This window comes from Capsicum annuum, chromosome 12 (assembly GCF_002878395.1).
Source record: "Capsicum annuum cultivar UCD-10X-F1 chromosome 12, UCD10Xv1.1, whole genome shotgun sequence".
In the NCBI taxonomy this organism is placed as follows: domain Eukaryota; kingdom Viridiplantae; phylum Streptophyta; class Magnoliopsida; order Solanales; family Solanaceae; genus Capsicum; species Capsicum annuum.
Genome location: NC_061122.1, coordinates 198601455 through 198673543, shown reverse-complemented (window position 1 = coordinate 198673543; position 72089 = coordinate 198601455). Strand labels below are relative to the sequence as shown.

General features: G+C 36.3%; 1 protein-coding gene and 1 non-coding gene across 3 annotated transcripts; both read left to right on the top strand.

Moving 5' to 3' along the window:
* The first annotated feature begins 16476 nt into the window (after window positions 1–16476).
* LOC124889926 lies at window positions 16477–16583 on the top strand. The gene has a single exon (XR_007048838.1). It is a non-coding gene; the product is annotated as a small nucleolar RNA R71 (small nucleolar RNA).
* Window positions 16584–27398: 10815 nt separating this feature from the next.
* Window positions 27399–32472, top strand: LOC107870842 (L10-interacting MYB domain-containing protein). 2 transcript variants are annotated; one of them, XM_047401089.1, is made up of 4 exons: window positions 27399–27621; window positions 30200–30526; window positions 30609–31439; window positions 31965–32472. In XM_047401089.1, exons 2-3 carry the CDS (start codon window positions 30200–30202, stop codon window positions 31176–31178), a joined length of 897 nt encoding a protein of 298 aa, XP_047257045.1. In that variant the 5' UTR covers window positions 27399–27621; the 3' UTR covers window positions 31179–31439; window positions 31965–32472. The 2 variants fall into 2 exon arrangements, with proteins under 2 accessions (XP_047257045.1, XP_047257046.1); XM_047401090.1 differs by having other exon boundaries at window positions 27447–27621; window positions 30609–31383.
* Window positions 32473–72089: the final 39617 nt, after the last annotated feature.

Genomic DNA, 72089 nt, shown 5'->3' with positions numbered 1-72089 from the left:
AACATATAATTCAAAACACAAAATCATATCATAATTATGCCATGAAAACCATTCATAAATCATGCCTTTAGTTGAACTAACAATGAGGGAGGAGTAACATGCCTTAGATTACGAAGAAGACAGAGACAAATCACCCCTTTAGAGCCTTAATTGACCACCTTGAAAGAAACCCTAGCCTTTGCTTAACCCAAGAGCTTGAGAGAGTTTAGAGAGAGTCTGTAAGTGTTTAAGATTAGGATAATAGGATAAATAATGACCCAATAATGTTTTAGGTTGTGGGGTCATAAGAGTTTAAGAGGGGAAATATCCAGAATACCCCCAACTTAAACTGTAAAAATTCTCGTAGAAAGGTATGACACCCCCTTGAATCATACCCACATCGTACGTGTGGTACCCACAACTCATACCTTGGACAGGATATTGGAGATCCCATACTTTACATCATACGACTACCCGTGCCCCAATCGTACCATGATCATACGATCCATACCTTCAACCCTCACCCTAGGCAGAAATATTTAGACTGGAACTGGACAACATATGATTTAGATCCTACTACTTATACCATATACGTATGGCTCTTAGTGAGATGATCCTACTCAGAGGCAATTTAAATCACCAAGTTTCAAATTAAGTGAAGGATCAACCAACCCATCACTAATCATATGACCCGTATCACCAAACCTTAGCCAAACCAGAAACTCAACCAAATACTGTTAGCATATGAATTGGGTCACACGACTCGTATCCTTACTATACGGCTTGTATGGTGAGTCGTATGATCAACAGAGACTCAAAACCCAGGAAATTTTCCAAGTTCAAAAACCCAAGGTGTTTCAATTCTCCCCTACTTGGATCATTCATCCTCGAATGATGTAACAAGGCAATACAAGCACGATTTACACCCCAATACCTCGACTATAACCTTTAACTAAGTTATAAAAAAATGCAATGAAATCAATCTTTCCTTTAACAAAGTTTGAAAACAAAAGTCTGATGAAGAACACATACCTTCCGCAAAAATTCTCACAGCAGAAAACAGGAATAAATATTTGAACTTCATGTCCTCTTCCACTTCCCAAGTAGCTTTTTCAACCTTGTAGTTCCTCCATAGAACCTTAATCAAAGCAACATCCTTGGTCCTCAACCGACGAACTTGCCGATCCAAGATCTCAATTGGGACCTCCTCATAGGATAAAAAATCTGAGACTCCAATTTCTCTAACAAGCACGATTTGAGATGGATCACCCATACACATTCTCAATCTAGAAATATGGAACATCGAATAAATGAAGTTCAAACTAGAAGGCCATTCCAACTTATATGTAACCTTAACAACCCTTTGCAAAACCAAGTAAGGACCCACATACCGGGGACTAAGTTTTCCCTTCTTACCAAACCGCATAGCTCCTTTCATGAGAGACACCTTTAAGAACACCCTATCCCTAACCTCAAACTCTAATGCTCTTTGGCTTACATCCACATAGGACTTTTGGTGACTTTAGGCAGCCTTAAGTATATCCCGAATCACCTTCACCTTTTCTATAACCTTGTGAACTAAATTCGGGCCAAACATCTCTACCTCGCTGATCTCAAACCACCCAATAAGAGACCTACACCTCCTACTATACAAGGCCTCAAATAGAGCCATCCCAATGCTAGAATGATAGCTATTATTATAAGCAAACTCTATAAGAGGTAAATGCTCATTCCAACTACCACCATAGTCAATTACACATACACGCAACATGTCTTCCAATGTTTGAATAGTTCTCACTGCCTGCCCATCTAACTGTGGATGAAAAACAGTACTCAGACTTACCTTAGTCCCTAACCTTGTTGAAATGACTACAAAAAGTGAGATGTAAACTGCGTGCCATGATCAGAGATGATAGAGACATGCACCTCATGCAGCTTCATAATCTCATGAAGATATAACCTCGCATAATCCTCAGCTGAAAAATTAGTCCTTACTGCAAAAAATGAGCCGACTTATCATCCTATCCATAATGACCCAAACCAAATCAAACAGATTTCGAGATCGAGGAAGACCGATAACAAAATCTATGTTGATCACTTCCCATTCCCATTCAGGAAAGTCAATTTCTTGATATAATCCTCTAGTCCTCATGTGCTCAACTTTCACTTGTTGACACACCATGCATTTGGCCACAAAATCAGCCACATCCCTCTTCATACCACCAATACATCTTCTTAAGGTCATGATACATTTTCATTAAACCATGATGAACAACATAACGCGATTCATACACCTCAACCAAGATCCTTTCTCGCAAACCGTCGACGTTGAAAACACATAACAAAATAAGATTTAACATCTATTTCTGCTTTATTTTAGCACCAAGAAACAACTGCACCACTTTTTGAATGAACATACCGCCTTCCTCAAAGTCTAAGAGGCAAACTCCAAGGTTAGCAAAATGATGAATATCCTTCACCAACTCCTGCTTCTCATTATCCACATGAGAAAGAATCCCTATGGATAACCTGCTATGAGCATCATCAACCACGTTAGGTTTACCTGGGTGGTAGTGAAGACTCATGTCATAGTCCTTGAAAAGATCAAGCCTCAAGCCATCTCCTTTGTCTGAGGTTAAGCTCTTTCTGAGTGAACACATACTGTAGGCTTTAATGATTGGAAAAGATATCCACATGCGCCCCATTCAAGTAGTGACGACAGATTTTCAGTTCAAATACCACAGCTAACAATTCTAAATCATGAGTAGGATAATTCTTCTCATGCACCTTCAATTGCCTAGAGGCGTAGGCTATCACCTTGCCATGCCAAATCACCACACAATCGAGTCCCATATGGGATGTATCATAATAAACCACAAACCCCTCAGTACCTTCAGGCAAAGTCAAAACCAAAGCTGAAGTTAGCTTATTCTTCAGCTTCTCGAAACTATCCTCATACACATTCGACTATAGGAACTTAACATTATTCAAAGTTAATTTAGTCAATGGGGCAGCTATAGAAGAAAAACTCTCCAAAAACTTCCTATAGTAGCCAGCTAAACCCAAGAAGCTCCGAATATCAGATAGAGTTATGGGTCTAGGTCACTTCTTAACCACTGCAACCTTTTGTAGAACACAATCCTAGTGATCATCTCATATTGATAACAACCCTAATTACCCAACATTGTTACTGTTACTCTTAATTTTGCAACCCCCCCTTACTTTTTACAATTTTCAATTATATCAGTAAGCTCATGATAGACTTCCAACCTATTCCTCGTGGGATCTAACCCAACCTGGTTGGGTTCTATATTTGGAAAACAACCACTTTATACTTTCTAGGAGGTATATTTTGGGAGACATCAATAAGCCATAAATTTACTTGATTATTATTATTATTTGAGTGTTGGATTGGCTTATCTATACAGAAAGTGAGATAGATGTCAACCCGACTTGAGTTTTAAATCATGACAATGATAAATAAAAGTATGATAAGAAATTGACCATGACAGTTGTAGAATGAGAATTAATCTACGGTATTAAGTAATATAGAAAATTATTAAAAAATTCCAAAAGACGACCCAAAAATCTATGTGGCGTATGTCACCAAAACGGAGGATGATATTTTACTCAAGGATGAGCTTGATGCATGGGCAGAGCAAACACCAAAAAGAATTAAAATTTGATATGTGGTTCTTGTTTCTATAAGGGGAGGATGGAGGTACATCATTGACTTTATTACCGAATTCATTCTAAGAGAATATACCCCTCGAATTTTTTATCAAAATAAGTCATTATTGAAACCACTTTACAAGAATAATACATTTTTACGAAATTTTTTAAAACTAGAATAAATATATTTCACAGTAACATATTAAGTAGTATTATTTTATCAAAAAAAGATAACTAAAAAAATTTGATAATTAACGATGTTAAAGAAAAGCTCATTAGTATAAATAACGTTTTATCATTTGTAAGGACTATTTTGTCAAACTCTATTCATGTGTAGAAGCTAAATAAATGAGTTATTACTAATATATAAAAGTGTCATAAAATAGGCAGGTGGTGGTTGTCCTAACAGCTTCCCTAGGGCTATTTTGGCATTTCGATAAGGGTAAACTGATTATTTTTAATTTCATTCGCTATGCGTGTAACTCTCAGAATGAGAAAGACAACATCTGGAAGCTTGTTTTTCTCTTAGTAAAAAAAAATAAAATTCATTCTCACAATCTTTCTTGTCCTCTGATAATTTTCTTGTTGTTCTTAGATATTCAATTCAAATAGTGTAACTTTTCTTCATTCATATTTTTTATTCAAATTTTAGAAAGATTCAACTTTTTGTTGTTGTAATTTTGTTTGGCCATACTAGAGCATTTTTGAAATTGCAAAAAGATTTTTTTTTAATAATTTTGGTTTGAAATGTTAATTTGGCTGATTGTTCACTTCTTCTTTCCTCTTCATCTCAAATTTTTTATTTACTTTCCCCCACTTATATATTTTAAAAAGAACCACAAAAACCATGAAAAAATGCATCGTAAAAAAATATAGAAGGATTTGTCTCCTTTATTAGCAAAGGGATATGAATATACTTAATGTATAAAAATAATTTTTTCTAACAAAAAAGTTAAAGAAAGAGAAAAATAAATAAATATATTCTATGTTCATTTGTCCTTTCTTTCCCTCATTTATATAATTTAAAAAGAATCATATAATTCATAAAGGAATACATTAATTAGAAGAATGTTGAAGGAGTTGTCTACTTTATTAGCTAAGGGATTGAAGCAGTGGGATTTTGAATGAAAGAACTGATGCTGAGACTTTCAAGGCTTGTGTCCCCATTGTTACTCATAAAGATTTGGAGCCTTATATTCAAAGAATTGTCGGTGGTGATTTTTCTCCCATTCTTACTTCAAAATCCATTGAAACTATCTTGTTGAGGTACTGTAAAAGAGGTTTGTTTGTGAAAAAGTCAGTATATCAAAATTAACCTCTCTACCTTCACAAAAGGTAGGGGTAAGGTCAAAAGGTTTGTGTATGCAGTATCCTTTTCATACTAACTCGTGGAATTACACTGAATTTATTTTTGTTGTTGTTGTTTGAATGAGAAAATTTAATGGTTGATTTGTTGTTCTGGCACTACTCAAAGGAAGCCAAAGTTTGTACCTTTCAGATAAAATCTAAAATTGATAACAAAATTTTGCAGACACTAGGTGAAATATTTGTCATAAACGCTGAACCGGGATTTAGGCTACTCTGGCATTTTCTCAAACCCTTTCTTGACCCTGAAAGAACTCCCAAGATTCATGTATGACATGTTTTTTTCCTCCCAAGCAAGGAAATAGTTTAATAAACTTCACAAATTCAGGTAGCATTTTTCTTCATACAACATACTGACATTTTCTTTCGTTCTTTCTTCTATTAATTAGTCATCGATAATTGAGTTTTTTGTTTTGTAAATGACAGCGCCTAAGCATACACGTAAGTGTACGTGGTCTTATCAAGTAGTAAAATAGCCTTCAAAAAGTCAAGTATCGATCCCACAGAAACTTGATCTAACAACTATTCAATTCTAGTTTCACTTCTAAGATTAATTTCATGCAACAGTAACCAAGAAGAGAGTTTTGAAATTTGTAACTAAAAAAAGTAACAATACATAAATTAAAGTCGTTAAACAATCAATGGAGTAAAACCCAGGGGTGAAGCACCTTGAACAATCATACTATGTTATTGAACTTCATTCGTTAACTTGTTTATCTTGGTTGTTGATTCGTAGGGTTAATTGCATGATTATGGTCTCCCGACCTCTAATCGTTTACCTAATATGGAAATTAAAACTACATCGTTGAGCGGGGATGTAATTATCCAATTAAGTATTTTAAAGCTATCATCCTACATGAATCAAGTAAGGCTTCTAAGTTCATCCCTGTCCTAGAAACTAATTCATATTCCTTATTTTCTAAAGAAATAAGAATCATACTTTGTTTATTCTCGTGTTGTATCATCATATTTCCTCTCCCGAGATTAAAAGGTCGACAATATATGTATTCTAAGGGTCGCGAATCCTTAAAATAATTAATATAATAATAAACAAACAACCAATTATAAGCAAATCAAACAAATTTAATTCCAAACAATCGTACTCGTGTTCTTGGATTCAACCACGGAAATGGAGTTTTTAGCCACTCATATCCATAATTAACATTCAATTAATCGTATGAATGATTAAAACCATAAAAGAAAGCTAAATTAAAGAAATAAAAACCTAAAAAGAAGTTTTTGTAGCCTCCAAGAGTGTTCCAAGTGATCTAGGGGTTCCAATATTGTCAAAAACGTGTTTAGAACGTTGTATTTCTAGTATATAAGTCATAACCCCACTTGGATTAGGTTTCTACATAGATCTTGGTTGAATTATCCCATTTTGGTGGCCTCCGCATCGCGGTGACATGCCAGTTCACAATTGTCAAAAATCTGTCAAATTCCAGTAGCTCGTCGCGATTTCAACGCGTCACGGAGCCTCCTTAAACCCCATTAAACGCTACATGAGCCCATGGGTCAAACACTTGGGACTATTCTGAATACAGTGGTGTTTTGAAAGCGTCCATTGGCCTATTATAAAGTGCACACGCACTCAGTACTTTCCAGGGGTCCTAAATTGCGTCCAGCTTGCATCTTGTATTTCCGTGGTCATTTTCGAGCCTTTTAAAGATGTTTTCACTTGATTTGAAGCTTGTATATCCTTCATATAACATCATAATCAATTCAAAAAGTATCATATAACATTAAACACAAAAATTTAGAGCTCAAAACAACACAACATCCTCACCGATGAACAAACAACACGAGCTAAGCATAGGCTAAGTTCACATTGAGATTAAACTTATTGTTTTGACTTTTTTCTTGATCCAATGTACCCTTGAACATTATAACTAAATTATTTTACATATAAATACATAATAAAAACCTTAATAACTCATTAAAACAAATTAGAACCCAACACAATAGACTAAAAAAATACCTAGCTCAAGCTAGTTACACTAGTTTTCTCTGTTGACTTCTAAATGATCAATATAAATCAAAACTCATATGAAACCACCATTAAACATTGTAAACACATACTTGGACACATAAATTCTCATTTATATCTTTACCAACACATATAGCATATGAATCATCTTCAAAATAAGGCTAAAAAGGCTAGAATAGTAGCGCTAGAATACATAAATACACCCAACATCACCACCCCACACTTAAAGACTTATTCATCCTCGAACAACTCTTAACTATAAACACCATGAGCTGAAGAGACTACATACTTCTACTAAATTCAAGACACTCAAGCTAGCACTATAATGACTACATGGAATGCAAGCTTACAACACTAAGCATGTTATACACAATTGAAAGCTCATGAACACTACTCCAAAACATCCTAGCGTCAAGAATTGACTCACCTAAGTGGAAAACTCATGCTTATCATTTAATCAAGGACATCATACAAATCACCCACATTCATCAAACATGTAGTCCTCACAACAAGAGAGTTACCCGTAATCACTCACAATAAAGCAAATTATCACAATGGGTATACAAATCAAGCTACGCTCACTCTCACAAAGAATTCACAAGTTACACATAATGAACCATAGGATTGACCTTAGTGTAGTGGTCCATTAATATTAGAATGATAACTTAGGATCAATTAGGTCTTTTTCGGATTGTAATGTAGGCTAAATGACGGGTAGAAACTATTTGAGAATCGTGACTAACCTCTCTAAGTTCTTTAATACACTGCATTAAACATTTAAAACAAATCTCCAATAACCAAATTACACTTTTTCATTCACCCATACCTTTTGTTTTTGCCCCATCTCTTTTAAGTATTTTCACAAACACTTTGTGGACACATAGTTTACTACCACAAGAATTAACTAGCATAAATTATATCACAACCATCTACCACACATCAATTATACACCAATAACTACTACCTTGGGGAATCAATTTCACGTTTTCCCTCTTATTTCTCAAACTCCTTATTCAATTAATTTTTCATTCAGGAGATTTTAGGATCAAATTATGGTTTATCAAAGAAGAATTAGGCTACTTATAAGGTTGCCAAAGAAAAAGCTAAAGGATCAATAGGGGTTAACTAGGATAAAGCACAAGGGTAGGATAACTACAAGGTATAAAACAAAGCTATCAAGGAAATTCCTCAATCATCTCCTAAACCCACACTCTTTATTTTGCTTCACACACACACCGGGCAAGTTCTAGACATCACATGCAACAAGAAATATACAAAAATTTCACACGCACATGGCACATGCTCAACTCAATAGGATCATCATAGACTCCCAACCAAATAATAGCATGAATTCAAATTTAAGCCAAAAATTTTAAGAGTCAAAAACTTGAGCCTAAGAGTCTCAAAGTAGTAATTCCACAAATCAAAATGCTTATACAAACAAACTCACTTGCATCATGCAATCAAAAATAACATCACTCAAATATCTCACTTATTCCTATCCTAACATTTTTAAATTGAGCCAAAATTTGGGAATTTTTCTCACCTCACACTTAAAAATCTACTTTGTCCCCAAAGTGAATTTAAAAGTAAAAAGATAGAAATACTCCTTGAAGCCTCTAGGCCAAGCTAGTAGACTATTCACATAAAGGAGGTCCATGGGACCCCACACTTCATCTTTCTCATACTTCAAGCCCAAGTTTACGGTACTCAAACTCATCATTAACCTGTGACTCAACCAAAAACAAGAACTACGTGAAATAAAAACTAAGAAAACTGAAAAGAAAACATACCTAATTAACTTGGGTTGCCTCCCAATCAATGCCTGATTTAGTATTGCGGCACGATCCAACTCAACTCAACCATATTTATTCATCTTTTCCTCATACTTGGGGGCCATCTTCTTATCCTTTTCACCCCTTTTGGGTGTGAATTCTCAAGAACAGTAGGTTTTTCAACATTAGGCTTTTTAGGCTCATTAACTTCCATCATGTTAGGCTTAGGAGATAGAGTCTTAAGCTACTCAATCAGATAGTTTGAAGAGGTCTTTTGTGGGCTAGCCACCCCACACTTTTCCCCTTCAATAACATTAATCATACACAAATCTTTAACTTGGGATGTAATTGTGGGTGCTTTGTATATATCAAACACCACCTATTCATCCTCTACCCTCATCTTGAGCATGCCTTCTCTAACATCAATCAAAGCCCCTCTGGTTGCTAAGAATGGATGCCCTAAAATAATTGGTACCTGTTCCTCTGCCTCAAAATCAAGAACAATAAAGTCAGTAGGATTAACAAATTTAATAACCTTAATGAGGACATCCTCAATTATTCCATCCGAATATGCCATAAAACCATCTGCTAGCTACAAAACCATGATGGTCGATCTAGGCTTTCCAAAGCCTAATTTTTCAAACAACGATAGGGGTATCAAATTAATTCTTGCCCCTAAGTCACTCAGTGCATGGACCTCTTTGCTCCCAATTTGAATAGGAATAGCAAAATTTCCCTGATCTTTCAATTTCTTGGGGATCTTCTCGCACGGTACTCTTTAGTGAGGGATATTGCCACATATCTTGTAATTTTACATTCTTTGCCACCACATCCCTCAAGTACTTTGCATACTTGGGCATACTCTGCAAAATATCTAAAAGAGTTAAATTAATATAAAGCTCTTTGAATGTGTCAAAGAACTTTTTGAACATCGCATCCTTCTTGGATTTTATTTCTCTCTGAGGGAAAAGTAGTAGCAGCCTCTTATTCACTTCATCTACAACCACTTTTTCCTTCATCTAATGGGATTTTTTATTGCTATGCATTCCAAGGCTGAGTCTTCCACTTCATGTAGTAGGCATTACCATAATTTTGCCTTTAAGCATTACCTACATACATTATAGATTCGAATTTAATGCACACATGGCCACTGCATAACCACTATTTCCGCATACCTTATACCAACCTGTAGTTTGTTGAATAGCATTGATTGTAGCTGTAGGTTGTGCTACTCCCAACTTAATGCTACTGAATGATGTGTTGATCATATTTTGTAGTGCAGAAACCTATACTGATAGGGTTGCGAATCAGTCTAAATCCAATATACCCGCAATTATTTTTGTGACTCTTCTAGAATCTGAATGCTAATCTGGATTTCCTTGTGCTATGCAGTTCAACAATATGTACATCTCATTATAAGTTAGCTCCAATGCTTGACCACCTGCGGCTGAATCTAGTAAAATCTTCATATTGTGATTAAGAGCTTTTACAAAAGTGTAAGCAAGTACCTCATTCGACTATTGGTAATGTGTATAATCCCAAAGAAGAGCCTTAAAGTGTTCCCAAGCATGATAGAGGTTTTCATCGGATTTATATTTGAAGCTCACTATCTCACAGCTAAGTCTTGCAGTCTTGCCTGATGGAAAAAATCTGATGAGGAACTTTATGGCTAAGTCATCTCATGAAGTAATTGAATTCGCCGTCTCACTATTCAACCACCATTTTGCTTCCCCCAAAAGTGAATGGGGAAACAGTGTCAGCCTCACATAATCTAGAGTCATCCCGGTCGAAGTAAATATAATAGTAAGTTCAATGAAGGTCTGCAAGTGGACTTGTGAATCCTCATATGAAAGCCCTGCAAACTGTCTACTGCTAATAAAAAGCTGGACAATGTTATGTTTCAACTCGAAATTCTCCCCATCTATCGGTCTTTGAATTAGGGAAGTCAAGTTCGTTGGAAGTGGGACTGCCACTTCTCTAACCTTCCTACCAGCCGCTTGTTATTCAGTCATAGAAATAGTATTCCCTTGGTCTTCTTGGATTTGAGGAATTCTAGGGAGAAGGATTGCTTCTCTCCTGTATTGATGGTAAAGTTGCTCGGATTCTAGACTTGGTTCTACCAACTCCTGATGCCTTTCCAACTTATAAACTTAGAAACCTGTCTCCTGCAAACACAAAAACAAGACCATGCGTAAAAATACCAAATAAATCTAAAAAATAAAACCAAAATAAACAATTGCCAAAATAATATGTCCCCGGCAATGACGCCAAAAACTCTTACCTTGGAGCATCAATTTCACCTTTCTCTTCTTTAATTTCTCAAACTCCTTAATAAATTAATTTTTCATTAAAGCACTTAGGAGCTTTTTTTGGATCAAATTATGGTCTATCAAAGAAGGGATTAGGCTACTAATGAGGCTACCAAAGAAAATAACAAGTCTCCAACAATGGCGCCAAGAACTTGACAATGCCCAAGTGCACACACAAGTGTACGTGGTCTTATCAAGTAGTAAAATGGCCTTCAAGAAGCCAAGTATCGATCCCAAAGAGACTTGATCTAACAACTATTCAATTCTAGTTTCACTTCTAAGATTAATTTGATGCCAGAGAAACCAAGAAGAGAGTTTTGAAATTTGTAACTAAAGAAAAGTAACGATGCATAAATTAAAGTCTTTAAATAATCAATGGAGTTAAACCAAGGGTTGAAGCACCTTGAACAATCATACTATGTTATTGAACTTCATTTGTTAACTTGCTTATCTTGGTTATTGATTCGTAGGGTTAATTGCATGATTATGGTTTTCCAACCTCTAACCTTTTACCTAATATGGACATTACAACTACATCGTTGAGCGGGGATGTAATTATCAAATTAAGTATTTTAAAGCTATCATACAACGTTGAATCAAGTAAGGCTTCTAAGTACATTCCTGTCCTAGAAACTAATTCATATTCCATATTTTATAAAGAAATAAGAACCATACTTTATTTATTCCCATGTTCTATCCTCCTATTTCCTCTCCCAAGATCAAAAGGTCGACAATATATGTATTCTAAGGATTGTGAATCCGTAAAATAATTGAAATAAGAATAAACAAACAACCCATTATGATAAGAAAATCAAATGAATTTAATTCCAAAATAATCGTACACATGTTCTCGGCTTCAACCCTGGAAAGGGAGTTTTTAGACACTCATAGCCATAATCAACATCCAATTAATTTTATGAATGATTAAAATCATAAAACAAAGCTACATTAAAGAAATAAAAACCTAAAAAGAAGTTTTTGTAGCCTCCAAGGGTGTTCCAAGTGATCTAGGGGTTCCAAGATTGTCAAAAACATGTTTGGGACGTTGTATTTATAGTATATACGTCATAATCCCACTTGGATTAGGTTTCTACGTCATTCTTGGCAGAATTATCCCGATTTTGGTGGCCTCCGTGTCGTGGTGACATGCTAGTTCACAATTGTCAAAAAATCTATCAAATTCCAGTAGCTCGTCGCGATTTCAACGCATCACGGAGCCTCCTTATACCATATTATAAGCTACAAGCAACAATGGGTCAAAAACCTGGGCCTCTTCTGAATCCAATGATGCTCTTAACGCATCCATTCGACTCTCCTACAGTTGACACGCGCTCAGTACTTTCCAGGGGTCCAAAATTGCATCTAGCTTGTATCTTACGTTTCCGTGGTCATTTCTGAGCCTTTTTAAGCTGTTTCCACTTGATTTGAAGCCTGTATATCCTTCATATAAAATCATAATCAATTCACAAAGCATATTATAACACTAAACACAAAAATTTAGAGCTCAAAACAACACAACATCCTCACCGATGAAAAAGAAACACGAGCTAAATATAGGCTAAATTCACATTAAGCTTAAACTTATTGTTTTGACTCTTTTCTTGATCCAATTGACCTTTGAACATTATAACTAAGTTGTTTTACATATAAACACATAATGACAACCTTAGTAACTCATTAAAACACATTAGAACCCAACACAATATACTAGAAAAACACCTAGCTCAAGCTAGTTACACTAGTTTTCTCGGTTGACTTCTAAATGATCAATTTGAATCAAAACTCATGTGAAACCACCATAAAACATTGTAAAAACATACTTGGATACATAAATTTTCATTTATATCATTATCAACACATATAGTATACGAATCATCCTCAAAACAAGGCTAAAAAGGCTAGAATAGTAGTGCTAGAATGCATAAATACACCCAACATCACCACCCCACACTTAAAGCCTTGTTCATCCTCGAACAACTCTTAAATATAAACACCATGAGATGACGAAACTACACACTTCTACTAAATGCAAGACACTCAAGCTAGCACTACGATGACTACACGAAATGCAAGTTTACAACACTAAGCATGTTATACACAATTAAAATCTTATGAACACTACTCCAAACATCCTAGCCTCAAGAATTGACTCACCTAAGTGGAAAACTAATGCTTATGATTTAATCAAGGACATTATACAAATCACCCACATTCATCAAACATGTGGCCCTCACAACAAGAGAGTTACTCATAATCACTTACAATAATGCAAATTATCACAATGAGTATACAAATCAAGCTACACTCACTCTCACAAAGAATTCAAAAGTTACACATAATGAACTATAGACTTTTCCTTAGTGTAATGCTCCACTAATATTAGAATGACGAACTTAGGATCAATTATGTCTTTTTCTAGTTGTAATGTAGGCTACGGGATGGGTAGGAACTATTTGGGTATAGTGACTAACCTCTCTAAGTGCTTTAATAAACTACATTAAAAATTTAAAACAAATCTCCAATAACCAAATTACACTTTTTCATTCACCCATACCTTTTGTTTTTGCCCCATCTCTTTTAAGCATTTTCACAAATACTTGGTGGACACATAGTTTACTACCACAAGAATCAATTTTTTTCTTTTTCTCACAACCATGGCGATATTTTTAGCATAAATTATATCACAACCATCCACCACATATCAATTATACACCAATAACTATTACTTTGGGGCATCAATTTCACTTTTTCCCTCTTATTTCTCAAACTCCTTATTCAATTAATTTTTTTATAAAAGAACTCAGGAATTTTTTGGATCAAATTATGGTCTATCAAAGAAGGATTAGGCTACTTATAAGGTTGCCAAAGAAAAAGCTAAAGGCTCAATGGGGGTTAACTAGGATAAAGCACAAGGGTAGGATAACTAGAAGGTATAAAATAAGGCCATCGAAGAAATGCCTAAATCATCTCCTAAACCCACACTCTTTATTTCGCTTCACACACATATCGAGCAAGTTTTAGACATCACATGCAACAAGGAATGTACAAAAATTTCACACACACATGGCACATGCTCAACTCAATAGGATCATCATAGACTCCCAACCAAATAATAACATGAATTCAAATTTAAGCCAAAAATTTTAAGAGCCAAAAACTTGAGCCTAAGAGTCTCAAAGTAGTAATTCCACAAATCAACATGCTTATACAAACAAACCCACTTGCATCATGCAATAAAAAATAGCACCACTAAAATATCTCACTTATTCCTATCCTAAAAATTTTAAATTGAGTGAAAATTTGAGAATTTCTCCCACCCCATATTTAAAAATCTACTTTGTCCCCAAAGTGAATTTAAAAGTAAAAAGATAGAAATACTCCCTAAGGCCTCTAGGCCAAGCTAGTGGCATCTTTACATAAAGGAGATATATGGTAACCCACACTTCATCTTTGCCATACTTCAAGCTCAAGTTTATGGTACTCAGACTTTCCATTAACTGTGACTCAACCAAAAATAAGAACTACGTGAAATAAAAACTAAAAAAATAGGAAAAAAAACATACCTAATTAACTTGGGTTGCCTCCTAAGCAGCGCCTAATTTAGTTTCGCAGCACGACCCAACTCAATTCAACTATATTTCTTCATATTTTTCCTTACACTTGGGGGCCATCTTCTTATCCTTTTCACGCCTCTTGGGTGTGAATTCTCAAGAGCAGCAGGTTTCTCAACTTTAGCCTTTTTAGGCTCATCAACTTCCATTATGTTAGGCTTAGGAGCTAGAGTCTTAGGCTGCTCAATCAGATAGTTTGAAGAGGTCTTTTGTGGGCTAGCCACCTCACACTTATCCCCTTCAATAAAATTAATCATACATAAATTTTTAACTTGGGACGTAATGGTGGGTGCTTTGTATATATCAAACACCACCTCATCATCATCTACCCTCATCTTGAGCATGCCTTCTCTAACATCAATCAAAGTCCCTTTGGTTTCTAAGAATGGACGCCCCCAAATAATTGGTACCTATTTGTCTGCCTCAAAATCAAGAACAATAAAGTCAGCAGGAATAACAAATTTACCAACCTTAATGAGGACATCCTCAATTATTCCTTTCGGATATGCCATGGAACCGTCTGCTAGCTGCAAAACCAAGGTGGTTGATCTAGGCTTTCCCAAGCCTAATTTTTCAAATAGCGATAGGGGCATCAAGTTAATGCTTGCCCCTAAGTCACTCAGTGCATGGACCTCTTTTCTCCCAATTTGAATAGGGATAGCAAACTTTCCCTAATATTTCAATTTCTTGGGGATCTTCTGTGTCATTACCGCACTACACTCTTCAGTGAGGGTTATTGCTCCCATATCTTACAATTTTACCTTCTTTGCATACTTGGGCATACTCTGCAAAACATCTAAAAGAGTTAAATTAATATGAAGCTCTCTGAATGTGTCAAAGAACTTTTTGAACATTGCATCCTCTTTTGCTTTTATTTACTTCTCAGGGAAAGGTAGTGGCAACCTCTTCTTCACTTCATCTACAACCACTTTTTCCTTCAAGTACTCAAACTTTCTTAAAATTTTAGCAACTCTGTCATTTACCTGTTGGGTTACCACATCAGCATCTACCTACTTTGTTGCCTTAGGAGGTTCTCCTTCAAGCTCCTTATCACTTCTCAAGGTGATTGTCATAGCCTATTTTGTATTTTTTTAATATGTTGGCAACCCACCTTGTGGTCTGGAATTTAGTGTTTGTGATAATTAGCCCATTTACAACTCTAAACTTTTTGTGGAAGCTTGCTGATTCCTTAAGTCTGTAGCAAACTGTGTTTGATTAGCTAAGATCTACTTTAACATATCCTTCGTGTTACTAGTTAACTGACTGGATTGGGCCTTTGGCTGTGGGATTTGTTGTTGCTGTGCATTCCAAGGCTGAGTCTGCCACTTAATTTTGTAGGTATTACGATAAATTTGCCTTTGAGCATTACCTATATACATCATAAATTTTGAATTTAACGCACACATGGCCGCTACATGACCACTATTTCTGCATACCTCACACCAACCTGCAACTTGTTGAATAGCATTGACTGTAGCTGCAGGTTGTGCTACTCCCAACTTCAAGATGCTGAATGAAATGTTGATCAATTCTGTAGTGTAGAAACCTGTGTTGATAGGGCTGTGAATTGGTCCACCTCCAATACACCCGTAATTTTTTTTATGGCAATTCTAGAATTTGAATGTCAATCTGGATTTTCTTATGCTATGTGGTTCAGAAATGTGTACAACTCATCATAAGTTAGCTCCAACGCTTGACCACCTATGGTTGAATCTAGAAAAATCTTTATATTATGATCAAGAGCTTCTACAAAAGTGTGAGAAAGTACCTCATTCGACTATTGATGATGTGGACATTCCCGAAGAAGAGCCTTGAAGCATCCCCAAGAATGATAGAGGTTTTTATCTGGCTTCTGTTTAAAGCTCACTATCTCACTGCTAAGTCATGTAGTCTTGCTTGATGAAAAAAAACTGATGAAGAACTTTATGGCTAAGTCGTCCTATAAAGTAATTACAATCGCCGGCTCCGTATTCAACCACTATTTCGCTTCTCACAAAAGGGAATGGGGAAACAGTATTAGCCTCACATAATCTGGAGTCACCCCCGTCATAGTAAATATATCAGTAAGCTCAATGAAGGTATGCAAGTGGACTTGTGGATCCTCATGTGAAAGTCCTGCAAACTGTCCACTGCTAATAAAAAGCTAGACCATGTTATTTTTCAACTCGAAATTCCCCCCAGCTGCCAGTCTTTGAATTGGAGAAGTCAAGTTCGTTAGAAGTGGGACTACCACTTCCCTAACCTTCCTACCAGCTGCTTGTTGTTAAGCCATAGGAACAGTATTCCCTTGGTCTTCTTGGATTTGAGGAATTTTGAGGAGAAAGATTGCTTCTCTCCTACTTTGATGGTAAAGTTGCTCGGGTTTCGAGCTTGGTTCTACCAATTCCTAATCCCTTGCCAGCTTATAAACTTAGAAACCTTTCTTCTGCAAACACAAAAATAAGACCAAGCGTAAAAACACCAAATAAATCTAAAAAGTAAAACTAAAATAAACAATTGCCAAAATAACATGTCCCTAGCAACGGTGCCAAAAACTCTTACCTTGGATCATCAATTTCACATTTCTCTTCTTTAATTTCTCAAACTCCTTAATAAATTAATTTTTCATTAAAGCACTTATGAGCTTTTTTAGGATCAAATTATGGTTTATCAAAGAAGGAATTAGGCTACTAATGAGGCTACCAAAGAAAGTAACAAGTCTCCGACAACGACGCCAAAAAATTGATAGCGCCCAAGCGCACACGCAAGTGTATGTGGTCTTATCAAGTAGTAAAATGGACTTCAAGAAGCCAAGTATCGATCCCACAGAGTTGATATAACAACTATTCAATTCTAGTTTCACTTCTAAGATTAATTTGATGCCAGAGAAACCAAGAAGAGAGTTTTAAAATTTGTAACTAAAGAAAAGTAACAATGCGTAAATTAAAGTCTTTAAACAATCAATGGAGTAAAACCCAGGGTTGAAGCACCTTGAACAATCATACTATGTTATTGAACTTCATTCATTAACTTGCTTATCTTGGTTATTGATTCGTAGGGTTAATTTTATGATCATGGTTTCCCAACCTCTAATATTTTACCTAATATGGATATTACAACTACATCGTTGAGCGGGGATGTAATTATCCAATTAAGTATTTTAAAGCTATCATCCTACGTTGAATCAAGTAAGGCTTCTAAGTACATCTCTATCCTAGAAACTAATTCATATTCCTTATTTTATAAAGAAATAAGAACCATACTTTGTTTATTCCCATGTTCTATCGTCCTATACCATCTCCCGAGATCAATAGGTCGACTATATATATATTATAAGGGTCACGAATCCTTAAAATAATTAAAATAAAAATAAATAAACAACCAATAATAATAAGAAAATCAAATGAATTTAATTCCAAAACAATCGTACTCATGTTCTTGGCTTCAACCCCGAAAAGGGAGTTTTTAGCCACTCATAGCCATAATAAACATCCAATTAATTGTATGAATGATTAAAACCATAAAATAAAGCTAAATTAAAGAAATAAAAGACTAAAAAGAAGTTTTTGTAGCCTTCGAGGGTGTTCCAAGTGATCTAGGGGTTCCAAGATTGTCAAAAACGTGTTTGGGACGTTATATTTATAGTATACAAGTCATAACTCCACTTGGATTAGGTTTCCACATCATTCTTGGTGGAATTATCCCAATTTTGGTGGCCTCCACGTCACAGTGACATGGCAGTTCACAATTGTCAAAAAATCTGTCAAATTCCAATAGCTCATCGCGATTTCAACGCGTCACGGAGCCTTCTTAAACCCCATTATAAGGTACACTCTCCCATGGGTCAAAAACTTGGGCCTATTCTGAATCCAATGATTTTTTTCACGAGTGTATTGACCTCTTCTACAGTTGACACGTGCTCAATACTTTCCAGGGGTACAAAATTGCGTCCAGCTTGCATCTTGTGTGTCTGTGGTCATTTCCGAGCCTTTTTATGTTGTTTTCACTTGATTTGAAACTTGTATATACTTCATATACATCATAATCAATTTACAAGGCATCTTATAACACCAAACACAAAAATTTAGAGCTCAAAATAACAGAACATCCTCAATGATGAACAAGAAACACGAGCTAAGCATAGGCTAAATTTACTTTGAGTTTAAACTTATTGTTTTGACTCTTTTCTTAATCCAATTGACCCTTGAAAATTATAAATAAGTTGTTTTACATATAAATACAAAATTACAACCTTAGTAACTCATTAAAACATATTATAACCCAACACAATTGACTAGAAAAACACTTAGCTCAAGCTAGTTACACTAGTTTTCTTGGTTGACTTCTAAATGATTAATTTGAATCAAAAATCAAGTGAAACCACCATTGAACATTGTAAAAACATACTTAGACACATAAATTCTCATTTATATCATTATTAACACATATATCATATGAATCATCCTCAAAACAAGGCTAAAAAGGCTAGAATAGTAGGGCTAGAATGCATAAATACATCCAACATCAGTAAGCATTTGTGATTTTGCTTCAATATTGGATTTTTATGTGTTCGTGGCTCTTAATAAATGATATATTTTCTCTTTAATCATAGTTATTTCTGTCGTTGTTTTCTCTTTATTCATTACCTAATGTTGATCACTATTTGTTTGGTTGAGCTATAAACTACGTAGAAATGGGCATGTTTTTCAGGATCTTCATTTTGAATGATTAAGACCATTTGAGCATATATAAGTGTTGTTAATGTGTTTCCCCCTCAAAGCCTAAGAAGTTTGGAGGTTCCGATTATGGTTAAGATGAATAAGTACCTGCACTTTTTCATAGACATTTCATATCTTTTATAAGTTTCATAAGCATTTTTGCACCTGTCTAGGACAAGTACTTGAGTTTGAATTATGATGTTTAGTACTACCTTAAGCTACATGTGATGTGTTTTGACTATTACATACAATGACACATATACCACTACCTATTCCATTGATGTGTAAAACTGATAGGGTAGTTAGTCAGTTAGTTAGTTAGCCGATAGATACTCAACTGTATAGATTGTTAGAGGTTGTTAGATAATGATTAGTTAGTTAAAATGAGCTGTCAATGAGTTGGATACATGATTCACTTCTTAGCTCATTCTTAGCTCATCTTAACTCAAGTCTATAAATAGACTCATAACTGTAAAGCTTCAAGTGAGAATAATAAAAATTCAGCTTCCGTTTATCTTCTTCTTCTCCTTGATTGCAAGCTATCAAGATGCAATCCTTATATTTCATATGGTATCAGAGCCACGAGCTCAATACTAAGTGTGTTTTCAATCGTATTTTACTAAATTCTCTGTGCAATTTGAGATCGTTGTTTCGGTACATCTTCGATCTCTGTTTTCCAGCTTCTTCTTCTTCGCAATTTCAATCTACATTGCAGTTACATCCTATCAATCATGGCGCCTAAAATTGATCAAAGTGATCCACTTTTCATTGGTGCATCTGATATTTCTAGTGTTGTACTTATTCCAATCAAGTTAACTGGTTTAGAAAATTACAATTTATGGAGTCGATCGATACGTATTGCTCTCTTAGGGAAGAGAACGTTTGGATTTATCACTGGAACTTGCAGCAAGGAATCATATATAGAAGAACTTCATAAGCAGTGGAAAACGTGTAATGCAATTGTGCCTTCCTGGATCATGAACACTGTGAGTGAAGGTCTGTTATCTGGAATTATTTATACCACGAATGTTTATGCAGTTTGGGAAGACTTGAAGGAGGATATGACAAGGTGAATAATATGCATAAATATCAATTTCATCGTGAAATTAATATGCACTCTCAAGGTATAGACACAATCTCAGCTTATTTTACTAAATTGAAGAGTTTATGGAGTGAGTATGATGTACTATTGCCAAATCCTAGTTTTGATTGCCCTTAGTCTAGAGAGTACTCAGATCATATGCATCAACTTAGACTTTTACAATTTTTAAGTGGCCTAAATGAGTCCTATAATCAAGCTAGAAAATAGATATTGCTCAAGGGAGTGACTCCTACTCTTAACCAAGCTTATGCTATGCTTATACAGGATGAAATCCAACATTCAGCTTGAATAATGATTGTAAATGACAGATCAAAACCACTTGCTATACAAGTGAATCGAAATTATGGTTTTGGACAAAGCAACACTAACTAAAAAGGCAGAAAGTGTGATTACTGCCATCTCTTGGGTCATAGCAAGGAAACTTGTTATAAGTTGGTAGGGTATCCAAATGACTGAAAAATAAGAAAAAACAAGGCTACAACTCTAACTTCAAATCACAGAATACTAGAAGTAACAGCTTCTCCACACACAATGGTGGTAACAACTTTGTCAACATTGGTAACAAGGCTTCTCAGGCTCCAACCATAGTAGCTGGTCAGGTTGATGCTGCTAGTTCTAGTCCTGAAGTGACTCGGGCACTACTGGCCAAGCCTCACACATTTACTGGGGAGGAATACACTCAGATTATGACCACGTTAAGCAAAGATACAAAAGATATGAAGCAAGTAAATATGATAGGTATTACTACTTGTTTCTTGTCCAAAGCATGTCCTGACAGCTGGATTGTAGACTCAGGTGTTACATATCATATGTTTGCACATAGACACTTATTCAAAAAAAGCACCAGATTAGACTCTAAATATTTGGACAAGTTGCACCTCCCAACAGGTGATGAAGTGACAATCTTACACACTAAAGAAGCTTACATTTTTGCAGATGATGTAATCAAAGATGTTCTACTTGTTCCAAACTTCAAGCTCAATTTGTTGTCTGTTGCTAAGATAACCAAGGAGCTTTCATGCTTTGTATCCTTTTATCCTGATTTTTATATCTTTTAGGACCTCTTCAATGGCAAGGTGAAGGGGGTTGGTAAACAAGAGGGTGGATTGTATATTCTTAAAGGTGGTTGGACAGGAGATACTAATCAGTCCAGATAAAAAACCTGCAGATTCACTGCAGAAGTCTCAACTTCCAGTTGCAGCTTATGGCACCAAAGACTTGGACACCCTGCTGCTTAGGTTCTCAAGTGTTTGGACATTCTAAAGAATCCTAGTGATATAAATATGATGAATAAATGTACTGTGTGTCCACTAGCTAAACAGACAAGATTGTCATTTCCTACAAGTACTACTAGATGCTCTACTTGTTTTGAACTTATCCACATGGATTTATGGGGTCCATATAAAACTTCTACTTTTGACAACAAATGTTATTTCTTGACTATGGTAGATGACCATAGTGGGTACACTTGGGTGCACCTATTACAGTTGAAGTCTGAGGCCATAATGGCCATAAAAACATTCATTTCCATGATTAGAACTCAATTTGGAATAGTAGTGAAAACCATTAGATCTGATAATGGAACTGAATTTATTAACTCTCAATATAAGACATTGTTCTTGTCCCTGGGTATTTTGCATCAGACCAGCTGTCCTTACACTCCTCAACAGAATGGAGTTGTGGAGAGGAAACACAGACACATATTAAACATAGCCAAAGCACTTAAGTTTCAGTTTCACTTGCCCAGTAAGTATTGGGGGACTATGTGTAAAGGCTGCAGTATATCTAATAAACAGGTTACCATCTTCTGTTCTGAGTGGTAAGAGCCCATTTTAGTTGATGTTTTCCAAGGATCCCAAGCTGTCTCATCTCAGGGTATTTGGTTGCTTATGCTATGTCACTAGCCTACCAAGATGTGATAAATTCACAGAAAGAGCCAAACCTATAGTATTAGTGGGATATTTAAAGTCTTAGAAGGGATATTTGTTGCTGGATTTCACCTCAAAGAGACTATTAGTCAGTAGAGATGTTGTGTTTCATGAAGATGCATTTACCTTTGCTTCATCACCAGTATAAAATATACAATCTTCCTCATCTGAAGAATATATCACTGACTTCTTGATCCCCACAGATGATGAAATATTTCCTGAGACAGTTACTGATAGTATTACTGAAGAAGCTCCAATTGAGGAGGAAAGCATTTCTGATGCTGCAGTACTTAGTGCAGCTTTACCTGGCACCACTCATGAAGAAACATGTCAAGATGACTTTTCCCTAACTCAAACCTTTTCTAGTAGACCAATAAAAACAAGCAGACCACCAGTGTGGATGCATGATTATGTTGACACTTCCAGAAACCAGATATGTAAATATCCATTAGCCAACAGCCTATCTTACAAAAATTTGAGTCCTACTTATTAGTGCTATTTAACCAAATTCTCTATTTTGATCGAGCCTCAGCACTATAAATAAGCTATAAAAGCTGCAAGGTGGGTGGAAGCTATGAAGTTAGAGATTTAGGCCTTGGAAGCTAATAACACATAGATCATTGTTGATCTACCTAAAGAGAAGAATACAGTTGGTTCTAAATGGATATAAAAAATCAAATATCTTACAAATGGTGAAGTGGAGAGGTTAACCTTGTAATCAAATACTATTACAAGGACAGACATTAACTTTGTCGTTCAAACTCTCAGCCAATTCATGCAACACCCCAAGAAATCTCACTGGAATGCAGCTACTAGGGTGGTCAGATACCTTAAAGGTTCTGTTGGTCAAGGTGTCTGGTTCAAGGCTGAGCTTACTACTACTCTAACTTACTGGTGTGACTCAGATTGGGTTGCTTGTCCCAACACCTGAAGATCAATTACTGGTTATGCTATTCACTTTGGTGAATCACTAATATCATGGAAATAAAAAAAAATAGCACATTATTTCCAGGAGTTCTGCTGAAGCTGAGTACAGAAGCATGGCTTTAGCGGTTGCAGAGCTCACTTGGCTGGTTGGTTTATTTCAGGAACTCAGGGTTTATGTCACCCTTCCTGTTTCAGTCTTCAGTGACAGTAATTCAGCCATTTAGTTGGCCAACAACCCTATGTTTCATGAGAGAACCAAACACATTAAGATTGACTGTCACTTCATCAGGGACGAGATTAAAGATAACTTGATTAAGGCTCTATATGTTCAATCTAGTGATCAACTTGCTGACCTGCTTACCATGAGCCTGAGCCTTACTCAACATACTCATTTACTCAGCAAGGTTGGTATGCTAAACATTCTGCACCCTGCAGATTGAGGGGGAGTGTTTTGACTACTACATACACTAACATATATACGACTACCTATTCCATTGATGTGTAAAACTGATAGGGTAGTTAGTCATTTAGTTAGCCGATAGATGAGTCAACTGTATAGATTGCTAGAGGTTGTTAGATAATGATTAATTAGTTACAATGAGCTGTCAATGACCTGGATACATGATTCACTTCTTAGCTCATTCTTAGCTCATCTTAACTCAAGTCTATAAATAGACTCATAACTGTAAAGCTTCAAGTGAGAATAATGAAAATTCAGCTTCCGTTTATCTTCTTCTTCTCCTTTATTGCAAGCTATCAAGATGCAATCCTTCTATTTCACATGCCATGAGTTGTAACTCTACTTTCAGGCTCACATAATAGAGCAAGTATGCCTGAATGTTATTGGTACTTGGTTCAACTTGAGAAAATCAAAACTTTAGTCCTATTTTGAAATTCTATTTTTCAAATGGTTATTCAGTCTACACTTAAGCTGAGGTAGCGGTAATATTTGTATACACTCTACTCTCCTCAAACCTCATAACAAGCTGGAAATTTTCATTATAAATAAAGATCCAACAGTCAACTTGAATCTAAATGATCATTTTCAACTGTTCATTTGATCTCAGAACCCTTTTCCATGGAAGCAACTTGTTTGTAATGGACTGATGATATCCTTCAACCATTCTCAGTATGTTTAGACTCTACTGTTGTTTATGGCTTATTTCTTGAAGAATAGAATACAAGTTGTTTCAGCATGCCTCTAGTTTTTTTTAAAAAATATAAAAGAATAATTGGATAGCTTCCTAACCAATAACCAATACATCTCCAGGCTTTCTCATCCCATTTTGTTCAGAACTATGTTAACTATAGGTTCTGAAATTGGAGACCATTTGTGATTTTACTTCAACATTTGATTTTTATGTGTTTATGGCTCTTAATAAAATATATATTTTTTCTTTAATTGCTTATTGGCGATCATTAATTGAGTTTTTCTTATAAAGATTTGTAATTTTGCTTCAAGATTGAATTTTTATACATTCTTGTACCTGTTCACTACTTGCTTCTGTTGATTTAATATCATGTACTATGGTTTTGTTCTCTTGATCTAACAACATTCACCTAAATACTGTGTTGGTGATCTAGCTCATATACATTGGGATGTTGAGGAAAAAACAAAGTCTTTGTCTAAAGATCAACATTACCTATTGTGAATTACTATTGTTGGGCCCCGGGTGCTAGTAACTGAATAACCACTACAAAAATTATATTTTACCATTAAAACTAACTTATAACTACATATTTTTCCTCCAATAAAATGCATTTAATATAAAAACATTCACTTATGTTCAATATAGTTTGACATTTTTAAATTGGTTAAAAAGCATTTTTCCTCTCAATTATACTTTAAAAATCAAACTCTCTCCTCAACTTTGAATAATAAGCACTCTTCCTTTTTACCTTGGGAATTCTATACCCTGAGGCTGGGGTATACAACAAAAATATGTGATATATTTGTACTTCCAACAAAATAATTTTTATTCCATAAATATTTATCCATAAAAAATTAGTTATTGCATTAAATTAAGAATTATAATTATCTTTTTTGATTTCTTAAAATGGCTATATATGAAGAAAAAAAACTTTTATTTTTTTAATATCGAAAAAGTAATATTATTTATGTAATTAAGTTTTATAGATGGTCTTTCCATATAATTTGCCTAAGTAAAAGGGCAAAATAGCCCTAATAGGTAGATGAGAAGGGCATTTTAGACCCAATAGATTGGTGAGAAGGACATTTTAAGTCTAATAGGTAGACGAAAAGGACATTCTAAGCCCAATAGGTAGATGAAGGACATTTTAACACCATTTAACATAGTTGAAAGGCATTTTGGGCCCTTTTTCGTTTGGGTCAAAATCATTTTCCCTCCCCAACTTTGTCTTAAAAATCAAACTTCCCCCTCAACTTTGAACAATAATCATACTCTCCCTTTATCCTAATTGACTTTTTAAAATTCCTATTTTACCCTTTATCGTCAATTTTTTTATTCTTTTTTTTAACTTCTTTAAAATCATCATATTTTCATTTTAAAAAATATTCATATAACAAATTTTTCATAAAAACATAAACATTATTCATATAACAAAATTTTCATAAAAACATAAACATTATCTTCTGGGGAAAAAAAGTAAGAAATGTAAAAGCTAATGATGATCTTTATGAAGTAAATTAGCATAACAAGAAAATTAGTTTTATTAATAATAATCAAAACTATAATATTTATTTTACAAGTGAATATAATAAGTAATACTAATTTTATAAACATATTTCAATGCAAAAAATACAAATAATAAATGAAAGAGATAAGTCTCTAGTACCGCCCTGAACTATGACCAAAGTTATTATGACACACTGCAACTTTACAGGGGTCCTATTATCCCCTGAACTCAAATTTAGCGTATTTTTGTTATTTTTTTGTGCTAATGTACCACTTTTTTTTTTTTTTTACATAAAATGAAGCCCACATCAAAGGTGTCACGCCATCTAAAATGATTGACAAAAGGTATCACGTTAGCTAAGAAGATTGACAAAAAATACGCTAAAATTTAGTTTAAGGGGTAATAGGACCCCGTGAAGTTGACGTTTGCCTTAGCAAATTTGATCATAGTTCAGGGATACTAGATGTTTTTTCTCGAATAAAAATAAGGTCAAATTTTAAAAATTATATTTATTTATATAAATTATAAAATACGTAATACTCTATTAATGACAATCATAGCTTATTTACTGATATAGACAATAGACAATATCGTTTCTTATCACTTAATCCTCATACTAAAAATAAATATTTTAATTTATCTGCTTAATTTGTGAAATCAAGAGCATTGTATTATGTTTTTTTCTACTCTTTAGTGTTAAATAGCTATATAAAGTAACAGTACAGACAAATTTAAAGTTTTAGATTATCATTAATAAGGTTAATTTAGTAAAATATACCTCTAAGTACAATTTCCTCAAGGATTGTGTTATACCAACAAAAAGTTAAGTAATACGAAAAGAATTTAGTAAGAGAGTGATAAAACACAAAACTATACGCACATGCATGTACATACATATGTATATATATACACACTTACGGGTGAGTTGTTTGGAAACAAGTTATTCCGGGATTAGTTATTACAAAATTAGTTGTACTAACATGTATGCGTGATAACTTATCTCATCACTGTGGTATAAATGGTGCGATAAATAATTTTGAAATTACTTAATACATCTAATTAAACGTAGGGTAAATAATCATGAACTTTATCTTTGAGTTGTTATAATTATACCTCACACCAAACAACTCTTTAATACATATAATACTAAAATAACGATCTCAAAAAATAACATTAAATTTTGTGATAAATTTTTTAAAAGTATTAATTTGCGTATAAAGTTAATAAACTTAAATAAAATGCTACAAATAGCTATGTTAAAAAAATATTCATTACATATAATATAAAAAGATATTACATAAATATAAAATTATAATTATAAGGACAAAATGGATATTGCATGAGATAAAGAAAAATATGATTATTATTTAATATTGAGAAGGAAATTTTATTTTTTAATTAAAGTTGGAGGATTCGGGTGAAAATGATTTTCACCCTTTCCGTTTTTCAAAAATACTCCTAAAATCTTAGTATCCCAATTAATCAATCGCGGACATAAACTTATTCGTCCCAAAAATTGTATACCCTGTTTGGCAGCAAACCCGCTTCTCCGCGTAGTTGGATCGGCGATTTTTATTCTCCTTTCTTAATATTCAGACCAAATTCCTTCAGGTTACACTATTATTTCCACTATTTATCCTCAAATTTTATTCCCTGATTTTAAATTTAGTGACTGTATTTAATGTTAAGTTTTTAATTTTTTTTATTTTTTTTTTATAATCGTGGTGTGTGGTATCGTTTTAGAAAATTCCTCCTTATAGTTTTTCTTCAAGAATCTCTCTAGTGTTTTTTCTTCCTTTTGAGTTTTTTTTTGGGGCTTTGGAGAATAATAAATTTGTGATGAGATTCTTCACCATCCTAATTGTGATTATGTACTTTGTTAAGGATATACGATTCGGAACTATCTGTCATAATGATCTCACTGGCTGCGTATTAATTTTGAGCTTAAGTTCTTTGCACTATGTAAAAACTATCTATACAATTAAATTTTTTTTTTTTTTGAAACTAGTAACTTTGTATATTTCTCAGATGACAGTACATGGGTTGTACTGGAAAACCATATTTACATCGCTTACTTCAATATCCTGCCTAAATTCAATCTAGAACATCAATTAAAGAGATAGTGTCATGTGTCATTTGAGTATATTTGATTACACCAAAAACAACATACCCTGTGTATTCCCACGTAGTGGAGTTTGGGAAGGGTAAAATATACGAAATTCATACCACTACCTCCGAAGAAATAAAGAGGTTGTTTTCAATAGACCCCCGGCTCAGCACAAAAAGACAGTAAACCAAGTCGTAATAAAATATATAATAAGATGAAATAACATAAATAAGACCCATAGAGTAGTACTATACATTATCTAACCGGAAGCACACACCTCACCCAAACCCTCCTAATTAGAAACTCCAACCTATGTGCAAAGCCCCTTTAACCTAATTCGCGTCCTCCAAGCTCTGTATTGTTTCTGTAATCTTTCCAGGAATAGTCCATTTTATACCTCTAAGATTTAAGAACATCCTCCGTAGCTGTCCAGTAATTTTGCAATGAAGAAAAAGATGTTAACTGTCTCTGCAATTTCTTAACAAAAAAAACATCTTGGACATAGTGGTATCCCTCTCTTCATCAAATTATCTTGAGTGAGAACTGCTTCTTTGGCTACCAACTAGACAAAACATGCTACTTTGAGTGGGATTTAATTTTTCCAATTGCCTTTCCATGGCCAGTTCCGTACACACTGGGAAGTTTGATTCATCCAGCTATAAGCACAACTAACCTTGAACTGTCCCTTTTTGTTGCCTCTCCACCATAATGTATCTTGATTTGTCTCTAAACCAACAAATTGCTCAATGGTGCTGAAGAAGTCTGCTACTTTTCGGAAATCTTTTTAAAAGTAACTAACCAAAAGGTGTCTATAATAAGTATTGGTATTGATAACCTAGTAAAGTGGTAGCTCCTTTACCATTCTACTTAATACCTTTGTGTCCACCTAGAGTTATTTGGAAGGGTCAACAAGGATCATTCAAATGGCTAAACTTGAGAAAGTTATTGTTCGATTTTGAGTTGATAAATGAAGTATAAACTTGTAGCAACTGAAAAGTATCCTTTGAAATTATTTTTTTTTGACAAGGAAAAAAGAACCTGAAAAACCTGATTAATTTGTGAAAAAACCCACTAGAAATAATGAAGGTAAAAAAACCTGAAAATGTTGAAAGAGCCAGACATTTGGCTTTAACTAGTCGTTGCATATGCCATGATCAATTTTTTGTCATTTTCACACAAAAGATTGAACTTCTTTTTCTTCCCAATATGGTTTTGGACCTTGGGTAGTGTTACATACTCGATATCTGCATTAGTGAGATGTAGTAGATATGTCTAGTGAAATAGTTCGAATGTGTGCCTGAACTCCAATAAGTGTTGAACATTTGAGTGCATGAATAGTCTGGATCATTTAGATCTTTCTTTTATTCATACTGTGACACTGCTGAAAGTCATAAGCCTGAACTCCAATGATTCTTCCACGCTTTGATTTGTTTATTTTTACGTCTGTATTTTCTTACATGAAGAGTTGAGGTTTGGTGGTCATGACTCTTTGATGAAAATAAATTGGGATTTTCCAACTTCTAGAGGTTCCTGAATATAATAAACTGATTAGACTGACAATTTCGTCTATGTTCACTTGTCTGCTATTTTTTTTAATTGTCTTATGTATTAATGTGTATTCTATCAAGAGTTAGTCGTAGCAGGAGGTTCTTGGAGAAAATACGTAGAAGTGTTTATCCAAATAGTTGTCTTATCTACCAGAAGTGTTTATCCAAATAGTTGTCTTATCTTTTACCTGTTAAGAAATTCTTTGTTGGAAGTAGGAACTAAGTTTATTCAACCTTCTTTATTTCCAATCTTATTTAAATTTTTCAAAAATTTATACTTATTCGAGAAAAGAAAGTGAAGTTTCTGCTGTTTTATCACAGTTCTTATCCATTAGAATCTATTAATGCTAGCCGATAATGTACATAGCGTTTGTTAGTTGTCAATACAAGTAGGATCAACAATTTAGTAGTATATATAGTAGTGTACAATATTAGTAGTAAATATCTCCCTATTTGCTTTGATAAGAATCAAGACTCAGTTTATATGTTGGTTATTAATATGTTCCCACTTATAATGATGTCCTTGACATTACAGATGGATTCTGAAGTTAGTGAAATGCAACACAAACAAGAACGCTTGAGAACAAGATGGACACCCTCCCAGGACAAGGTTTTTGCTGACCTTGTTGTTGAGCAGATTAAGCTGGGGAACCGGCCGAATAATGTCTTTGATAAGAAAACTTGGAATTATATACGTGATGAATTTAATAGGCAGACAAATCTTCATTTCAATAATAACCAACTAAGAAAGCACCTTGATGTGTTGCGCACTCGTTACTACAACCTTAAATCTGCTTCTGATCAAACTGATGCTTTGGATGATCCTTGCTACATTGGTTTTGACCTATGGGAAGATATTGGAGTATGTCTGAGTCTCTCTGTCTTTCTATATATGCTTGTGTTTTGAATGCCCCCCAGTTTTCCTAACAGATCATGGAAAACAGGCTCAGCCGAAGCCTGAATCAAGCAAAACCAAGGAGTGCCCTATCTATGAGCAGCTGTGCACAATATTTGCTGACTCGGGTGCTGATGGGAAGTATGCACAATCAAGTCACTATGAAGGACTGGACAAATCTGCTGGGATTGATATCTCACATAAAGAAAGTAGCAACTTGGCTCCTCCATCAACTCCTTTACACAATGCTGCTACTCCACAACAAACTACAACAAGGACTGGTAAAAAGAGAAAGTTTCCACCAGATACAGTTACTGCTTCAGGCCAGAACTGCGAGGATAAACAGACAATTGATGCTATGGCAGAAGCGCTGCGGGAGATGATTGCTGCTTCAAAGTATCAGACAGTTGTAATGCCTCAAGTTGATGGAAGATTTACAATCCGCAGATGTATCAAAGCTTTGGATGAGATAGAAGGCGTTCCAGACAATCTTTACTATGCAGCTTTGGATTTATTTGACAATCCCAGTCTAAGGGAGATGTTCATCTCTCTTAACAGCAGTAGCATACAGCTGGCATGGTTGCAGGGGAAATGTGCTAATGTTGCTTCATTTATCTAGCCTTGCCCCCTGGTTTACAAACTTAGTTGTAGTAATCATTTTATCTAGCGAAAATTTTATTGGAAAATTTGATATGTGGATTCCTATACCTGCTTGTAGTTACCAGCATGGGACAGGTAAATAGATTGCAGTTAAGGTAGCAGCATAAATTTGGAGTTGTGGTCAAGACATGCTAAGGCTTTACATGTTCGTAGTGCCTAAGCAGGTTAACTTTCTCTTGCAAAGAATGTTTTGGATGGAAGCTTCTTTTACTTTTGAATGGTATGTTATCAACTGCATACATTTCATTTCATTCATTACAAAGGGACAGAAGTGGGTAATAGTTAGTGAATTCTTCTTGTTATGCTGTCGAAAGTGTGGTTGCGTTCATGTTTCCTATTACTCTTTTATGTGGAAGTTGAACTTTGACAAGGATTTCTTATAGATAGATTCATTGTCATAATAAAAACTTCATGTGGATATAAATCAATTTGGAATTTTCCTATCTGTAAGGACAGATCATAGCTCTTGACCATTAGTGATATTTATACTTCAAATCTTTCAGCAATTGTCTACTAGCTGTACTATATGTCTGCCTCTCACTCTACTCCACTTAAATGCCAAGCTTTTTGTATACGGCAAAGTTTGAAGACCTATACATCGCTGGCTGTCCTCTTAGCACTAGACCAAAGCAATGAAAGCAGTACCATTAACCTGTCTTGAGATGTCATTTCTGTTGGTTTCATGTGATCTAATGAAGACATTATATTAATGAAATTTGATATCAGATTTTTTACCTAATTGTAGGTTTTCTCAGCTTACTTTGCCCGTTTGAGCTTGCTCATGATGCCGGTATGAAGCCTGAATAAAGTAGGAGGCTAGGTAGGCTGGTGGCCAGTATGAAACTAGTCAATTCATGATGAATCCTTACGATACTAAGAGGAGAATTTACATGGGAAATGTGATTAGCTGATCCCTAGCTGTTTAGGACCGAGGTGTAGTAGTTGTTGCTGTTGTTGGAAAATGTTTTTCTATGGTTGTTGAATTTCCACATTTGTTTTCATGTTCCCTCTTGTAAAGATCTTCATTGGCAAGCTTTGATGTGGAGTGCGGGGTTTGATTTCATCACGACTACATAAAGATAGCATATCCCAAAAGGTCATTGTGACCTTGTTTAGGAGAAAGAAGTACAAAGCTAGGTCGTTACATAATAGAGTCCGGAGCCTAACACTCTGTCTAAGAGAACCATGCTTGTTTTGATTGTTTCTTAAGATGTATGGTAAGGTATGGTTTAATTTCATGATTTTGATAACCATAAAAATTCTCACTTTATGTAATCACCGATTTGGTGATATCGCATGGTTTACTTTATTTTTTTCAAGTATGCCCTTACTTAATATTATATAATCTTATTTTACCATTCCCCTTATATTATTTAACTCCACCTTCTATCCCAATCCCATTAGCACAACTGGCAACTCTCCCCCCTCCCCCCCCAACTTTTTTTTAATATTCTTTAAAAATTTAAATTTTTTTGCTTATCCCATCCTGTACTTCGACCCGACCCCACTCCCTTCCAAACCCTCACCCCAATTTTTTTATAAATTTATTATTTAAAAAAATTTCAAAAACTTTTCTTACCCACCCTCACCCCCCCACCCTCTCTCCATCACCTACCACCCCAATTTTTTTAAAAATATTTATTTTTTAAAAAAAATTCAAAAGTTTTTGTTACCCCACCCTCACTTCCTTCCCCCCCTACTAGCCCCCCTTCCCCACTAATTTCTTTTTTATTTTTAAAATTTATTTTTTAAAACTTTCAAGAAAATTTTCTTACACCATCCCCACCCCTACCAGCTTTCCACCCTCCACAAAAAAAAAAAAAAAAAATTTCTTAAAAAAAAATTCTAAAACTTTTTACTTACCCCACCCCCTAACCCTACCCGACCCACTACTCCACCACCCTTACCCCCTAACCCTACCCTGATCCCGACCTCGAACCACTACTCCACTACCCCCACCCCTAAATATTTTTTTCTTACCCCCCGCCGTTTATCATATATTTTTTTTTTATTTTGTTTTAAATATATACAAATGCTTTTAGAAAATAGTTTCTATTTGCATAACGAATACAAGAAAATAAGTAAGAAAATTTTATTTTGGATTACATACCGAACACACTCGCAACATACACAAAAACTGAATTTAAACTTTGTACTTGTCGTTGGTGTTACGTCTCAAAACACTAAAAAAATGTAATTAGTTACAATAAAAAATGAATTCGATTATATTTATTTTGATCTACTCTTTTATTGACTTTGTTAAAATTTACATGAATTTAACAACTTAATATATTTACATGGCATAATTTATGACAAATCAGTAGGAAGAAATTATTTTATTAACAATTATTGATAATTTAACATTTATAATAATTAAGGACATTTTAGTAAACTTACCAGTTACGATACAGTACTATATTGTCAAATCAAACAATAAAATTGTTATTAAACAACAGTGAACGACACAGTCCATTCAAACATTGTATTATACTATACTGTACAGTACAATACCATACCATATAGTACCGTACACTATGAAATCATGGCAAAACATCATTCAAACAAAGTGTAAAGGGTAGATTTTTTCATTCAAATTTCAAAGGGGCACATGAAAACGAAAAAAATTTAAAATGTACAAGGTAAAAAGAGAAAGGAGGAGATAAGAAGTTGTATAGGTTGGCCAAGGCCAGGGAGCGGAGGGCTCGTGACCTTGACCAAGTGAAGTGCATCAAAGGAGAGGATGGTACAGTGTTGGTTGAGAATGCCCTCATTAGGGAGATATGGCAGTCCTATTTTCATAAATTTTTAAACGACGAGGGGGAAAAAGGTTTTGTGTTGGGGGACTTGGAGAAATCTGAGGAGTGTCGCGATTATGGTAATTGTAGGCATATCGAGGTTGAGAAGGTCAAGATAGCTATTCGTAGGATGTGGCAGGGTAGGGCGACGGGGCCTGACGAGATTCCAGTGGAATTTTGGAAGAGCACTAGCGGGGCAGGTTTGGAGTGGTTGACAAGGTTGTTTAACATTATTTTTAGGGTAGAGAAGATGCCTGAAATGTAGAGGTAGAGTACGATGATTCCAGTGTATAAGAACAAGGGAGATATCCAGAGTTTCAACAACTATAGAGGTATTAAGTTGCTGAGTCATGCTATGAAGGTTTGGGAAAGGGTGGTAGAGTTGAGGATGAGAAGGATTGTGATGATCTCTAAGAATTAGTTCGCTTTCATATCAGGTCGCTCGACTATTGAGGCCATTCACCTTGTGATGAGATTAGTGGAGTAGTTTCGGGATAGGAAGAAGGACTTGCACATGGTGTTTATTGATCTTGAGAAGGCATATAACAGAGTTCCTAAGGAGATTCTGTGGAGGTGCTTGGAGGCTAGAGGGGTGCCCGTGGCGGACACTAGGTCGATCCAAGATATGTATGATGGTACGAAGACTCGTGTGAGGACGGTAGGTAGAGATTCGGATAACTTCCCAATTTTGATAGGGTTACACCAGGGATCGACTCTTAGCCCATTTTTATTTGCCTTGGTGATGGATGTTTTGATGCGATATATTTAAGGGGAAGTGCCTTGGTGTATGTTATTTGCAGATGATATGGTATTGATTAATGAGACTCGGAGTGGAGTTAATGATAAGTTGGAGATTTCAAGACAGACATTTGAGTCTAAAGGACTTCGGTTAAGTAGAACCAAGGCGGAGTACTTAAAGTGTAAGTTCAGTGATATGTCACTGGAGGATGGAGTGGTTGTGAAGCTGGACTCTCAACCCATTCATAAAAGGGATAATTTCAAGTAGTTGGGGTCTATGATTTAGGGCAATAGTGAGATTGATGAGGATGTCACGTATCGTATTGGGGTAGAGTAGTTGAAATGGAGGCTCGCTTCGGGAGTTCTATGTGATAAGAAGGTGCCCCCGAAGCTTAAAGGTAAGTTCTACAGAGTGGTAGTCTGGTCGGCTATGTTATATGGAGCGGAGTGTTGGCCAGTTAAGAACTCCCACATCTAAAAGTTGAAGGTAGCGGAGATGAGAATATTACGATGGATGTGTTGACATACCAGGAAAGATAGGGTGAGGAATGAGATTATTCGAGAGAAGGTGGGAGTTTCCTCAGTGGAGGATAAGATGCGAGAAGTAAGATTACATTGGTTCGGTCACGTGATGAGGAAGGGATCTGATGCTCTAGTGCGGAGGTGTGAGACACTGGCTATGGATGGTTTTAGGCAGGGTGGAGGCAGACCGAAGAAATATTTGAGGGAGGTAATTAGGCATGATATGAAGCAGTTACAGCTTACGGAAGACATGACCCTTGATAGGAAGGTGTGGAGGACTCGGATTAGGGTAGAGGGTTAGGGGGTGGGAGTGCATCAGTAATAGTAGGGGAGCGCTCCTCTGTGTCTGGAGTTTCTTGCTCGTGGCTAGCGGTGGTAGTTTATTTTGCATACCATACTAGTTTATATGCACTTATCTTTGGTGTTTGTTATACTGTTAGTTTGTCTTGCGTACCATACTAGTTTATTTGCACTTATCTTTTATGTTTTTTATACTGTTATCGGTCTTACGCCGGAGGTCTATCGGAAACAACATCTCTACTTTTCCTGAGATAGTGGTATGGTCTGCGTACACTCTACCTTCCCCAGACCCCACTACGTGGGAATACACTGGGTATGTTGTTGTTGTTGTTATGTGGACAAGGTAAACATATGTGTTTAAGTACAAGGTAATCATATGTGTTTAAGTGCAAGGTAAATGAAGTCACTTACCTTATCCTTTGATTGAAAAAGTTGGTGGGGGTTCGAAATTTAGTGACACCGATGTACTCCCTTTGTTCATCTTTATTTGTCCACTTTTTTTATTTTGGAATGTCCAACAATACTTGTCCAGTTTATAAAATCAATGGATAATTTATTCATTTTTACTTATTTTACCCTTGACATTAAATACAATACATCACTCATTACATTTTTCAAATAAAAAAATTTATTATATTAAAAGAATGATATAATAAAATTACCCATCTATTTATTATTTCTTATGACATATGTCAAGTCAAAAGTGAACAAGTATTTATGAATGTAGGGAGTATTTAGTGAAAAGTTTGTTTCAACTGTAGTTCAAGGTTGGGAGACTGTTTAACCTTACAAAATAAAATGTGTCCCTTACCTTATTAATTTTCTTTTATAAACCGTCGATTTCATTCATCTCTTGTTCACATTATTTGTTTATTCACCCATTTCACTCTCTTCAATCATATTATTTTGGCGTATGTTCTTGTTCTTGTTCAACGTCTATTTCATAAAAGATTTTGAACTTTAAGGTATATTTTAATCACCTTTTTATATAATTATACCAATACCTAACACATAAGTATGTAGAATTAATATTATGAATCATCTTTTTTTTAGCTTATTAATTTGTCAAATGTTGTATCATACTAATTTGTTAAGCCTAAACCTACATTAAGTCATTATTCTCTATCTAATTCTTTTTAATTCGTTGTTTGCACAATAAAGATGTTAAATTTGGTCATGGATGTGTAACAAACTTGCCCTTTAGGCTCCAGACTCCCTTTAGTTGCATGGATGTGTAAATTGGTCAATTCATCAAATTATTACTTGACATAAATATTTATGAAACACATATCAAAACTAATTTTAATTTCCATTTCACAACTTGTTAGCCCTATATTTACATGTTATGTTTTAATAATAACAAACTAATAAACAAATATTTGCAAGATACAATGAAAATACGATCACATCAAAAAGATCTCTCAGGAGCAACATATGGAAGAGTATCTTGAATGATCCTTACTTGTAAGAAAATCAATACCCAACAAGGAGCAGGCACTGGATTTGGAAATGCATCAATCAAAGATCTCATTAGATCCCTAAGTATAAGGTAGATGATCGACGATCAATCACAACAACATCTCTCATGGTAAGACAAAAGGAAAGAAGATCACACCCTCTACATGGACATATCTGATATGAACATGTATGGCTATCGCTACACCACATGTATGGACATATCTGATATGGACGTACCATACAGTGTAATTACTCAATCAAGGAATCTATTCAAAATCCTTAATTGAGAATAAATCCCTTGGGTTTCCTTATAGAGCAAAGAAGCCAAAACAGCTGAAGGCTATAAAAGAAAATATTGAAGATCGAAGACCTCATGCAACTTCTCAGGAAATTCTTAGTGTGTTTCAATCTTAATTTTAATAAAGCTTTGTACTCCTTTGTTTACAATAATTACAAAAAAAAAGATCGAGTCGACTTAGTCATACTAGTTGAGGCTGTCTCACAAGATTTGAATATCGGAAGAAGCTGCAGAACTTGTTTGTTACATCTGTACTCCAACTCTACTTTAAAAGCTCTAAGGAAACTCTTAAAACTCAAGGAGACTGGAAGTAGGAACCACATTGGTGTTCCAAACCAGGATAAATCTCTATGTCATTACTTTATTTAGTTATTTACTTACTAGCATATTTAACTTTAAATCTGTTCTGTCCAAGTATACTTGTTTGCAGGTGAGTTGACTGTCAAACCTGACCAGTCGACTTAGAAAATGTTTCAATTCACCCCTTCCCCTCTCTTGAATTTCAATTAGTATCAGAGCAGGTCTCACCAACAGTGTTTCTTAACCGCACGCGAGCAAAGATTCAATAGAAAACTATCATATTCCAGGAGCCCTCCTTCAAAATGGTCACTCATCTACTAGACCACCATACTTCAATGGAAAACACTACCCCCATTAGAAGAACATGTTCAAAACTTTTGTTCAAGTCATATGACTTCCAAGCATTAGTAGTCATTAAGAAGGGACCAAAGCCTATTCCAGGACTCAAAAGACAAACAGAAGGACAAGGAATCAGACAGTGTTGACTTGGATGACTTTGAAAACTTTAAAGTCATCAAGGAACAACAAGAGGTAATTCAAACTAACTCAAGAGCTATTAGTTTACTCTATTGTGTAGTTAGCGGAGCAGAATATGATAAGCTATCAACCTGTGAAACTGCAAAGGAGATGTGGGATAAATTAGAGGTATTCTATGAAGGAACCGCAAAAGTCAAAAAGGAAAGAATGAGTGCTCTGGTCAATGAGTACGAGCTCTTCAAAATGGACGAAAATGAAAGTGTGGAATCAATGTTTGCTCAATTTAGAAAAATTGTATGCGGCCTAAATTACTTGGGAATGATCTATCAAAATAGTCTAAAAGTTCAAAAGCTTATACAAAGTCTCCCAAAGGCATAGAAACTAAAGCTGCAATTCTAGAGGATGGGGATCTCCACAGTATGGCCTACGATGAATTAAGAGGTAATCTTATTGCCTATGAACAAAACTATATTAACAGATATAGTAAGGAAGAAAAGAAAAAACTAGTAGATTTCAATATCATAACAACAGGAGAAGAAGAAATCCTAAATAAAGACAACGACGAGGGAATGAATCTCATAAATTGCGGAGTAAGGTAGATTTTAAAATAAAGGCAACAGAGACCACAAGGATACAATAACAATGAATTCATAAGGAATGATAATCACTGTTATTAATGTGGAAAACTTGGAAATTAAACAGAATTGTCCAGAATTGACAAAAAGATCATTCATGAAAAACAAAATCCTTGGGGAATAGAGTGATGAAGATGAAACTGAAGAAAAGACATAAATGGCCAACATGCGCTTCATGGCAAAAAGTGAACCAAGTAACGTAAGATCCTACAACTGTCATAGTTGCAATATTCTGTAAAAAATCTTGATATGATTGCTGATGAGCTCCAAAAAGTTATTGATGAATACAATAAACTTGATCAAGAAAAGAAAGGCTGGGAAGCTCAATTAAAATGAAAACTTGAAGAGGAAAAAAAGAAACTAGCAAATTGATCTTGAAACATGTTAAATCAAAACTGACTTACTTCAATAGGAACTTTATGATGTAAAAATACAGTTAAGTAGCATCACAAAATCACCAAGTCATAGTTCCATAAGGTCAAACTCTTTTAAAACTAAAACAAGCTACTCTTCAAGTTAGTTTGAGTTAGCTAAAACCTCTTTATCTTTTCAAGGGCCATTCTGATATACTTATGGAAAAAAGGGGCACAAATTACACAGCTACAGACAAAAGTCTAAAGGTGTGTGGGTGTGGCGACCCAAAGAAAATACATCTAACCCTTAAGGATCCAAAACCACTTCGGTACCTAAAGAAATTAATTTTCTTTTATTGCAAAAACATATATGAAAAATCTATAAGAGAGAAATATGGGTCATCAATAGCGGTTGTTCCAGACACATGTTCGGGAAGAAAGAAAGATTTTGTTCTCTAAAGAAAATTGAAGGAGGATCAGTCAAATTTGGATATAATGCCAAAGGTGATGTCATCAGAGTCAGCTCTGTGAAGCTCAACTCCTCTTGCAAACTTATTGAAATCTATCTCATGGATGGACTCAAGTACAACCGACTGAGCATCAGTTAACTATATGACGTAGGATTCAGAGTCTCCTTCAAGCTGAGAGTTGCTCTATAAAACACGAAAAAAAAAGATATTTCTCTTATCAGTGAATGTGTTGACAATATTTATGTTTTTAATAATCCTGATTTTGCTACTCTGACTTAACTCACTGTGCAAACCAACGACACATGGTTGTGGCATAGAAAACTCAGGCATGCCAGGATGCATGCCATTGAAAAACTCTCAATTGGTGAAAGGTCTGCCAAAGCTATGGTTTGAGAAAGATTATATTTGTGATGCTTGTAAACTTGGTAAATAGACTCGGACATCAATTAAAATCAAAGATACTGTCTCTACCACCAAACCTCTCCAAACAATACATATGGATTTGTGGAACACCCTTAATTTTGGTCCTTGAAAATTTTTGAGTTTTTAAACTTACTGCCCAGACTACGACTTTCCCTACGAGTCATAGGACCCTAATCGTAGCCTGAACAGTGTAGATTGGCCAAGTTTCTTTTATGATTATGATTGGCTCCTAATGAGTCATAGGGTCACGATACGAGTCGTATGGTGTCATCCGTAGCCAAACCAGTGTAGAGCCCAAATAATTTTGTCTTGAGTATGAGTAGAGACTATAAGTCATAATATCTGGGTACGAGTCATATGTTATGAATCGTAACCAAACTAGTGAGGGTGCCTATGGACACTGTCCAGCCTACAACTAGATCTCATGAGTCGTAGGGTGATCCGATGAGTCGTAAGGTGACCCATAACGACTGGCGGTGATTTTCAACTGTATTAAAGGGGCATTTTCATTATTTATCTCATTCCCCAATTAAAACCCCCATCTATAAAACACCTTTTGGTCTTTATTTTCATCCCTTATCAAATCAAAACACACTCTCTTCTCTCTCAAATTCTCTCAATAAAGAGCATTAGAGTTTCCAAGAGGTTGGTCAATTAGAGCTTTCAAGTGAAAATTCTCTCTATAATTCTTGATATTTCAGGCATGTGATTCTACCCCTAAACTTGTTTTATTTGATGCATGAATTTACATGGCTATTTATATTGATTTGAACATGGATTTTGATTTGGTTGAGGGATTTTGACATAGTTGATTCTTGAATTGATTTCCCATGATTTATTATGCATTATTCATGAGTTATTAATGATTTTGAACTTTTGGGGTGCATGAGCATGGTGAATAAACTACGGGTCATGGTTTTCCCTAATTTGATGATTTTACCTTGATATGTAGTTTTGGAAATTATGTTCCCTCAACCCAAATTATAAAATTGATATCAAATAAGGTTTTATCGTATGGACTAACTTGCTGACTTATAATAATGCATTGGTATAAAAGGTTAATGAACCACAAATTGATTTATTAAACTTTGGGAATTGTGTATACCCCGTATGAATGAGTAAATTGAACCTAAAGGGGTCATGAATTCCCTTATGTGATAGATAATAGATATGGAATGATAATGAACTTGCAAGTAGGGTTGGTATGATGATACCAATGGGATATCTTAATGCACAATTGGTTTAACAAATGGGAATGAGTGTTAAATGTTTTGATTGGGATTAAAATAAGATTATGTAGTTGGGCCGTAAAAGTGGAGGTCTCGAGGGATCAATACTGAAAACCGTATTTACCGGCATGAGGTTCTAAATGATCTGGAGGTTCGAGTCCCCCATGTTATATGATTAGGTGATTACGTTACCTTTGATAAATGCCAGAAGGTTCGAGTGCCCCATTGTGTATATATTTATACAATTACTCTTTGGTTAGTATGGCTACACACATTGAGGCCCTTTTAGTTGGGGGAGATCTAAAAACCATATAGCCCTTGGGTGCATTATTATGACAGTTATGCTACATAACCCATGCTAAGGTATATATATATACATTTGCTTATATGCATTTGGATTTTAACTAATTTTGAATTATTGATCATGGCATTACCCTAACCTTTATCCCTGAGTTACATGATATCATTCAACTCTCTATCTGCCCCTAAATATTATAGCCCTATGTAATGTAGGGCTTAAAGGAGCTTTTGCTTTTCCTGCGCAGTGACTAGGTGTTCGTGGATAGTTCGTGAGTCAGACTAAAGTGGTGAGGTTTCATCCTCTTGAAGACCTTTCTTTCATATTTTGGATTTCTTCATGTTACTAGTTATTATATTAACTTTTTTCGGCTATCGTTGGGGGTATGTACCGACTTAGGTTATTTTAGTTCATATTAGAGGCTTTGTGGATAACTATGGATTAGGTGTTGATGTTGACATTCTTAGATATCTTTGAACTTAATTATTTGTATCTTTCTATATGTTCGAGCTTCATTTGTGGCTTGGTGTATTGTGTTCTATTGACTAGGAAAAGAGGGTGGTCTCCGATCTTTTTCAGACTTGAGATACCCTAGTTTGGGTCGTGACAAGCTTGGTATCAGATTCTAGGTTTGGTGTCATTGGGTGTCCACAAAGTTATGTCAAGTAGAGTCTCTTTTATACGTATGTAGTGTGCCACACTTATAAGGGAGAGGCTATAAGATATTTAGGAATATTTCACTTTCTTGTGCTCTACTTTTGAGCTGTAGGGTCTAGGATGTTGAAATCTCCTCTAATTCTATTTGTTCGCTTTAAAGATCATGCCTTCTAGAAGATTTGATGCTCGTGAAAACTCCTCTATCCCACTTGAGGATAATATGGATGAAATTCTACTTATAGGGTACAAACCCAATTTAGGGTCACAGTTTTTGATTACCCCCGTGGAGTTTCATCAATCTCCACTGATTCTGCTCTTGGTGGTGACATCCATGCTTAGTGACCATAGGAAGATATTATTAATGCTGAGTTTCATCGATCTATTCATTTGTTAACCTAGTTAGTGACATATCAGTCACGTCAGTCGGGTCCTATTAGTGTTAGTGTGAGTTCTTCTGAGGCCACTAGAGTTAGCCAATTTATGAGGTTGAATCCTTTTACTAGAACTAAGGTTGAGGAAGATCCTTAAGATTTCATAGATAAGATGGAGAAATTTTTTTGAGTCATGCATGCTATTGATGTAGAGGGTGTGGAGTTTATTGCTTATCAATTGAAGAATGTAGTGTATCAGTGGTATGAAAAGTGGAGCATCTTTAGGGTGGTGATGTTGAATCAGCCTTATGGGATGACTTTTCAAGTACCTTCCTCGATCACTTCATTCCTTAGGAGTTGAGAAAGGTGAAAGATATGGAGTTCTTGAATTTGAAGTAAGGAAAAATAACTTTGAAGGAGTGTGCCTTGAAATTTGATCAGTTGTCTCGTCATGACTCTGAGTTAGTGTCTAGAATGAGGAAATTTTATTTTGGGTTATCGCATGATCTGGTTTTGGAGAGTAAGGCTTTCTTATTGAACAAGGATATGGATATCTCTAAACTTATGGTATATATACAAAGAGGAAAAGAAGAATCAAGTGGAGATGGGGTAAAGACGGATCAAGGTTTTAGACACTCAGATCAAGGTAGAGGTCAACAAACCAGAGGTAGGGATGGCAGGCAGTGGTCTAAGAAAAAGAATTGGGGAAGTCCTAACTCTAATTTGATGGTTAGTTGTCCTTATCCGAAGTCGTTCGATGATTGAGGTTTCCATAGTAGTGATGGTCCTAGGGAACAAGTTGCCCAATCTCATGTTAGTAAGTCCCAGTCAGCTCCACCATATCCCCTTTATTAGTTTTATGGTCAATTGATCATTGGCCAGTATGAGAAAGGGTGGAATCAGTGTTTTAGTTGTGGTCAAATTGGTCACACGCAGTGGGATTGTCCTTCAAATGTTTCTTCTGGGGATAATAAGGTCTATGTTGCTACTTCATCAGCTTCTGCACCAAAGGGTACCAATCCTGGCTTCAGCACTAGTCGGAATTGTCTATATTCTCTTACCACCCATCAGGATTTTGAGGCGTCTCCTGATATTATTACTGGTAAGTTACAACTCTTTTCCTGTGATATGTATTGCTTACTTGATTTGTGGTCTACTCTTTCTTACATGACCCTATATTTGGCTATTCATTTTGGTTTCGGTCTTGAGTGCATTTCAGACCCTTTTTCTGTATCTAACCTAGTGGGTGACTCTGTTATGGATAGAAAAGTCTATAGGGGTTGTGTGGTATATATCTGTTGTTGGGATACCTTAGTGGACTTGGTTGAATTGGACATGCTGGATTTTGATGTCATCTTGGGGATGGATTGGTTCCATTCATGCTATGCCTCTTTAAATTATCGGACCCGTAAGGTCATTTTCAAATTCATGAGCCAATTAGTAAGTAGGAAGGGAGTTTCCTAGAGTCTAAGGGAAGTTTTATTTCATACCTTAGAGCTCTAAAATTGATTTCCAAAAGGTGTCTCTATAAGTTGGTCCGGGTTAAGCATTCTAATTTCGATGGTCTTTCTTTATAATCTATCCTTGTGGTCTATGAGTTTCCCAAAGTGTTTCCTGATGATCTTCCTGGTGTTCCTCTCGATAGGGAAATTGACTTTGGGATTGATCTTTTTCTGGATACCCGTTCTATCTCTATCCCTTCTTATAGAATAGCTTCGGCTGAGTTGAAAGAGCTTTAGGAGTAGTTGAAAGATATTTTTGTTAAGGGTTTTGTCCGCCCTTATGTGTCTCCGTAGGGTACTCTTGTTCAATTTGTGTGTAAGAAGGATGGTTCCCTGCAGATGTGCATAGATTACCACAATTTGAATAAGGTGACAATAAAGAATAAATACCCTCTTCCTAAGATTAATGATCTCTATGGACAATTTCAGAGTGTTAAGTACTTTTCTAAGATTGATCTTTGGTCTAGGTACCACCACTTAAAGATTAGGGAGGTGGATATCCTGAAGTCTGCATTCTAAACACGGTATGTCCATTTCGAGTTTTTGTTGATGTCCTTTGGTTTGACCAATGCCTCAGTGGCATTTATGGATTTAATGAATCGAATATTATGTTAGTCTTGGATTTATTTGTGATTGCATTTATTGACCATATTTGGTATACTTAAAGAGTGAGGAGGATCATGCTAGTCACTCCATATTGTGTTGCAGGCCTTGAAAGATCAGTGTTTGTATGCTAAGTTTTTGAAGTGTAAGTTTTGGTTGAATGTTGTTACTTTGCTGGGTCATGTTTTTTCTAGTGAAGGGATCATGATGGATCTACAAAAGGTTGAGGCGGTGAAGAAGTGGCCTAGACCCATGACTCCAACTAATATTTTGAGCTTCTTAGGTTTAGCCGATTATTATAGGAGGTTGTTTCTTATTGATTATTGCTCCGTTGACTAAGTTGACCAAGAAGAAGGTGATGTTTTTGGGTTCTGGTCTTATAAGGACAATTTTGAAAAGTTAAAAGATAATTTGACTTCTCCTATGGTCTTGACCCTGCTTGAGGGTATCTAGGAATTTATTGTTTATTGTGAGGCATCTCGGGCTGGACTGGTTGTATGATGATGCAGCATGGCAGGGTTGTGGCCTATTCTTCTAGGCAGTTGAAAGTACATGAGAAGAATTATCTAACACATGACTTGAAGTTGTTAGTTGTGGTGCTCGCATTAAAGATTTGATGACATTATTTGTATGGAGTTCATGTTGACATCTATTCAGATCATAAGAGCTTGCAATATGTTTTCACCAAGTAGGATCTGAATCTCAAGCAAAGGATATGGCTCGAGCTACTCAAGGATTATGACATGAGTCTCTATTGCCATCAAGTAAAGTTTACGTGATTGCTGATGCTCTTAGAAGGTTATATATCGGGATTTTATCTCATATGGATGAGGATAAGCGAGATTTTGTGATGGATATTCATCGGTTGGCTAATCTTGGAGTTCGTCTTTTGAACTCTTATCTGAGGTGGATTTATGCACTTTAGTGTTGCTATCCGAGCTTATTTATCCTTGTTTTGAGGACAATTTGTGTGCTTAATGTGTTTTTAATGGTATTTGAGCATCTAAGTGATAGACTACTTGATTACACTATTTAAGGTGTAATTCAAACAAGTTTGGATTAAAATTGGTCATTTAGAGTTCGAATGAGAAAACTAGTGTTACTAACTTGAGCTAGGTGTTGTTCTAGTTGATCTCGGTAGATTCTAGTTTGTTTAATGAGTTCCTAATGTTATTATTGTGTAATTATGTGTGTAACAACTTGTTTATAGTTTTAAAGGTTCAATTGAATCAAGCCAAGAGTCAAAACCAAGTTAAAGATCAAAGGGGGCAAAACTAGTATTCTTAGCTTAAGTTTCTAGTTCACCCTCTTGGATGTTGTGTTGTTTTGAGCTCTAATTCGTGGTGTTTGATGTTATAGTATTCTTTTTGAGTTTATTATGATGATATATGGATGATACACAATTTGGAAATCAAGTGGAAACAACACCATAAGGCTTGGAATGGATGGACAAAAGCATGGGACAAGATTTGACGTAAAACGGGCCTCTTAGAGTTCACTAGCGTATCGTGGGGCACATGCCACAAATAGAGAGATTAATAAGGGACCCAAAAAAGTTCTTATCCATTATTAGGGTATGTCTCACACCCTAAGTACCTTGATAGAGGCCGCGACGTAGACCCTAGTCCAATTTTGATAGATTTGACCTCCTATAAATATGACAGTTAAACATAAGGCTAGAGCGCTTGGACGACATTGAAACTTGGAGAGGGGATGGAAAATAATTCAATTAGGGTTTTTATATCATTAATTTAGTTTTTTTTAATGGATTTTAACATATTTTCTATCTTTACAATTACGGTTATGTCTATGAGCGGCTAAAAATCCCTTTCCAGGTTTATGGCCAAGAGTATGATTACTACTACTTTGAATTGACTTGTTTTTGATTAGTTATCATATTTTGTTTTATATTTATTCATTTTATTACTATATTAAGGATTATATAACCTTGGAATACATCTATTGTCATCTTGTGAGCCTAAGAGAAACAATAAGAGGATAGAATGTGGGGGTAAATGGAGTAGGATTATAATCTTCTAAAGAATGAAGTTATAATTTGTATGTAGTATTTACATATACCTAGGTGGACTATTTGGTTCACTTAAGGGATGAAATATAAATGCATTTAACTTAGTAACCACATCCCCACTTAATGATGTAGTTGTGGAGCTAAGTTAGATAGGTGATTAGAGTCTCTAGAGACCATAATCATAATATCAACCCCGTGAATCAACGATCAAGATAAATAACTTAACCAATGAAGTTCAATAGCATATTATGATTGTTCGTAGTTCTTTAACCCCAGGTTTCATTATCATTGATTGTCCAAGGCATTTACCTTTCTGCATTGTCTACTTTACTTTTAGTTTATAACTCGAAAACTCTTTTGGTTAATTTTACACCACTTTAATCTCAATATTGAACTAGAATTGGATAGTTTCTTGACATAAGTCCCTATGGGATTAATAATTCGGATTTATTTAAGGCCACAATATTACTTGGTAAGACCATGTACACTTGCGCGTGTGCTTGGGTGCAACAAGTTTTTGGCGTCGTTGTCGGGGACTTGTAATTTGGCAACTGCTTTAATCTTAGTTTTACTTTTTTGATTTCTTTTGTGCTTTTCACTTGATCTTGGTTTTGAATTTATAGGAAATAGGTTTACAGGTTAGTAAGTTGGTAAGGGACCAAGAGTTGGTTGAACCAGACCCCAAGCCCGAACAATTCTTACACCAAAGAAGGAGAGAAGCAGTCATTCTCTATCGTATCCTGCAAATCAATGAAGAGCAAGATATTCATGCTCCCATGGCTGAGGATCCCCCAGCTCACTGGACAGTTCGTAAAATGGCAATCCAACATACAAGAAATTTGACCTCCCCTTTTTAAGAACTGGTTGCTGAAGATAGATTTGAGCTGAAATAGAACATGGTCTAGCTTTTGATCAGAAGTAGAAAATTTATCGGTCTTTCAAATTATATCCATGAGTCCACTTGCAGAACTTTTTGGAGATTAGTGACACATTCATCCTACGGGTGTGTCAACTTATTATGTAAGGCTGGCACTCTTCCCCTTTTTACTGTTGGGGGAAGCAAAGAAGTGGTTGAACATTGAGCCAGAAAGTTCAATCATAACTTGGGATGACTTAGCCCAGAAATTCCCTATTCAATTCTTTCCATTTGGAAAGACTGCGTGACTTCACAGTGAGATTGTGAGCTTCAAACAAAGACCAAATGAAAACCTGTATCATGCTTGGGAGAGGTTCAAAGCTCTTCTTTGAGACTGTCCATATCATTAAAAGTATAATGAGGTACTCGATCACACCTTTGTTAAGGCACTTGAACATAACACAAAAATTTTACTAGACTCAGCTGCAGATAGTCAAGCATTGGAAAATATATATGATAAGCTATACACCTTATTGAACCAAATTGTTCAAGGTAGTATAGATAAGCATGGTTATACCTCAAGAGGTTTAGTGAAATTGGATACAGGCATAATTGAAGTTGACAATATTACAGCCTTGGCCGCTCAACTCTCAGTCATGCAGAATCAACTAATGACCCAATTAAGCAAATTGGGTGTGAATCAAACTATGGCTCAAGTAATACAGTGTAGTAGACCATAAGTTGGCATGAGGTTTATGGAAATAGTGGTCACTCTACAACTGTGTGTGGTGCAAATCCTGAGTTGGTCATGTTTGTGGGCAATTTCAAAGGCCAAATTATGGTAATGCTTACAACTAAAAGTGGAAGACTCAGACACAAAATCAATCTTAGAACAACAACCAATAATATCAATTTTAGCTGTAGCATCAAAGCACACAGGCCAGTAACATAGATGATATGTTAAAAAAGATCATGTCCACCCAAGAACAGAGGGCTGCTAAACTTAAAAATTAGCAAGTACTTCATAAGCATTTGGAGTATCAGTTGGGACAAATGCAGCATACTTGAAATGTCAGGCCTCAAGGTGGTTTGTCAAGTAAAAATGAACCTCCTAAACAAGTAATGGCAATCACCTTAAGTAATGGTAAAGATTTGATTGACAGTCCTTCAAAGACAAATAGGAAGGTAGATGTAGAATTGATTTCTCAACCAGATGCTGACAAAGTTGGTGATAATTTAGAGAAGTCTGAGTACCCAAAAACAAAGGTTGTTGAATAGGTTAAGGTGTATCTACCACCAGTATTTCTATAGAGATTAAGAAAAGTAAAGGAGGATACATTCTTCAAGAAGTTATTTGACACGTTCAGAGAGCTTTACATTAACCTTTCTTTTTTAGATTTTTTGCAGGGAATGCCCAGGTATGCTGAGTACTTAAAAGATGTGGTCACTAATAAATTTAAGTTGTAGGATGTTGAGACAGTAGCACTCTTTGAAGAGTGTAGATCTATGGTAATGCCGAAGATGCCCAAAAAGCTCAAAGATCATGAGAGTTTCACTCTCTCTATTCAGATTGGCAATAATAAGATGGTCCACACATTGACTGATTTGGGGGCAAGTATCAATTTTTCCCTATCCTTGTTCAACACTTTGGGGTTTGGGGAATCTAAGATCGAGCTCTATGATAATCCAATTGACAGACGAACCCTATCCCATCCTAAATGAATTATAGAGGATGTTCTCATTAAGGTTGGTAAGTTTATTATTCCTACTAATTTTATTGTTTTAGATTTTCAGGAAGATAAAAGGGTGTTGATCATCTTGGGACATTAATTCTTGGCAATAGGAGGTGTATTAATAGATGTAAGAGAGGGAGCACTTATAATGAGGTTGGATGATGAAGAGATAGTTTTTAAAGTTTACAAATCACTCAACACACGATCCCACGATAAAGATTTATGCATGATTATAGTGATTGATGGGGATAAGTGCGGGGTGGTGGAGTTTAGTCCACCAAAGATCGCTTCGGAATTTTCATTGAGCTGTCCAAGCCACCAATACCTAAGCCCAAAGGGATGTTGATTGATAAGCCTGAAAAGGCAATTGTTAAGAAAGTTGTTTACCTTAAGAGTACACACTTAAGAGGTCAGAAACGAGTGCAAAAAGTGCCTCCAAGTAGGAGGAAGAGGATGAAGGAAATTGGCTAAGTGTGATGTTGCGTCGTGTCGCGACACTAAATCAGGCGCTGCTTGAGAGGAAACCCAAGTTAAGGTAGGTTTTATAGGTTTTATTTTCAGTATTTTTAGTTTTACTTCAAGTAGTTTTTGTTTTTTGTTGAGTCACAGGTTGATGAGAAATCTAAGTACCAAAAACCTGTGCTAAGGAGCATGGCGAAGACTAAGTGTGGGGTCCCCCAACCCTCTTAATATAAAATATGCTACTAGCTAGGCCTAGAGGCCCTGAGCAGTATTTCTATCTCTACTTTTAAGTATACTTTGGGTACAAAGTAGATTTTAAAGTGTGGGGAGGGGAAATTACCATTTTAGGAGTAATTTTTTTTTGTGTTAGAATAAGTAAGATATTCTTATTGGTGCTATACGTGATTCCATGATGCAAGTGTTTTGATTATAAAAGCATGTTGATGGTGTGAATTACTACTTTTGAGACTCCTAGGCTCTAGTTTATGACTCTTGTACTTATTGGCTTAATATTTTGAATTCATTCTATTGTTTAGTTGAGAGACTATGATGATCCTGCTTGAGTTGAGCATGTGCCATGTATGTGTGAGGTTTTGTGTATTCCTTGTTAAACTTGTTGTCTAGAACTGTCCTAGTGAGTATGTAAAGTAAAATAAAGAGCTTGGGTTTAGGAGATGATATAGACATTTATTCGACAGTCATGTTTCATACCCTCTTTTACCTTGCCTTGTGTATAATACTAGTTAAGCCCATTGAGCCTTTAGCTTATTTTATTTAGGAGACTAATATGTAGTCTAATCATTTCTTTGATTGAACGAAATTTGATCTAATTCTCCTAAGAGCTTTAGTGTAAAAGTAATTGAGTTAAGGAGTTGAAATTCAAGTAGGAAAAGGTGAAATTGAAGCCTCAAAGAAATATCTATTGGTGTTGAAAATTGATACGTATTGTGGTTGGGAGTTGTGTAATGAAAAGAATTAAAAAAATTTCAAATTGAATAAGTTGTGTATAGAGAATACTCCCACCATAGTATATGTGAATAGGCGTAATGAGATGGGGCAAAACAAAAGATATGGGTATACATAAGTGGTGGAAATTGGTTGTTAGAGATGAATTTAATGAAAAGTATGATGTATAAAAGAGCTTAGGGAAGATAGTCACGATTCTTGGCCAAAATAGTTCCTACCCATCCCTTAGCCTACATTACAGATCTTAAATACCTATTTGATCCTAAGTTTTATCATTCTGATATTAGTGGAGTACTACACTAAGGGAAAGCCTATGGTTCATATTTATGAGAGGGAGTGTAACTTGATTCTTATACCCATTATGCAATATATTTTATCTATGTGAGTGGTTATGGGTAACTCTCTTGTGGTGAAGGCACAGGTTTGACGATAGTAGGGTGATTTGTATGATGTCTTCAATTGATCAATATGTATGAGTTTTCCAACTTGGTGAGTTAATTATTGAGGCTAGGATGTTTTAGATTATTTTTCTTAAGCTTCCAATTGTGTATAACATGCTTAGTATACGGACTTGCATTCTGTGTAATCATTGTAGTACTAGATTGAATGTCTTTCTTATAGTAGAAGTGTGGAGTCTTTTATGAATATGATGCTTATAGTAAAAAGTTGTTTGAGGCCGAACAAGAATTTAAGTGTGGGGTGGTGATCTGAGGTGGATTTATGCACCTCAATGTGTAACAAATTGTTTATAGTGTTTAAGGTTCAATTGAATCAAGCCAAGATTCAAAACCAAGTTAAAGATCAAAAGGAGCAAAACTAGTATTCTTAGCTTAAGTTTCTAGTTCACCGTCTTGGATGTTGTGTTGTTTTAAGCTCTAGTTCGTGCTTTTTGATGTTATAGGATGATTGGTGAGTTTATTATTATGATATATGGATGATACACAAGATGTAAATCAAGTGCAAACAACACCACAAGTCTTGGAATGGATGGACAAAAGCACGGGATAAGATTTGACGTAAAATGGACCTCTTGGAGTTCACTAGCGCATTGCGGGGAACATGACACAAATATGGAGCTTCTTAATGGACTAAAAATATTATGTCTGTGATATTAGGGTACTTATCACATCATACGTACCACGATAGAGGCCGTGACGCAGACCCTAGTCCACTTTCGGCAGATTTGACCTCCTATAAATTGGATAGTTAAACATGAGACTAGAGACCTTGGATGACTTTGAAACTTGGAGAGGGGATGGAAAATACTTCAATTAGGGTTTTTATATCTTTACTTTAGTTTTTCTTATGGATTTTAACATTTTTTATATCTTTGTGATTATGGTTATTTCCATGAGCGGCTAAAAGCCCCTTTTCGGAGTTAGAGCCAAGAACATGATTACTATTGCTTTGAATTGATTTAGTTTTAATTAGTTATCATATTTGGTTGTTTATTTATCCTTTTTATTACTATTTTAAGGATTATCTAACCTTATAATACATCTATTGTCGTCTTGTGAGCCTTATAGGAGGAATATGAGGATAGAACGTGGGGGTAAATAGAGTAGGATTATAATCTTCTACAGAATGAAGTTATATTATGTATTTAAGATAGAGAAATACCTTTGTGACCTATTTGGTTCACTTATGGGATGAAATATAAAGGCATTTAACTTAGTAACCACATCCCCGTTCAACGATATAGTTGTGGAGCTAAATTAGATAGGTGGTTAGAGGCTCGAGAAACCATGATGATAATATCAACCTCGTGAATCAACGACCAAGATAAATAACTTAACTGACACGACCCAACCCAGGGCATTGTCATAATAGGTGTCCAAAGTCCAATCAAGACCGAAGACCACCCCCGTTACCCAACCCAACCTTTAGCTGCCTGCCTTGAGTTGGCTGAATTTCGAACATATAAAAGGATAGTGTAACTAGACAAGGACTGAATTTGGGATAGGTCTATTCCTAGACACCAAATCATCCTGTTCACCAACTGTACCAACCAAACCACCAAGCCAAACCAATAACAAACCAAGGTCCATAAACTAAGCTATAACCAAATGAAATCTAAGATATAATATAATTAATCCCAAAATAAAATACGATGAAACAGTGAGATATTATGTCCAATAATGTCATCCCCAATACCAATGCCAATATTAAGGTTGACACCAATGCCGAACCTTCCTATTCCAATCCATAGCAGTACCACAAATCCTCTAATAAAAAATGTAAGAATATTGGTTTGGGACATGCCCCCAACCATAGCCAAAACCAATATCCAAAAATAGATCAAAATATATAAAAATATCCATAACATGAAATAGAGCCTTTTTTAAAGACGAAAGCTCACCACTTCAATCAAACAGCTGTCCCCGAGTCAAGCACTATGTAGGAGTAGAACGGTTGGTTCCTACATAATATGGGTATATAGCTGCCCGAATATAGGTTAGTAGGTGAATGCTAGCATGAACTCAGGATAACGATAAAATAATATCATTTATAAAACCAAGTAAAAACCATTCATATGCACACATCATACACACACACATATATAACCATGCTGGGAAAGGGAATCAGGTTTAGCATGCCATTAAAACCTTTACATGGGTTGTGCAGCTCTGTCATCCTAAACCACTCATGGGCTATATGGGTTCAGCTTCCTCTGCTGAAAGGGGCCCAGTGCATGAAGCCGCACGACCAAGGAAGAAAAGATGGGATAACTAGTAGATCCCCTAATATAAAGTGTGACATCATGTACACGATCTCTTAGAACAAAACTTTACATTGGTAAATATGAGTTTTAGCATGCCATTAAAACTTTTATCTGGGTTGTGTAGCTCTGCCGTCCAAAACCACCCACGGGTTATATGGGTTCAGCTCTCCCTACTGAAAGGGTCTAGTACATAAAGATGCACAACCAGGGAAGAAAAGTTGGGATGACTAGTACATCCCCTCAATATAAAGTGTGACATTATGTACATGGTCACTTGGACCAAACCTCACATCGAAAAATATGAGTTTCTAGTTTTGGTTCCCCCGGGACCTCCACCTTCCATGATTTTGCTACACACCCTGCCATTATTGCCCAATTAAAACCCTTAACAAGCAACCAATGAATCCATTAACCATTTATTAACCAAGGACATTAGTAGTGGTATTGTCATACCGACTTTACTTGCAAGTTTTGTCCATAGCCAACCATATAGAGGTTTAAGGGATTCCATGTACCCTTTCATTAACCATATTAAACAACTTGGGGGATTCCTATTTACCCCACAAGAATACCATTTATCCTTTTTAACTTTCCAAACCATTTAAACCATGCATAATTCCTTTACCAAGTTTAAAACAAGCAAGATTTCCATTAAAAATAGTAAATGCAATGAAAAAATCCGTATAGGCATCTTGTCAAACACATTAGAGGCATAATATAACCAAAACCAATTCCAATTACCATTTAACCATTCCCATGAAATCCAATTATATCCAATTATCTAAATCCACCAATTAAGCATGTAAATACATAATTAAAACCATTGGAAACCATAACTAAATCATTTATAATCAAAACCACCAAATTAGAGTTGAAAACCTAAAATCATACAATAATGAAATCATGAAAACCATTCATAAAAACTATGACTTTAGTTGGAATAAGAGTGAGGGAAGAGAACATGCCTTAAATGACAAAGTAGACAAAGAGAAACCACCAACAAGATCCCCAATTTAGTCCTCTAGTTGAAACCTAAGGTTCCTTGCCCAAAAGCTTTTAAGATAATTATAAAGTGTATAGGAAGAGTTTATAAGTGTTAATGAATAGAATAATAGGGTAAATAGCCTCCCAAGTGAGTAAGAATTCGTGGGACCTAATTAGGGTAATTAGGAAAATGTCCAGATTACCCCTAATTAAGTTACACAAAAATCCCATCACAGGGGTACGACTGACCCATACGAGTCGTACCCTTCGATACGTATTATACCCATCACTCGTATCGAAAGCCTCAACCATTGGACCCAACATTGTCCCATGCATGAATCATCCTACACAAGTCGTATTGATAGCATACAATCCGTACTCTTTACCCGTATCCCCGGCAAACTAGAATCAAAAGGAGGATCGAACATTGGCAACCATACGAGTCCTGGGTATGATGCATACCCTGGCTTATGGATCATGGTGAGCCACTATTACTTAGATATAACTTAAGTTACCAAGTCTAAGATTAATTTAAGGAAAATCCAAACGAAACTATTTGTATCCAACCATACGACTCGTACCATTCAAGTCGTACTCATTCCAATGACCAAAATCTATCCCACCAACTAACACTGGCCAGTATACGACTGGACAATACTATTTGTACCCTAATATACGACTCAAACCTATGAGTCATATTGGGTCCAGAGATCAGAATTCCAAAAAATTTTCTAAGGTCGAGAAATCAGGGTGTTTTAGTCTCCCCCACTAAGAACATTCATCCCTGAATGACGGATAATGTAGGGGTAACCACAAGTATGAGTCATTTGAATTGTCAAATAAATGTCCGATATTTAACGAAGTTTGAAAACAAAGAGGCAAAGATATTAATCTTTTCTTTAACAAACTCAGAAAATAAAAATGTGTTGAAAACACATACCTTCCGCACGAATCCCAGAAGTAGAAAACAGATGTGGATACTTTGACTTCATGTCCTCCTCCACTTCCCATGTAGCTTCTTCCACCTTATGGTTCTTCTATAGAACCTTAATTGAATCCACATCCTTAGTTTTCAACTGACAAACCTGCCTATCCAAGATTTGAATCGGGGCCTCTTTATAAGACAGAGAGTCCGAGATACCCAACCCCTCTAAGGAAATAATAAAGAAGGATCACGAAGACACTTCCTCAACATGGAGACATGAAATATTCAATAAACCGAGCTCAAGATAGAAGGTAACTCCAACTCATAAGAAATATTACTAAGCCTTTAAAAAATCTCGTAAGGACCAACATACCAAGGACTGAGCTTTCCCTCCTTACCAAACCGCATTACTTCCTTAATGGGAGATACCTTGAGAAATACCTTATCCCTAACCTTAAACTCTAAGTCTCTATGTCTAACATCAGTATAGGACTTTTGGTGACTTTGGGTGATGTTGGGCGTATTTATATGTCTAAGCACCATAACTTACCTATGTTTTAGCTAAGTTTTGAGGATAAAATACATAATTCTTGAACTTTTAGTCTATTTTTAGTTAAGTGAGCTGACATATGTGATTAGCATGCTTTTAAGGTACTAATAAGGAAGATTACGACACTTTGGGGACCTATGGATAGTACAGGAAACTTCACATAAAAGGAAAGCAGCTTTTGGACTGAATGTGATAGATGAGAACTTTTTCCCAGAAAAACTCGATATTTTTAAATAGTTGAGGACTCCGTAGCAATTTATTAGAGAAGGATGTTATTAAAAGCCTCATGGCTGAATTTGTATGAGTATCATATTATTTTGAAACAAAAAAAAGGCGGCTTAGCTAAGGGTGAAAGTGAAAAGCATTTTCTCCTCTTGCTTTCTCTATTTTGTGGACACTAAGATCATCCTCTAATCTTGGGTATGATGAACATTCTTATGGTTATTTCCTTTTGGTTCATGAGTAGCTAAGCTTATTTGTTAGGGTTATGGAAACCTTGTAGTATACTCTCTATTGCTATGGGTTTTTTAATTTATGATATGTTGATCACTTATATCATTACTCTCTTTATTATGATTGAATTCTCATAGTTGCAAACATAGGGAATGTGCCATTATAGCAATAACTTGTTCGATAGAAAAGTTAATGTTTGGAGAAGAGAATAGTGACAAGAAAATAGGGTTTCCAACCTCTATTTTACACGTTAATGCCTTAATAGGATTGATGATTTGGAGAGTTCGTATGATAGGTTGTGCACTTTGGATTTGAGAGAACTAAAGTGAATTAATCCTTGATGGTTGAGAAACACTTGGATTTAAAATTCGAATACATCTCTCTATAAGTGCATGCATGTATAAATCCTTAATACTCATAGTTAATAGAGAAGTAAAAGCTACAAGGTAGACATAACCCTAACCTGTCATTTTCTGTAATCAAATATTAATACACATATTGCTTCATTGTTATATTGTAACTATCACTTCAGATCAAAACCAAAACCCCCTATTTAGAAACCTCTGACCAACAGTCCAGTAACAACTACAATACTTAGTAACACAGTATACCCTGTGGGATTTGACACCCAACTTAGTTGGGTTCTATTTGACAGCGACCAGTTACTCTCTCGTAAGAGGTGTAATTTAAGCATATCAAATTTTGGTGTCGTTGCCGAGGATTATGGTTGTTAACTAAGGTTGTGTTTGTTAATCGACCTTTTGGTCAAAGATTCCCAAAATTTTACTTTTTGTTTTGTTCAGGTTGAGTGGATTGTATGTCAAATACATGGAGATCGGGTCAACCATTATTACCTATAAATACTGAACCATATCTCATTGGTAGAATGGATGCGCAATGAGACCCGAAAAGGATAGCTGCTCAATAGGAGTAGGATAGATTAGCTGCTTTGACAGCTGCGCAAGTAAATCAGCAGAATGCTGATAACCCAGGATGGGTACCCAATCCGGATAATGAAGACCTAGGTGATGATGAGCTATTAAATCTAAGGCGTGTAGAGGATTTGGCTGCACCTGTGAATAGGAATGTCAATAGAGATAGCCATGCTAGAATGAGACCCAAACGCAGAGCTGTGCAATTTGCTTTTGATGATGATGATGATGAATTGGATGGGGCTGGTGCCACAGGGGCTATTATTCCTCCGCCTTTAGCACCCGGAGCCAAGTTTAATATCACTAGCACTATGATCCAGCTATTCCAACTCAAAGGGCTATTTGGTGGACTTGCAGGCGACGATTTGAATATGCATCTGATTAATTTTATCTCAACATGAAAATAGTTTGACAATCCAAGGGTTGGATAGAATGCTATCCGACTGCGCTTATTTCTATTGTCTCTATCTGGAGAGGCAACTTTATGGTTAAATGGGCTAATTCCTGACTCTATTACCAATAGGAGGCAACTGAAAGATACTTTCCTAGAAAGATTCTTTCCACCGTCCAAGAGGGCATAATTGAGAGATGAGATAAGCAATTTCAGACAGCTTCCAACTGAAGCTCTCCACCAGACTTGGGAGAGGTTCAAAAAGAAGCTTATGAGGTGCCTAAATTATCAGATGACCAATGTCCACTTAATGGAGATATTATATAGGGCTTTAAACTCGGTGACTAAGCCATTTGTAGATAATGTTGCGGGTGGGTCATTCATGGACCTTACTTTTCTTGAGGCATCTGACATGCTGGATAGCATGACAAAGTAGAGTAGAGCTTGGCATACCAAGGACTCTGAGGTAGCAAGCTCTACTATATCTATTAGTATGACGGCAGAATAGAGGCGAAGGGAAGAGGAACATGACCACGATATGGCTCACATGAAAATATAGATGGACCTTCTTACTAAGCATTTATTATCGGGGAAGACAGAAAAGGTCAAAGCTGTTGTATCACAGGGAAGAGCTGACTTCGATTCTGAGGAGGAAGCAAATTACTTGAATAATCAGGGGTTTTTTCGAGGTAGTGGCCAAGGAAACCAAGGTCGGAACTATTATGAAAAATCCGGATACAAGGACCGAGACCAAGGGAATTGGAAGAATAAGAATGACAGGAGCGGTTTGTCTATCCCTCCTAGAAATCATGAAGCTACTGCATCTAGCTCTGGGAAGATGTCTATGGAGGACATGATGGCCAAGCTATTGAAAAGAGTGGAGGCAACCAACAGGGGAGTAGTTGAGGTAAAAAATGATTTGTCCTCAATGAATCAATTGGTTGACTCGCATTCCACTTCAATAAAACAGTTGGAACAACAAATGAGTCAACTATTGGTGGCATTCAATCAAAGAAAAGCTAGCACTTTATCAAGTGACACTATGCAAAATCTAAGAAAAGATGGATCACTTTTAGCCATTACTACCAGGAGTGGTAAGGTGTTGGAAAATTCATCCAAGGGTAAGTCTATGGTTGATAGTATAGAGGAGAATGTTGATGAAGCAGATTGTTATGATTCTGTAGAAGTTAAAAATCAGGATGAGGTCATTCATAATACTACACCTAGCTGTCAGCAGTCTAAAAAGATTGATAATGGGAAGCACAATAAAAAGGAAGTGGTGGAGAAACTCTTCCAAAACCACCACCCTCTTTTCCTCGGAGACTGAAGACGAAGGTTGATAAAATTAAGTTCAGTAAATTCATGACCATGTTGAAGTAGCTGACTATAAATGTGCCTTTGGTGGAGGCACTGGAGCAGATGCCAGGGTATGCCAAATTCATGAAGGACCTTTTGACAAAGAAAAAGGCAGCGAGCTATGAACCGACAGATAATTTCCATCATTGCAGTGTGATTACCATAAGGTCCTTAGAACAGAAGAAGGCAGATCTGGGTGCTTTCACTATTCCTTGAACGTTTGGATCTTTAGATTTTGCTAAAGCTTTATGTGATTTAGGGGCTAGCATTAATTTGATGCCACTAGCCATTTATAAATAGTTGGGGTTGGGAGATCTTACACCAACCAACATGCGGCTTGTAATGGCAGATAGGTCGGTAAAATAACCTATTGGGATTCTGTACGATGTATTAGTGAAGGTATCTACCTTCATTTTTCCTGTAAATTTTTTTATTTTGGATTGCGAGGTGGATTTTGAGGTGCCCATAATCTTGGGTCGACCTTTTCTCACAATCGGTAGTGTGCTTATTGATTTTCGAGCAAATGAGCTTTTATTTTGGATGAATGATGAAGTGATACGTTTCGATGAATGCAAATCAATGAAGCAGCCCAAGGATATGAATGTGTTCTCTATAGTTGATGTTTATTATGAGGATGAGCAGGAATTATCTTTGGAGGAGCAGCTGACTGTGGAGCCATTGGCTGTTGTGCTTATAAACTATGATCGTGAGGATATTGATGAGTATGAAGAAACTGTTTGTGCTTTGACAGGAATAGGGTCGTATTCTTATGCCCCTAAGAAGCAGGATCTTGACCTTAAGAATCGACCTTCACCACCGGCGAAGCCATCAGTGTTAGACTTGAAATAGCTACCCAATCATTTGCGGTATGTGTTCTTGGGTAGTGGAAATACACTGCCGGTTATTATTGCTGCTGATTTAGGTAAACAACAGGTATAGGCTCTCATCTCTGTTCTTAAGAGATATAGGAGAGCTATTAGTTATACTATTACAGATATCATTGGTATCCCTCCTGGCATATGTATGCATAAGATTCAGCTAGAGGAAGATTATGTACCTACTATTGATCATCAACGTCGTCTAAATCCACCTATGCAAGAGGTGGTGAAGAAAGAAATCATCAAGTGGCTAGATGCAGAGGTGGTGTACCCAATTTCAAACAGTAAATGGGTGAGTCCTGTACAATATGTGCCCAAGAAAGAGGGCATGACAGTCGTGGCAAATGAGAAGAATGAGCTAATTCCACTCAGGCCTGTCACAGGGTGGAGGGTGTGTATGGATTATCAAAACTAAACTCGTGGATGCTAAAGGACTATTTCCTAATGCCATTCATGGATCAAATACTTGATCGATTGGTAGGAAAAAGATGGTACTATTTCTTGGATGGTTATTTCGAATATAACTAGATTTGAATTGCTCCTGAATATCAGGAGAAGACCACTTTTACATGCCCATATGGTACTTTTGCATTCAAACGGATGCCATTTGGGCTATGTAATACACCTGCTACTTTTCAACGGTGGATGATGTCCATTTTCTCAGATATAGTTGAAGACACCTTGGAGGTGTTTATGGATGACTTTTTGGTTATAGGTGAGCCATTTGAGTCATGCTTGGCAAATCTGAGTATGGCTTTACAGCGATATGTGGAATTTAATCTTGTGCTAAATTGGGATAAGTGTCATTTTATGGTTAAGGAAGGCATTGTTCTCAGGCATAAAATTTCTGAAAAAGGAATTAAAGTTGATCGAGCTAAGATTGAAGTTATCGAGAGACTACCACCTCCAATTTCTGTGAAGGGGGTTCGTAGTTTTCTCGGTCATGCTGGTTTTTATCGGAGGTTTGTTAAAGACTTCTCCAAGATTGCAAACCCATTATGCAAACTTTCAGAGAAGGAGACAAAGTTTTACTTTGGTGAAGATTGGTTGAAGGTGTTTGAATGCCTCAAAGGGAAGCTAGTTGAAGCACCTATTATTGTAGCACCCGATTGGTCTCTACCATTTGAAATTATGTGTGATGCAAGCAATGTAGCCTTGGGTGCTGTACTTGGTCAGAAAAGAGAAAAGCTCTTTCGTCCAATCTACTACGCGAGCAAGGCCTTGAATGGAGCACAGAAGAACTATACCATCACTGAACAAGAGCTTCTCACAGTTGTTTATGCTTTTAAGAAGTTTCGTGCTTACTTGTTGGGAACCAAGGTAGTGGTTCATACAGATCATGCGGCTCTGATATATCTAATAGCAAAGAAGGATGCCAAGCCAAGGCTAATCAGGTGGGTGCTACTGCTTCAAGAATTTGATTTTGATGTTAAGGATAGAAAAGGTTGTGAAAACAAAGTAGCTGATCATCTATCCAGACTTGAGAGTGAGCACACAGTGCAGAACGACCCGGAGATTGATATGCATTCCCCGACGAAGAGATTCTAGTAACTGTGGTGGAACACTTACCGTGGTATGCAAATTTTACTAACTACTTGGTAAGCGAAGTGATTCCTGAGAATCTCTCCTTTCATCAAAGGAAAAAGTTCATGCATGATGTGAAGCATTACTTCTGGGATGAGCCGTATCTTTTCCGATGATGTGCTGATGGTATTATTAGGCGGTGTATCCCAGAAGTAGAGGTGTCTAGCATACTGGATGCAAGCCATGCTTCCCAAGTTGGAGGTCACCATGCAGGTAATTGAACGACCAAGAAAGTACTGCAAAGTGGCTTCTATTGGCCTTCATTATTCAAGGATGCCTACGATTTCGTAAGAAGATATGATCAGTGCCAGTAGCAAGGTTCTATCTCAAAGCACCATGAGATGCCCATGTCCAAACTGCTTGAAGTAGACTTATTCGATGTCTGGGGTATTGACTTCATGGGCCCATTTGTGAGATCATTTGGGATGAAATATATCTTAGTTTCTGTGGATTACGTATCTAAATGGGTTGAAGCAGTCGCTCTAGCTGATAATGAAGGTAAGAGTGTTGTGGTATTCTTAAAGAGAAATATCTTCTCTCATTTTGGGGTACCCCGTACCATCATAAGCGATGGAGGATCACATTTCTACAACAAGCTATTCAGATCCGTATTGGCAAAGTATGGGGTTAAGCAACATAAGGTAGCTACACCATACCACCCACAAACTAGTGGGTAGGTGGAGGTCTCAAATCGGGAAATCAAGTTGATCCTTGCTAAGACTGTGAATGCTAGAAGGAAAGATTGGTCTAGGAAGTTGGATGATGCCTTATGGGCATATAGGACTGCGTTCAAGACACCAATTGGCATGTCACCATAACAACTAGTTTATGGCAAAGCTTGTCACTTGCCAATTGAGCTAGCACATAAAGCAATGTGGGCACTGAAATAGCTTAACCTGAACTGGGATGATGCAATAAATATGAGATTGGGATAGCTGAACGAGATGGATGAATTCCGTCTCAATGCATATGAAAGAGCAGATCTTTACAAGGAAAGGATGAAAAAGTACCATGATCGGAGGATTATCTAACGGAACTTTCAGAAAGGCGATTTGGTACTCCTTTTCAACTCCAGACTGAAGTTGTTTCTAGGTAAGTTGAAGTCTAAATGGTCTGGTCCATTCAGAATTAACAAAGTCTACTTATCTAGAGTAGTAGAGTTAGAAAATGATGATGGTAGTGTCTTTAAGGTGAATGGACAAAGAGTGAAGCTATATATCGGTCCAACCGACTCGATAAAAATATATAGCCACCATATATCTTGATGAAGTCTGAGTAATCAAGATAATTGTGTCATGCCGCGACAATAAATCAAGAGCTACATGGGAGGCAACCCATGGTTTTACTAGGATTTTTTTTTTTGGTAAATAAAAATTCAAAAAGAAGAGTCGAGACACGACCGAAACTAAGGCGCTTGATGGGAGGCAACTCATCCCTCTAATCATCTTGTTTGTTTGTTCTAAATAAGTGCAGGTACTGCAGGCATTAAGGAGACAATCAATTTTAAACTTGGTGAGAAAATCAACTACATCAAAGGTGGTAAGTCTATTGATGATGTACATATTTCTGAGTGTAGCATTCGATTTCACTTGGAAATTGGGAAAGAAGGAATGTAGCAACTGGTATGGGTACATTGCGACTTCAAGGCATCACATAGGTGCATGTAGGCTCTACCTATACCATTGCCTGTGCTCGCTGCCTCACTTAGGTGATACGTTAGGCACCTCCTACTTATTGTTAGGCGATTTCATGGGCACCGCCTATCAGTGCATGTTTTGCCTAATAATCCATTTTTGAATAGATCAAACTGGCCTATGTCTTACCTTTTAAAACACACTCTCTACTCTTAAATCCCACTCCAATTTTTTTCTTTGACCTAAGCGCCGCCCAAACACCTTTTCCCTCTCCAAGCCCTTCTCTTTTCTCATCTAATCTTCCAGGCTCACCTTCATGTTTCATCTAGTATTTATCATCAAGTAAGTTGTTCTTTTATGTCCTTTAGTTGTTTCATTGCTAGGTTCATAATGATTAATTAGATTTTAAAATACTGCTTGGTGATAAGATTATGGTTAGTTTGCTATGATTTGGGAAAACACATCTCATTGAGTGAAAGGATTGTCATGGATAATCTTGATTTCACTCTGGAATGTATTGTTGGTATTCACTGTAAATTTTTTTTATGAAGTTGAACTATTGAAGTTTAACACATGATTCTGGGAGTTGTAAGCTTGATTATGTGAGTGACTCGGTCATCGATGTATTGAGCATGGTTAACCAAAAGCATAAGAATATGAAGTTGTTTCTATACTATGGCATGATGAGATTGCTATATGGTAGTCTTGTTCAAAGATTGTATTGCTGAAATGAAATGGCATTGGAAATGATAGTCAAGATTACAGAACCATTATGTGCTGCTTTTGTATATCAAACTGAGAAATTGTTATGTAAAGTGAGGGGTCAAAAGTGTTACTGCACTAATAATTTTGTTGGCACATGCCATGTAAATGTATGTCGATGAAGTCTGAGTACCCGACAACACTCACTTAATTAGTTTGTGTAAACGAATTAAGTGTAGGTTGGTTCCATCACTATTTTCTTCTCTAATTATAGTGAAGTTTACGAACTGAGACTAACATGACCCTATTATGATCTCAGGTAACATCGCTCCAAAAGGACGACAGGGAAAGTAGAAAGCATCCACATCACAAAAAGGTCAGAAAAGGGCAAGAAAGAACCAGGTTGATTCCTCCTCTCTACAAGTGCCTCGACGTACTTTTGGGATCAAATGGGTTCTAGAGGAGGAAGGGAAGGAATGGTACAGATACAATAAAGTGAAAAAATATGTACATGTGGAAGTAATGCAGAAGGAAAGTTTGGCAAAGAACTGCCCTCGCATTCTGGCAAAGATTATGGCACTAAAGCTTGACTTCATCTTTCGAGACATGGGCGAGTGTAATCTATCTTGATTTGACTCAAGAGTTTTATGCCAACTGGTCCCCAAGGACTACGGGAAATGAAGTAAAGATTCGAGGGCAGGTCTTGCAATTGAATGTTGATTTCTTCAACTCTTTCCTGGGTACTCTAAGTATGGATCAGTCACCACTCAAGGAGCTCTACAACAAACCTCCCTACAGAGCCATCAGACATACGTTGTGTGGATCAAGGTCCATGACCCGGTGGAATCATCATAAGGATAATGGTTGTCACAATACTTACCCATATGCTTATTTGAATAGAAAAGCTCGCATATGGTTAAGAATAGTCAATTCCTGCTTGATTCCTAGGACACAATACACTAAGGTCACGTGTGATCGAGTCTACTTGGTATATTCCCTAATGATGAATGTGCCCATCAACATTGGTGCAGTTATACATGCGTCGATGCACAAAGCAAGGGTACATAGCAAGTCCCACTTCAATTTCAGCAATTTGTTAACTGCAATTTTAAGGAAAGAGCACATTGAGGAGGATCCAGCAGACCATAAGTTGCCACAAAACCCAAAGAAGGTGGATCTCACAAAAATCAAAGATCCAGAAACTAGTCAAGGCATCAACCTTACCACTGCTAAAAGACATGCTCGAGATGAGAGTTTTTTTCACCATCTGTATGGCATAACTAGGTTCACTATGATGAATGGGGGTCGGGTGCCTACTGATGTAGAGCTTCGGCAGCTTGACTATGACTACTCACTTAATGATCATGCTCGGGCCATATGTGGAGTGGGGGTAAATTTTGAAGAACCTCTAGATGATGATGTGCCGACAAATGATGATCACTGACTGCTAGACTCTAATATGGAGGACAACTCTGGTGATGAAGACTTCGATGATGATTCTAACGCTAGGGGTATGACCCTAGATGTAGAGGAAGATTCCAACTAACCAGGTTTTTGCTTATTTATTTACACTGAGGGCAGTGTGTTCCTTCTTAGTGTGGGGTGAGGGTACAAGTATGCCTTGATTTCCTTGTCTGCTATATTGCCTACTACTTGCATGCATTGTTTGTCTGCTACAGTTGTTTTAGTTGTAGTTAGTTAGTCATGATTAGTCACTTTTCTCAATGATGGATGGATGATTACCGTATTAAGAGAGAGTTAGTCAGATTGTTATGAAATTGTTCTTATAGACGACATAGAATTATAACATGAGTTTGTGCTGAATCACTACTATTGAAACATTTAGGCTCTAAGTTGTGACTCGTGCTGTGATAATTGGTTGTGGTTTAATTCATTTATCTGTTGGGTCAAGAATCTATAATGCTCCTAAATAACTTGGCACCTTGAAACTAATCAAACACGACATCTATCCTTGCAAAAGGATACTTGTTCTTAACTGTTACCTTATTCAACTGCCGATAGTAAATGCACATCTGAAGGGAACCATCCTTCTTGAGCACGAACAACACCGGTGCACCCTACGGAGATATACTAGGATGAATAAATCTCTTATCCAGATGATCCTTAAGTTGCTCCTTAAGTTCCCCCAACTCAGCTGGAGCCATTCTATAAGTAGGAATAGATATTGGATGAGTGTCCAAAAACAAATCAATACCAAACTCGATTTACATATCTGTAGGAATACCAGGAAGATCATCCATAAAGACCTCAGGAAACTCATTTACCACTGAGACTGACCGTAAAGAAAGACCTTCCGAGTTAGAATCTTTAACCCAGACTAAGTGATAAAGACAACCTTTAGAGATTAACCTTCGAGCTCTAAGATAAAAAATAAACCTCCTCCTAGGAGATAGGGAACCACCCTCCCACTTTATAATTGGTTCACCAGGAACCTACAGATAACCTTACGGGTTCGACAACCTAAGGATGCATAACTGGATGTAACCTATCTATCCCTAGAATAACACAAAAGTCCACCATATCAAGTTTAAATAAATCCACCAAAGTTTGTCAACCAACAATAGATACCACACAACCCCTATAGACTCTCTTAGCAATAATTGAGTCACCTACCAAGGTAGAAATAGAAAAAATATATGAAATGACCTCAGGATCAAAACCAATACATACAACCATATATGGGGTCACATGGGAAAGAGTAGACCCCAAATCAAACAGACAATACACGTCACAAGAAAAAATTTGTAATGTACCAGTAACGATATTTGGTGATGCCTCAGATTCCTGTTAGGACGCTAAAGCATACAAACTGTTCTAACCAATACTAAAACTAGGAGCAGTAACAGAAGTAGACACAAAAACACTGGTTGCAGAAGAAAAAAATGAAGCCACTGACACCTTATTTGCTCTCGTAGAAACCTTATTAACCGGACAATCCCTGAGCCAATGGCCTGCTTAGTGATACTTAAAGTATTTATCCCTTTCTTCCTTGCAATAAACTTGATGAGGACAACCATAGAACTAATAAAGAGGGCATGAAAAAACTGATTGACCCCCAATCTCCTGAGATTGGGCACCATGTACCCAAAAATTATCACCACTTTACTGACGCCTATCACCCAACTGCTACGGGTAAGGAGCGCTAGCAGAAGAGAAGGAACCAGAACTCCCCTACTTCTTTTTCTTTTATTTTTCATTATCCCAACCACCATGAGACTACTGTAAGACCCCGTAAAATACATAATCTTAATTCAATCCTTTAAGCTTGTCTAGGGGGTCACAGACTTAGAAAATTCTAGCTAGATGCCCAGACTTAGCTTAATTTTGGCCTTCAAAAGTTGGAAAATTCATTTTGCCACCTTAATAACCATTAATGGTCTATATTCTTATTAATTCATGATCAAGAAGGTCAATAAATGTTCCCGAACAAGTTTTAGATTTTTTGGAACTCATTTCAAGTAAAGTTTGGAAGTCCAAAATAGTGGACCAACGCGATCTTGGTGCGCCGCATCACCAATTGTGCAAATTTCCATATCCAAAACAACTAAGGCTCAACGCGTTTACGATGGGTCACATCAGGTATAGCATCGAAACCCTTGACGCATCGCATCGCCCATAGCGTCAGTGCCTAATTATTTAGTTATTAAATGTCCAAATTTTTAAGGGTAAAGGGGTAACTATCCCACCCCTATATAAGTAAAAAATAGGAGATTAAGCCCCATTTACACCAAAATATAACCGCTTCCCTCAAGATCCTCTCAAGAATACATTAGGGTTTTCAATTGGTGATCCAAGTCCAAGCAAATGTCTCCGTGAATCATCAAGAATCTTCCATATAAGGTATGCATAGTGTTCATTCATGGACTCCTTTCGTCCATGAAGCCCAAGAATCAAGTTATAAATTATGAATTGTGATATTCCTTCTATGAAGTGAATTATGTTCATGTGTTGTTGTTGTATGAATTCCAAGATGGAACCTTTATTATGTCTTTATGAAATTATGCTAATATGTGGACTGAAATCATGAAATTGGGTGGAATTGTAAAGTAAGGTTGTATTAAATTCATGCTCATGCCAAAGCCTTAAATCATGCAATCTAAGTGTTTGATAAAATGCCCAGGAGAATAGAAATTATGCTTGATAGTTAAACTGTGACCCAAGTTGTGAATGTACCTGTTCTTCTATGATTAAAATGATTTCCATGAGGATTGTTGTGTAATACAATTGTGTGATGATATAATTATGATATTAAAATGATAAAGTTAAGACATGATCATGTGCATTCTAAGCTATTTACAAGATTATGGTAACTATGTGCTTCATGAAATATTCCCCACTGTCGTAGTATGAATTGTTGATGTTGGCCATGTATTCAAGAAATTCATGCTTTTTTAGTTTTCTTCTATAGAGTCCTAGGGGTACTTGTATCCAAAAATATAGATGTGTACCTCGATCCTGTGTCGTGTTTCACGATATCCTCAATCAAGCCATGATCCATAGAACTCAGTTGGTCATGTGACTCATGAAATCTCAATAGTATTCCATCAGTCAATGGAACTCCATGAAATCAGTCTAGTCCTGTTTAGTTAATTATGTTTAGTGTCTATTTAGATGGGAGTAGAAATTAGCACCGAGAAAACCCAAGGATGGGAACTCACCTGTTATATGAGGGTGTGATACTTAGAAGCAATCCTTGTATTCCTGAATTACGTAGCCAGTGTAGGTTGAGATATTATAGCCTATTATATGAGGGTAGATGAGGTGGATTAACCTATTATATGAGGGTTCCCACCATTCTCACTAGAGTTATCTGTTATATGAAGGTTACTCACAGCTTGTCCTTACCAGTGGTGTGGTATTTACATCCTTCTAATTAGGGTTACATATTAGATCCCAACTCAACTATATTACGATTATTTGGGGTATGTCAGTTAGATAACTACTTCCCACAGTTTTAGTTACACGATCAAGACTATCAGATATAGTCATACAGTTTCAGTAAAAGAACTCAGATAGTTTTTCAGAATTTAGGATTGTCACATACAGTCAACTCAGCATAGTACAAAACTTAGCTAGTTTTATCAAAAACTAGACTGTTAGATACAGTCGCTCAGTATCAGTTATTTCAGTTATACAGCTATCAATATCTTATGTTATCAGAACTCAGGCTCAGTAATCATGTCGTCACGATGCCAATTATAGTTATTGCATATTCATGCATGCATTCTCACATTCATGTTATCGAGCTAGTTAGTATATTTCATGCATGTGAATCCTTTGCATTTAGCCTACCTTACATGCATACCAGTATATTTAATCGTATTGACGCATTTGCGCTATGGTGTTTTTATACCATAGGTTCAGAAGTATGAGCTCCAGAGCATCAATAGCAGCTAGGTTTAGCAGTGAGTCCTTATCATCTGAGGATGATATTATGAGTTATTTCATTAATTTAGTTTTAGCTTTCATTAGATGGAGTTAGATGGGGACATGTCCCATCAACTCCTTATTCAGACAGTTAGAGGCTTTTTAGACTAGCATGTTCAGACAACTATTTCAGTTGTTTTGGGTATTTTATATCCCATCCAGATGCTATATTTCAATAGATATTATGTCTCAATTTTGAAACTTATGGCCTTACATCCTTTATTTCTGTATTTATACAGTATATTATGTAGTGTTCAGGTATAAATATCAGTCATGGGTTAGCTTGTGGTCCTTCGAGGTCATAAGCACCGTGTAGCATTATGGGTACCAGATTTGGAGCATTACAAACTTGGGTATTAGAGCCTAAGGTACAATAGTGTCCTAGGAAGTCTGAAAGCCGCATCTAGTAAAGTATTGTACAGGGGTGTGTTGCATGCCACATTTATATACAGGAGGCTATGAGATATTTTAGGAATAGTTTCCCTTCTTTCAATATTCATGTCGTGCCAATGAGCATAATATCAAGTTAATCTCTCAGTCAGATCTATTTCTCCCTTTCTTCTACAAAACATGCCTCCCAAAATAAAAAATGGGAATCAGTCAGCCCCTCAGCCCGAAGATCCTTTGGGCGAACATATTTCTCATGCAGAGTTCAGAACTACATTCACTACTCTTGATCAGTTAGTTGCTACTCAGAATGAATGACCAACTGTTATTTCAGCCAATCTAGTGGCCAGTTTAGCTGCAGTCAGGATTCGGGACTTCACCCAAATGAATCCTCCATCCTTTCTCAGGTCTAAGTCAGATGAGTACCCTTAGGAATTTATCAATTAGGTTTATAAGATTACAGACATCATGGGGGTTACTTTTAGTAAGAGCACTAAGCTAGCTACATATCAGTTATAGGACGTTGCTCATACTTGATTTAAATAGTAGAAGTCAGAAAATCCAGATGATGTAGGGCCTATTGAGTGGGAGGATTTTGTCACTGCATTCTTAGATAGATTCTTTCCCCAAGAGCTGAGAAAGGCTAAGGTGTTAGAGTTTATCAACCTCAGGTAGGGTAACATGATGCTGAAGGAGTATTCTTTTAAGTTATCTCAATTAGCCAGATATGCCACTCATGTGGTTGCAGACAGCAGGGCCAAGATAAGTAAGTTTGTTTTGGGGTGAATGATAGTATAGTCAATGAGTGTAGGTCTGCAATGTTGAATAGTGACATGACTTTAGCTAGGCTTATGACTCATGCCCAACAGATAGAAGAGCAAAATATAAAGATAAAGGAGAAGCAGAATAAGAGAGTAAAGATAGGTAGTTTCAACTTTGCTCAGCCCAAATCAGAAGAAGGAAACAGTTCTTAGTTTTTTCCTAAGTCATTAGTTCCATCTCCTTCTTCAGCTAGTGCTCCAGCTCTCATATTTAGAGATGGTAGCAGAGATAGAGTGCTAGGATCTAAGTCTTAGGGCAGTGTTAGTTGTGCCCGCACCTATCCTCTTTGCCAGACTTGTGGTAAGCAGCATCAGGTATTTGCAGAGCTAGCAGTGGTATTTGTTTCAGATATGGCAAGCCAGGCCACTGAGTCAAAGACTGTCCTCAGCTAGGGCCTCAGGGTCAGCAGAACTGTTCCTCAACTTAATCTAGTCGCCAAAACTAGCAAGGTTCCACCTTCAGTGCTACTAGTGGGTAGTGTCCAAATCGACTTTATGCTTTCCAATCCCGGCAAGATCAGGAAACTTCTTTTGATGTGGTTACTGGTATGTTATAGATCTTTCATATGCATGTTTATGCTTTGCCAGAACCATGTGCTTCCTTATCTTTTGTTACTCCCTATATAGCAGTTGATTTCAAAATCAGTCCCAAAATTCTAGTAGAACCCTTTTTAGTCTCTACCCCAATGGGTAAAACCATCATAGCCCGGCAGGTATACAGGAACTATCCGATTATGATATTTCAGAAAGTTACTTTAGCAGACTTAGTCAAATTAGAGATGATTGATTTTGATGTCATTCTCAACATGGATTGTTTTCATTCCTGCTATGCCACAGTCGACTACAGAAATAGAATAGTCCAGTTCCAGTTTTTGAATAAACCTATCCTAGAATGGAGGGGTAGTACTTTAGCTTTCAGAGGTCAGCTTGTTTCCTACCTTCGGACAAGGAAAATGATAGCTAGAGGATGTGTCTATCATCTTGTTCATGTTAAGGACTCTAGATCCAAAACTCCCAGTCTTGCATCAGTCCTAGTCATGAATGAATATTCAGATGTCTTTCCCGAAGATCTTTTAGGAATTTCTCCCAAAAGGGAAATAGACTTCGGCATTGATCTCGTTCCAGTTACTCGGCCTATATCTATTCCGCCATATAGAATGGCACCAGCCAAACTTAAAAAATTGAAAGAGCAGTTGAAGAATCTCTTGGATAAGGGATTCATTAGACCCAGTGTATCCCTATGGGGTGCACCAGTCTTATCTATGTGCAAGAAAGATGGTTCTCTCAGAATGTGCATTGATTATCATTAGCTCAATACAGTCACGATCAAGAACAAGTATGCTCTTCCCAGAATTGATAATTTATTTGATCAACTTCAGGGTGCCAGCTATTTCTCTAAGATAAACCTCAGATCCAGCTATTATCATCTCAAAGTCAGAGAATATAAAATTTCGAAGACAGCCTTTCGTACTCGATATGGTCACTTTGAATTCTTAGTTATGTCCTTTAGTCTTACCAATGCCTCATCTGATTTCATGGACTTGATGAACCAAGTGTTCAAGCAATACTTGAACATGTTCATCATAGTCTTTATAGATTATATTTTGGTCTATTCCCACAGTTAGCAT

Excerpts from the sequence above, each read along its gene's own strand:
- LOC107870842 (XM_047401089.1), top strand. The coding sequence starts at position 30,200 with ATGGATTCTGAAGTTAGTGAAATGCAACACAAACAAGAACGCTTGAGA. Across the intron at positions 30,527-30,608 it reads ACCTATGGGAAGATATTGGA|GCTCAGCCGAAGCCTGAATC; the intron begins GTATGTCTGAGT and ends CATGGAAAACAG.